Raw genomic sequence first — 56,807 nt, 5'->3', positions numbered from 1 at the left:
CATTGGCTGAAGTCTGCTGTAGTTTGACTTCCCGTCTAGGAGAAGCTGTAGGATTTCATCCACAATTGCTGGCAGAAGAACACCTCTGGACACATTTATCCATGCAAAGCTAGGCTGAGCTGGAACTGGCAAAAATACACCTTCAGGCTGTGTCAGGCAAACAAGAGATGGCCTACAGCAAAGGACAACCTACACCCAAGCTGAGACTAAGCCTCAGAGCATCAAAGAGGTGAAAGGAGGAGGCTAAAGGTTGGGGCTGAAACCTTGAGGCGCTCAGGGAGGAGAGGAAGGGCAGTGAGTCAGCCCTGATGACCCACAGAGGTGGGGTGGATAGACAAAAGAAGGCAGTTTCTTTCAACTCCAGGGTTCAAAAGCACATCCTAAAGCAATGAGTGGTCACCAGCCATGGAAGGAGCCAGGATGAGGACTCCCTTTCCCTTCGTCCAAAGTCTCATATTGAGACTTGCTCTGTTATTAACCAACAGGTGAGTGTTTCCTATGCTCTCCTCAGCAGATTGCCCCCTGTGAGTAAGGTCGATGTTCTCTGTGCCTACCCATGTCCCGTGCTCCTGCTTGGTTGTATTAAAACACACCTTTTTTTTTTTTTTTCCCCTTCTCTGAGCTAAGAAATCTGGCATCTCTCATGTGCCTTACTCAGTATGTGTCTTTGTAACTTCTGTATAGTAAATCAGATTTTAGATTTTTCTAATCGCTACTAGAGAGAGCCGTGGTGGTAAAATTATTAATATTTAAGACTGAGAGGTCTGGCTAAGTAGTTACCTCTACTAAAAGCACATTTCTTTTGACTAAAGCACGACAGGCTGTGATTGTTCCCAACTCCTTGCTGCTGGGCTGGGATAACACTCACTGTGATAACACCCACTGTGATAACACCCACTGTGATAACACCCAGTGTGCCACTCTGACGTCCTCCAGCAAGAGCCATCTCCCCTTGTCCTGTTATTTACTGTTTGATTCTTGGGCAGTTAGCAAGCTACTTAAGGAGTCCATTCTTCCATTCTTCCCCTTCTGAAAATATGGGTTTTCTTCTGGAATTCCCTATGGATTCCAGGTCATGCTGAACACTGGCACCAGTGGTACAGACCATTCTTCAATGCAGTTCATGCTTGGATTTGCTGGATTAAAACCATGTAATTTTACTCACTGCTAAGGTTAGAAAAGTCCAAACAAGTAACCTGCAGGTAGAAGAACTCAAGAATAATTTCTTTTATGTATTTGAGAAAAAGAAAGCACAGGTGGTGGCTATAATGGCAAAATCAAAATGCTAGGCACTCCAAATAAATGGAAACTATTCAAAACCAGCTATGAAGATTAGATACAAATCTGACTGCTTCACACTACCAAGTGGATTATGTCACTTCGGTTTATTCTGTTTATTCGTGATAAAAATAACAGTGCTGCCTCACATAATAATCTCAGGGATTGCTACTGCTCACACCAGGTGTTGTGAGCTGGACACTGCTAGACGGGGTCAGCTTCTCGTTCAGTGCTGCTGCCTCCCTTCTGTTTGTGTTACGAGAAGTCCCTTCCCAAGAGACGTTTATAAACTATGATCAAGTTTCTTAACGTTGTTTTGATAAATGAAAGCAGATGTTTGGCAGGATTCATCTCCAGTGTTTATAGAAAGTGGGATCTCTTTGGCACGGTCCAAGGCATATAGGACACTGTGTTTCCTATCCTAAACACAAGTTTACATTGTAATAATAGGAAAGGCAGACCTATACCTTCTAAGCACCTAAAACTACAACAACCTTATCCTCCTATTTCACACTACTATGTGTATTTTTCACATCTTTAATCCACTAGAATAACTTCAGGACTGCAAATTTATTTCACAATGGGCAACTTGAACCTATAACATTAGCTATTCTGTGATAATACAGTTGTTTAGCTGATGCCTTATAAACAGTCATGTCAGGAGTAGCTTATTCTGTTCCCTGGTCAGGGGCAGCATGGAACAAGTCCACATGGTACTTCAGTGTCAGAGGAACCCATGTCCTGGGCTGAACCAGTAAAATTGTTTTATGGACAGGGTAACATCCCATTTATATGAACATATGCAGAGGTTGGATAGCAATTTTGTGTCATCCTGGCTCTAACGATGTGAGTAAAGAGAGTTGTAAAGGAGATGGTTTGCGTGTTAGACTTTTTAATCTCAGTTAATTGATTGACAATTTATCTGAGGTGGTTAATAGGTTTGAGGAAGCTGATGAGATGTCTGTCTTAGGACATAATTATTTCTCTCTTTCCTTCCTCAACCTGAAACTAAATGTTGGTTGATTGGCACAAACTGATTAAAGTAGAACGAAGGAAAATGTCCTCAGGAAGTCTGAGGCTTGTCTTTACTATGAAATATGGGAGTGCTTCTAACCTGAGATAAAACCCTCCTGAAGACAACCGTTTCTGCTCAGTACAATGGGCTTTGACTATAATCTCAGCATTTGTTGTCCTCTCCAGTCCAATAGCTGTTCTGCAATCAAACCTAAAGGAGACAAGAAAAAGGCAGTTTTTGCCATGATATAGCTAGTGGTACTGAATGCTGTGCATCTGAACTGCCGCTGACCTTGCCTAACTACATCATGGGAAAAGTAAAGCAATGGTCCCCAGGAGGGTTTGGCAGCGAGGCTGGTTATTTCACTATGAAAACAAACTGGTTGGTTTGGGAGTGAGCATGTAGCAGTTCTGCACTTTGGTGACTTGGATTGTCTTATCTGAGGATATTCATTACAGTTTGTGCCCCCAGACTGCCATCTCATTCTGCTCCGGGAAGTCTTCATGAATACCACGGGGTACCTCAGTGGTCAGGCGGTTTGTGTATTAAAGAGATTTGAAATTGGAGCTGATTTGTCTTTAAAAATTTAGAAACAACCGTGTCTTAAACCCTTGCAAGTACAACTGCCCTGATTGTGTGGGAATGAGCTAAAAGTGTCCAGTTTCTACTGATCTCACTAATGTTACTGTAAAGACAAGTCAACGCACCCACTGCTGCTGTGGAGAGATAAAGGGTGATGTATGCATGTAACTCCACTAATTTTTGCCAAAGAATTCTTCAGTTTTTCCCTGTATGTATAATTGGAAAACGAAGTTGCACACTTCAGTTTTGCATGTCCTACCTTGAAAGACGTGGCCTCTCTCTGATCAAACCATATGGCTGTTAAGGAGACCCACACGATATGGAGTGGGACTCATGACTCTGGGATTTATTCACAGATCTGCCACTGTCTCAGCAATGGGAAGTCAGTGTGTGCTTTGGTTTCCTCACCTGTAAGGTCAGACTCGTTACCTAACAGTGATAGGATAGTTGCATGTGTAGAGTGCATCCACGTTGTGTGCTATCATATGAACTTAATACAAATGTATTAACTGGCCCCACAGGACTTGCAGAGGTGAGAGGTGACACTTTCTACAAGGAGGAAATCTGAGTTATTGGGGGGGAAGAAAGGGATATGAGGAAAATAAATGCACTTGTTAGTAGAAATGAGTCTCTACTCACTCCACCTCACCCTATGTTACTTTGCAGGTGAGTTGGGAGGCTTAATATTAGTCTAAGGAATTGCGCAAACACAATAAAAAAGAGTCTTAAATTAGGTTTATAAAAATTAAGGGAATAACATGTTATTAGTATAATTGTACAAATTACTCTCATTGCAAAATTGCTTTTATGTATGGATATTCCAGTTGGGAAAAATTATAGTAAGAATATATGTAGCTAATACAAGAAAACCACACTCCCTTTTCCAGTTTCTCTTCTTCTTTGTTATGAGTTTGTTGTGTGAATCATCTAATTATAGCATTTCTATAACAAAAACCTCATCTGATGGAAGAGCGCTTTGAAGCAAAGGCCAAATATTATAATAATAATGTTCGTTGTTTTCTCATATTTTGAGTTTTTACAAATCATAGTATTTGTAAAGGTCTTGTGAACTGTGAATTGTGATTCTGCTAAGGTACAAAGAGTTCTCTGAGGGACTATTGAAAGGCATTTTGAGCGCATGAAGGGTCTGAAAATGTTTTCCTTTAAAGGAATTTAAACTGTCTCTAAAGTGACTAAGGGGAGATGAAAAGCTCTGTAATGTACTTCTTCATGCTTCGTGCTGTCCTACAACAGATAAATGCCCTAGAGTGGAGATCTTTCTACATGCTCAACTGTGTCTAATTATTACTCTGGAATCATTTCACATTTGGGGAGTTTACATTGGGGAGTTTACTGTTGCTTTGCCAGGTTCAAATTATAGTGCCTTTCCTCCAGAGTTAAAAATAACCACTTTTCAGATGGTTTTGCATACAAGCCTCAATGGGGCAGGAGAGCACATGTAGTAGAGCAGCATGTGGACCTTTTACCATGAGTGTCTTCAGAAGGTGAGAAGCTGTGGACATCCCACTTGTTCTTGGGCATTACCTGTGTGGTGAGATCTGGACATTGCCTTGAGCAGGAACAGGACTGTGGGGCACAGTAAAACCTGTGTCAGGACCATAGTATCCCTTGCAGCTGGATTTCAGAGACTTTTTGAAAGGCTGGTGAGAAGGGACCTCTGGTTGTCTCTAATCTAAACTCCACCACAAAACATGGCTGGAGCCTACACTGGATTGAGTCAGCCATGGCTCTGTCTGCGTGATTCTTGACTACCTCCAAGGATGGAGATGCCACAGCCTGTCCAGTAACCTGTTCCAGTCTTCTGGCAAAGACATTTTTCCTAGTGTTCAATCTAACCCCCAGGTCACAGCTTGTGGCCATTGCCTCAGCCACTGCTGCTACTGAGAAGGGTTTGTTTCCATCATCTTTTTAACTGGCCTTGCGTAGCCTGTGGGCTGCTGTTACATCCAGTCTTAACTTCATAATCATCAGACTCAGCAAACCTGATGCCCTCAAGCTCTCCTCACAGAAGGGCTCTAGGCCCTGAGCATTTCAGCAGTTCACCTGATGGATCCTGTCCAGCTTCTCCACCTCGATCTTGAACAGGAGGCTCAAACAAGTGCAGTCTCACCAGCACCAAGCAGAAGGGACGATAACTTCCCTTGTTCTCCTGCATTATGAGGAGCGGTTTGCCTCATTTGTGGTGAGAGGGAACTGTTGTGTCCTATTTAAGCTGGCTTCTCAGATAACCCATGGGTCCTTCTCAGTAGGGCTGCTCTTCAACCAGTTGGTTTCCATCCTGAACTGGTGCCTGGGCTTATTCCAGATCCCTGCAGTACTTCACACATTTCTGCTAAACTTCATGAGGTTGCTGGCCTCAAGTTTTCCAAGGTCCTACTGGATCGAAGCACTGGTGCTTGGCATGCCAACCGCACCACTTAATGTGGTGGTGTCTGCAAATCTGCAGAGGGTGCCTTCTGCCTCTTGTCAGGCTTTTCAGACTCACTTTGCATGAGGAGAGAGGAACACAGTCCTGGCCTGTAGCATCTATGGACTAGACATCTCCTGGCACCTCTTCCTGCACTGCCACACACCCACCTCTCTGGCAAAGCTGGTTTAAGCAGTCCCTGCTGCAGCCCGGCCCCCGGCTGCTCCATCCCTCCCTTTCCAGCCCCTGGTTGCGCTGACACCAGTGTTTGGGACAGGGTGGCAAAACAGACTGGTGGGCGGATGTGGGATACACGCAGCCATCACAGGTATTTTTATCCCAGGTATAATCTTTTTTTGCTGCGAAGCAAAGCTTCCTCAGCGGAGCTGTGAGCAGAGCTGGGCCGGTTTTGGCCCTAGGTGATGATGCTTCACCTCTGGCTACTGGTCCCCGCAAAGCCCCGGATGGTGACGGTTCCCCTTGCTCTGCCAGCCCCACCTGTGCGAGGACACGATATATTCACACCGCTCCATCCAGGACCACCGAGGCTGCTCGGAGCAGGCAGCACACAGCGACCTCAAGCAGAGGGACAGTAACTAACCCTCGGGGCAAGTACCAGGCACAGCTGTTTGCAGAGTCAGTGTCTGCTGCTGGCCAAAAAGTACTTTTTTTAAAAAATCATGTGCTGCTTTCCTGCTAGTGCTGTTGGCTGCAGAGGCCTCTCTTGCAGCAATGTAAAAACAGCTACTGTGTGAGCTCCATCAATGCTGGTCCCCGTAACTGCAGCCCACAATGAGACAGCCAATGCCAATACATGTATAATGAGCATTTAAAAGGCGCTTATTTTGTCACCCAATCATCGATCATCCTCATTGTGTAAATATTTTTTTGTTTCCATAACAAAATGACTTTAGAAGAAATGTTCACCAGGAAGAAAAAGAAATTTGATTCTGCTGATAAAATCAAGACAGTCAAAATGATTAATATGACATTGGGGAAACCTCACAAATGAGGCTTAATTTCTGTGGCAAAAAGACCTCGTGGATTCATCAGTGTTTGGTTGTGCCTGGAAATTCAGTAGCAACTGGAAATTTGATGGTGACCTCTGATAAGTAAGAAAATGGTGAGGGTTTTAATGAATGACTTGAATAAGAAAATAAATAAGCCCGTCTGTGTGGTATTCTTCCTGGTATTTGTTTTGCTATTAAGTTCTGTTAATGTGGTTCTCATTGTGTCATGATGATTGTGTTGACAGCACATCACGACATATGCGCATTGCTGGGAGTTTGGCTGTCAGGGAAGGGGATCCATCGCCTTAGACACACAAGGTAGAACAAGGAGGTGACTGTAATAGGAAAGAATTTGGAAACCTTTGGTAAGGAAACGTCAGAGATCATAAAGATAGAAAGGATCCTGGTGAGCATCTTTGTTTTCCTCTGTCAAAGTGGCCACAGGACCTAAATGAATTCCTTTCTGTTCTAGGTGTTTGTGGGTTTGCTTGTTTGTTTGTTTGTTTAATTTTTTTTTTTTTAGTCTTAATTTACATCTAGAAAACGGGGATAGGAAAAGCGGGCTTTAACCACAAACAGTAGGAAAGTTGTACTTATGGTTGATTACTTTCCTTGCTAAATTGTGCAGCCTGTTCTTAGCCTCAATTTATTACTTTGTGGTGTTTATTCCCTGGCTCTTGTATCTTTGCTGGGAGGTTTAGGAGCATTTGTTATGAAATGTTGATTTCCCATGTGAGTATTTATAGACTATGTCTGAGTCACCTGTTAATCTTCCTCTGGATAAAACCAAACTAAGCTCCTTGTTTCTTTCACTATAAGGTACATTTTCAAGACCTTTTCATTCTCCGTTTTTCCATTTCGGCTCCTCCTTCTCGGTTGTAAAACCAAGAGCACATTCATACTCCTGGTGGTGGCCGTTATCCCGAACTGCTGGCCACCAGCTATGCCCCATGGTGCTGTTCAGTAGAAGGCAATGGGAACCCACCTAGGCCGGTTTCCATCTGAAACGTGGACCTGCACAGGGTGGGTGAGGAGACCTCAGGGGTCAGTGGGCTACCCAGGAGAGCCTGCACTTGCCACTGGAAGCTGTCCCAGACCCTGTCAAAGGCAAAGCAATAATTTTCTAGCTTTTAGAATAATAAAGGCTGTAAAAGAGCTGTTCCTTTCTTTATTCAGAAAACCACAGTTGATTAAAACCTTGCTTTTTCAGTCCTTTCTAGTTTCTGGTGCCTTCAGTGCCTTCCAGGGAAGGTAGAGCAAGCTAACCAGTCACAGTACAGCCACTTTTCTTAGTTATCTTGCAGAGCCTACTTAAATAGAGTTCCCCCAAGGATCCCCAAGTCAGAGGCTGGAAACCTGTGAGCTAAAATACACACAGAGGCAACACAAAAGGTACCATGCTAATTTTTTTTTTTTTCTTAACGCATATTCAGTGCTTGGGTGACCATCTCAGTAAGTCTTCCCAAGTCTCTGCAGCTCATTTCAGACCCCTGCAGTTCATCCAGACAAGCTGTAACTCCATGGCCCATGCATCAGAAGAGAGATGGAGTAATTTCTGAATAACCTTGACTAATGCCATAATGAGCTAATAGCAGCTTTTGGAAGCTCTTCAACACAGTATAATGTTCAACCTTGATCCTTGAACTAAGTTTATTTTGGGCTTCATGAACACAAAATTGCTTATCTGATGTAGAAGCTCCTTTTAGATTTTCAGAAGTAATTCAGATGTTTGTGATGGAATTCATAAAGGTATAGAGATGCTTTGTTTTCTTTGAATTTGGTGAGAGTTAAGTGCTTAATTACTTTTACCGATCTAAGCTTTTAAGTAGCCATCTCTGCAGTGTTATAATGCTCCCATGCTCAGAGCCCTTTAGCCCCTTGGGTAATGGAAACACTTTTTTTCCGGTGGAGAAAGGGAACAGAATACATGACTGTATCTCAGTTGCTTCCGTGCAGAGTCTACTAGGTTGACTCTAAGTGCGGAGAAGCTGATCTAAACCTCTTGACTCTCCAGCAAAGCAGATGAAGGGCATATATGTTTTCCATTCAGTGCTTAGCTAAAGGGATTGTAATGACCCATGAATTAGCAGAATGAACTTTTGGGGCAATAACATTTTAAATTGGAAGTGCAGATATTAATGCTTGAAAGTTTTTGTTTTGTTTTGTTGGGAGTTTTTTTGTTTGTTTTTAATTAAAAAGACTTTTTTATTTTTAATATTGAACATAAAAATATTGTTCCTCTTCATGCTAGCTTGAATTCACTGGCATGGTACTTTTATGCCCAGGCACAAAAATCCACAGAAAAAGATACTTATTTTTAAAATACTTTTTGTGTAAAACAGTATCTCAAGGTCCCTTCATAGCATTATCTCAAGTAGAAAAATCCATCAAACAAAATATTCACTCAGTCCCTTTTAATCATATGAGCAAAGTATTTTACCATGGCCAATTGAACAAGCATCTAAAAAGAGAGATGAAGAGCAATCAGCACAGCAGGGAGAAGGAGATGACTTTCATCTGGGAAGGAGTAGGAGAACAAAGGGAGGTTGGGGTGAGAAAGCTGTGGTGGAGAAGATTTCTTCACTGAGGGGCCATGTTAGGGAGAGCAGAAGAGCAGACGCTGGCTGATGAAGGCAGCCCCAGAGGGGAGCAGAGGACTTGGTCTGTATGATGTGGTGGGTTTTGAAGATCAGGAGAGGGTATTTGATGCTGCAATGCAAACTTCCTTGCTGGGGGAAGAGGAGCAGGGGTTAGACTGGAAGAGGGCTGAGATTTCTTTCAGGAGAGGTAGACAAAGAACAAAGATGTCTTTTTTATTTTAAAAAAACAAAACAAAACGAAACACCCCAAAAAAACAAAACAAAAAACAAACAAAAAACCCACCCCAAAACAAAAACCCAAACAAAGCAACAAAAAAAGCCAAACTACATTGGGCTAAGAAAGGGATGGGAGGGACAGGAAGATATAGAAGACAGCACTGCTGGCAGAGTCTCTGTAAAATTAATTAGCAGATCTCACCTTACTTTCAGCAACAGGCCAGAGAGGAAACAAATGGGATTATTTTAAGGTCATCTTCCTCAAAATGTTTACTTTCTAGAAAGATAGTAAAGAAAATATTGACATGTCCAACTTGATGGGATCCTTTGTTTTGTACAATGTGGTCATTTACTCTTACATTGAACTTCATGTTTCTCCAGTGGGTGCAACAAACTACTCGAACAGTGGAAGAATATTTACTGCTTAGGGAAGTCCTTGGACACCTCAGCAAACTTTGTCTTGTTTTTGTGTTCAAGAGCTAAATATAGACTTTGCCCAATGAAGGTCTGAGCAGCAGCTGCTGCTGCTCAGATGTCGTGTGAGCATAGCTTAATATTTTTAAAAGTATAAAAAAAGTGACACAACAACTCCAGTCACTTTCATTTGAAAGAAGCAGGAGTTTGTCCAACTGCATAGTCACAAAGGAAAAAGAAAATACCCTAAAGGCACATTTATTTATGCTATTTCTTAGTCTGAAATTAACAGAAACAAGCAGATATAAATAATGCATCTCGAAAACTTCAAGACTCCTAGCATTTCTGTGAAGCTACTTAGTTACCCTTCAGGTTACCTTGTTCTTCAGCTCATGACACATCAGGATACGATCTGCCAATGCCTGTACTGCATCTGACTCTCTTGGGCTTGACCAAATGATGATCTATAGGTGCTATGACAATACCGATATTCCATAATCATAGCAGGATAATAAAAATTTCATCTGACAGTGAATTTATGCTATCTCAGCTGCAAAATATGGCAATACATAATAATATATGTTGACAACTACCCTGAGTAAAACGCCTTTTTCTCAACTGAAATTTGACCAGGAAGCTTGTGGGTAGGAAGCCCTCTCCTGCAAAACTGATTGGAAGGTTTTTAGTAACTAAGAGAAATTAAGGTTCTGTTTCCATTTCTGTGGGGGGATAGACAATAGGACGTGACCAAATGGGAGTCCCCTCTACCCTTTTGATCCCTCTCCCCAAACTATCAAACATGAGAAGGATTGATGGGACAGAAAGGTGCCCTGAGAGCGGTGGGTTTATGATGGTGGGTATGGACAGCCTTGAAGGTGAGGATCAGGATCTGCAATTTGAAATGGTAAAGAAACAGATTTCTCCTTATCAAGTAGGGGAGTTGGGTTAGGAAAGACAGAAGGGTTTTGGACAGGTTAGGGGTGAGTTTAGTCCCTGACACCATCCTTTCATTCCTGCATGTCCTTGGCTAAATTACTTTGTGTCTCCCCCTTCCATCTGGAAAATACCCCACTGACTTAAAGGTCGCTTTAACATGGAGCACAGGCTGGTGCAAGAGACAGTGCAGAGTTAAAACAGTCAGCTGTCCACTTAAAAAAATAGAGACTTTAGAGGACCCTGAGCAGTGATTCCACACCCCGCCTCACCGATGTCAGTGGGAGCTGTCAGGGCACCCCCACGGCTCGACGTGAGTGGGGTCGCTTTTAAAAAACGCGGGCAGTTTGGAGGGCAGAGGGCAAGTCCCAGCAGAACCGGTCCGGAACCGGGGGTCCCCCCGCGTCCTCCCCCGGCTCCCGGGATGCGAGCTGCCCGCGCTGCCCACGGCGGGTTTGCCGTGTGCATCCCTCATCTCTCAAACCCGCTCCCGGGGCGACACCACCTCCCTCCGCCGCCCTTCCCTCGGGGGGGCCGCCCCTCCGCCCCGGGGCTGCCCCGGCCCCTGCCCGCCCGGCGGCCGGGGATGGCGGCGGGGCGGGGCGGGGGAGGGCTCGCCCGGTTCCGGCGTCCCGGCCCGGCCAACCCGCGGCCGCCGGGGCTGAGCCATAAAAGTGCCGGGAGCCGCCGGGGCCGCGGTTCCAGTTGTCTGCAGCCGTGCCCGGCGCGCCTCGGGGCGGGCAGCCCGGCTGGCCCCCTCTTGCCGCCCGGACACCGCAGGGACCGCGCCGGGTCCCCTCCAAGATGCTGTTTTGGCACACGCAGCCGGAGCACTACAACCAGCACTCGACCGGCAGCTACCTGCGGTGAGTCCCCGCCCGCCCCGGGCAGCGGGAGAGCCCCGGGGGTGCCCGGCGCCCTCGGCACGGTGTTGGGTGGGAGAGCTGTGTCCTCCGGCCACAAAGCCCAAAGCTCGCTGGGCTCCCCGGCCGGGACCCGGGCTTAGCGCGGCCAACTCTTTCTGGGAGATACGGGCTTTTTTTTTTTCTTTTTTTTGTGTGTGTGTGTGTGGTTTTTTTTTTTTTTTTTGCGGGTTTTTGTTTGGTTTTGTTTTGGGTTTTGTTTGTTTGTTTTAAATAAAGCCGAGTTAGGCAAGGATCTGCAATTTCGCTTTACTGTTTTTTGTGTGGTTTTTTTTGTTTGTTTTGGTTTTTTTTTTTTTTTTTTTTTTTGCCGGCTTTCCCATTCTCAAGGGCTCGGGTAGCGCAGTTTGAAAGGAGAAGGTGCGACAGTGGCAAAGCACTGTCAAAAGTCCGTGGAAAGCGTCTGTTGGCAAACCAAGAGGGCATCCGGTTTCCTCAAGATGAGATTTCTTTCTCTTTTTTTTGGGATGTTGGGTAAAAAGCTCAGAATTTCACTTTCTGAACTTGTCTAAACCAGCTTTTTCCTGCCTCTGCGCAGTTGTGTTTAATTAAATGTGCCTAATTTAAGCACAAGGGCTGCTAAACAATAGTCTGTAACATGTGTAGCACAAACCCGTATTTCCTTCCTCCAAAAGACAACAAAGCAGGCAACTTCGGAAGTTTCCTTTCTTCTGGGTGCTTATGAATTATTTTTTTTCTGGATATGTAAAGCTGAGGTCTCAGCTGGTGTCAGTTGCTGCTGCCCAGCTGAAATGTGATTTTGCTGAATAGCAGCAGTGGAGAACCTGGCAGTGGCTCAAGAGCATTGCTTTCAAAATGTACCCCCAAATAACTAATGTTGAGAGAACATTGAGTTTGTCTGGCATAGCACTTCAAACACAGATAATACTTCCCATTCGAGGAGACATGCAATCTTAACTATTCCTGCTCCTTATCAGTGTATTTGCAAAGGAATTTTTTTTACCAAATAATAATTTCCCGTTATCAAATGATACAATACTGTGAAATTCTTGCTTTCTGGCAGCTGCTCCACTTCTTCGTACAAGGTTCTTCACCTCCTCCCTCTATCCCAGCAAGTCTGTTTCAAAAACATGTGTATGGCAAAAGTCTTGTTCTCTCTTGCTTCGTGCTTGCAAATGTGATTAATTTAGGATGATGAGAATGGTTGTAGCAGAAAAGCATCAGCATTGTGTGTACTGTCTCTGCATTAGAGAGCACTTATGGTGCTCAGGCTGCTTCCTGAACTCTATGGATTCGTAGCGCGAGTGCTACAATATCATCAGTTCTGCATCAGGCTTGAGCTCACAATTAATATTCCTTTTAATTGGCCAGAAAATGCATTAATTTATTTTTGCTGGCTTGATGCTAGCTGGAGGGTTAAAGGTACCTGATCTGGCAGGAAGGCTGCTACTATGAAGGTAACCTGTTGGTGTTTGAGGAACAAACTTTGGCTTTAGTGAGTATCAGCCACTGTGACTCTGGTGTTCTTGATCTGGGACGAAAAGCCCTTAAATCAGTTTTATGGCAGCAATGGCCTCAGGTGTTTCAGGGAAGGTCAGTTGAATAAAATGCTTGGGTGTTTGGGGTTTTTTTGTATGGAACTCTAATTCTGGCCAATTCACTCTCCATGGGAATGTGTCAAAACATGCATTTCTAGAGGGGCATTTTTCTGCTGAGCTGTGCCTTTCTGGAGGGTCTCCATACCCACTTGCAGTGACTTTGCAGAGGAAGCTGAAATTGTACAATCCTTGGAATAGCTGTAGGAAAAGTTTGTGTCTATTATATTTTGCAGAGATCAAAGGCGTTGTGCGTATCTGAGGCATCTGTGTAAATTCTGCCATACCTTACTGGTATTTGGAGTTACAGCAAGACAATACTACACAAAATTCTTATAAATTTTCATTCATTTTTGTGGAAACCTGATATATTTTACTCTCTGTTCTGCCAACTGACCGAACTCTCAAATAACTTTTCTCCCTTCCCAGGTAAGCAGACTAACTGTTGTTTAAGAACAGAACTGTAAAGCTTTAGCACAAAGGTGGAACTTGGGAGAGTTTTAAGGGTTTCTTTTTTTTTTTTTTTTAATCAGTGCTTTAATAGGGTGAAGCTTTACAGAAACCAAATAATGGATTTCTCCATGCTTACAGTCTTCAGGGATCAGACAGCTGCTCTCGGAAGTGTAGAGCTGTTAAGAGCCTGATGTGAAATACAATATTTGAATTTCCACTTCCCCTTGCCTAAATTTCTCAACTGTTTCAGCTGAGTAGGTGTACAGATTCCTCCCCCTTAATTGTTAAACCTGGGCCAGATTTTTTGCAGTCTTCTCTGCAGAACTTCAGGAGCTTTCAGGCTTTAGAGTTTTTGACCTGTTCTCAAAGGTAAAGCAACATGCATTCCAATAGCATTGTGCTGAAAAGTGTATTAAGAGCAAGTGTTGGCATCTGGGGTGAGTGAGATGGCTCTGTGGAGCAGTATCAGATCCTCTGTGTGTGTGGAGCAATGCTATCTATTTCAGAAATCTACTGCAGGCATTTCTGTCACTTCATTACTGTAGTAAATCATCATCACTAAGGAAAAAAAAATACATCCTCTCTATGGCTGCAGTTAGGCAAGAGCTGTGATTTTGTCACTAATGCCACTAAGCAAACAGGGCTAGAAGTCTTCAAGTTGGTGATAATATGAAGGGGGTGGGGTTGGAGGAGAGAATGGAAACAGAGATGGGTGTTTCTTTTGTCCTGTCTGTATCTGAAATGGCAGAGTTTGCTCTATCTGGCTTTATTTTGCCATAAATAGGGAGTATCTGTGTTTCAAGCAGGCATTTCAGCAGTTTGCTATAAACTGCTGCACTGTTTCATTCATGACCTGGGTAGCCTTCAAGGTTGTTGGTGCCACGAGTGAACACAGGGTGGATCATTAACTGAACAAGCAAGGAAAAAATTCTTAATGCTCTTTCCATAGGGAGCATGCCTGTACATGCTGGCAGGTTCCTGAAGAGGTTTTCTTAAAGCTTTTTGTGCACTGGGTTACTGAAAGCAGCAGAACTGCAGCCTTGATAATGGTAATCTTGAGTCTTCACACATCTGGAGGAAATGGAGGAGAAAAAAAAGAATCAGTTCTCGTTATGAATTGTCTCTGTGTTCAATATAATCCTCCTAATTTGGAAGGATCTTAACCTCTTAAGTAGGCGGACACAATGATCAGAAATGTTAGTGGCTAATGTGGTTCTATCAGACCTGCTGTGATAAGGATGCTTGTTCCTCACATCTCATTTTGTACTAATAATTCTGTTGTGCTTTCAGCCTTGCTAATGCCTGTTCTGCTTGGGAATTAGTGTGGGTTGGAATCAGTCTGACACTAAATCAGCAGGCAGGTCAGCACGAGCATCTTGTAAAGGTGCGAGAACTGGGACTTTGTGTAGGTCCTGGTGAAGCTGCTCCTGAGAACCTGTGTGCATTTATGAAGGTAGCCCAATGCTGGCTTAAGAGCTATGTGATTCCTTGGGATCAGGTTTATTAGAGTGCAAGGATGTTATGAGTGAATTAATCCAGCAGTTCTTTTCATCGTTTGCCTGAATGTCTCCTTTTTACACCATACCTGTCTGTTCTTCACCCTTGGCTACTACTTGTAGGCATTTTATAATCTGACATTCAGCTGTCAAGATAAAGTGCCCTGTCTTGCCTTTTTTTTTCTTTTTCCTGAAAGGCTTTTGTCTGAGAACCCAAGAACTCTTAGAAAAAAATGTGCTTCCACAAGGATGAAGAATCTATTCTTGATAATTTGTTTACTCATCAGGAAGACTGCTTAATGGAAAAGTAAATCTGATTTATGTTTTAAAAACATGAATTCTCAGAAATATTCTGTTTTGCTAATGCTATGTTGTTTTGTATCCAGTGCTGACATCCTGGGGCAGAAGTTGCCTTGTTACATTATACAGGCCAAATTCTTTTTTTAGCCATCATAACTCAGTGTTTCTCCAAAGACCATCTCCATTCTCTCAGAGCATGAGGATCAAGTGCAGATTGAGGCTAGGATATTCTGTAAAGTCTTTGTAACTAAATGCATGTGAATTATATGTTGCAGAGATGTCCTTGCATTGCCGATCTTCAAGCAGGAAGAGCCACAGCTGTCTCCTGAGAATGATGCCAAACTGCCACCCTTTCAGTATGTCCTCTGCACAGCCACATCACCTGCTGTGAAACTACACGAGGAAACCCTGACCTACCTCAACCAAGGTAGGGTTTGTACTACACCGAAGGGAGGGCATGTTTCCTGGGAACAATTAATGAGAGAGACATCTGATCACATACTTGTGCCTTACTGGGAAGGCAGTGGGATGGGAAAAAGAGGGCTAGAGATGGGGAGGGGGATGGAGGAAAAGAGGAATATTTTATTTTTCACATTTATATACCAGATTGTCAACTGATATAAAATAATGAAGTACCACTGATTTAACTGTTGACTGAAGGCAGCATTACAGCATGCACCTGTGGCCAGTAACAGCTTGATTTCAGGCAACTTAAAGTGCAGCCTCCTACCTTCATCTTAAAGGCCAGATTCATTAAGCAGATTGGCAAACTTTGGGTTGGAGAGGGCTCTTAATATTGCAAGTCCTCGAGTACTGCTGAAGGGCATTGCCAGAGGAGGAGTGAGCAGGGATCCAAGGGCTCCTGGGTGGTCTGGGCAGAGTGTGACATTGCTACCACTGGCTGGGTGATGTGGCTTTGCTCAGTCCATAACTTGACACGTTGCTGGGGTTCAGTGCAGCAAGGTCCTCTGTAACTGACCTTGCAGGCTAACTTTTACTTCTGGATAAGAAAATGTTGTGTGTTTTTTCCAGGCTTTTTCCCCTCTTTGGCAGAATTTGTGCAGACACATCTGTGGCTGGAGTTTGGCTGTCACTTTGCAGCACCTCCTGTGTATGTGTCCTGGGGGAATCAGACCTCTCCAGCCACAGACTGTGCTAAAACTTACTATGTTTATTTTCTGCCAGGTTGTAAACAAGGGCGTTAGCTAAGCAAGGTGCTGAAGGCTGTTTGCCCTGTTACTGAGATCCTTTCCTGCTTCAGGACACTGCCCCAGCTCTTTAAGCTTTGTGCACTGAGCATGAAGCTCATTCCGGTGCCTCTTTGGTCGAGTTTTTCTCAATGCTTTTACAAAGCTGAGCTCTGGCCTCCCTTGGACCTCAGGTGCAGCTGGCTGCTGGAGCTGTGTTGCTAGCTGGTAGACCCATGGAGCCCCCATAGAAAGATCAGCCAAGTGCTGCATGTTCTACCCAAGGAGCCAGATGTCTCCTGTCACATAGGCTGGCACTGTGCTATCTCCCAGAATCAAGAGATGCTTGAGGTTTGTGACTGTCTTCCCAGCTTATTCATCCAAATACAGCAGACCCCAGGAGGTGATACAGGGCATATCAGGGGTGAGATGGAGACCAATCTTCCTGCGAAACACAATTCTTTCATGTTTCAAAGTAAAAGATTTTCTGTAGTGAAAAGCAGTTGACAGCCATATATTTTAGCATACATGACGCAGTGCCTACTTTTTTTTTACCTTGGCAGGGCAAAATTAAGGCAAGTCTTCACATAGTATTGTGAGTTCAAAAAAACCCTGTGTGACTAGAGCAGTCTATGTTTTCCTGTGCAAAGTAAGATTGTTACTGCCTTTGCAGATAGACCATGTTGTTTTAGGCTTTCTCCAGCTTACTGTTGCAAGTCGTCTCCTTTGCCATCTTGACACAGTACTGACCTATTTCCTTGGCAGGCCACCAGTTCTTCGATATCTTCTGCATCTGCCTGTCATCCCTCAAGGGGGAAGGTGGGATATGTCCTTGCAGAATTCACCCTGGAGAGTATGAGGCTGGACAGACCTGGAGGAACAAAGCAGGGATGAAGCTAGCACGAGCTGTGCAGTGGGGCAGAGCTGGGAAGGGGCCACCTTCTCAGGAGCATCCTCACCTTATTTAAGCTTCCAAGCAATTCATCTTCCACTTTACACTGAAATGCTCTGAGTTTCTTGAAAAACTTCTTGGCTCTATATGTAGATGATATTTTTCTTGATCTTGCAATATATCTACTTAAAGCCATTCTGTTCCACTCCAGCAGGTTGCTTTGGAGAGTCCGTTGGCTGCACTCTTGCTCCCAGCATTGAGCCTTTCAGGTAGCGAGGGCAGGCCTTGAGTGTAAATTTATTTGATGTGTAGTCTACCTTGATACTAAGTCTCTTAGGCCAAAATCCCTTGGCTGTTCTTGTTAGGGAAAAGGGACTGGGGTTTGCTCCCATGTGGAGAAGAGCTGCTGTGGGAAGCTTGTGGGTTCATTGAAGGTAACTACAGATATGGGGAGAAGAGGATGCTGGACACCTTTCAAGCAGCTGCGGTCAGAATTGGGGAGTCTAGTTTCTGTTGGTGGGATGTCAGTGAGACATTGCTTGGAATTAAGAAGAGATGAAGATTTGTCTTGCAATTCCAGAACAAAGAATCAATTTGAATTGGCAGCTAACCTTCCATTTCACTTAGAGGTTTCTGTTTAGGAACTTCTACATAAAAGGGTATTTGGTCTTTTTCATTACATATGTGGCAAAAGAATGTTCCTCATGCATTGACCTTCTGGAATAAAAAAATATGAGTGTCTGTTTAAAAGCAGAAATTAAAGTGCTTGAGACAAATTTTCTTCTCTTGTCAGCAGCACTTGTCTGTGGGAACCACTTTTGATTCTTGAGCTATATAGCTTCCCAGCAGGTACCTGTTGTGTAGGTATTTTCCATCCCTTCTCTAAATCCAGAGGAGAGTGCTGCAACTCTTTACTTTGGTCTACTCAACACAAGCCAGGGAATCCTGCACTGGTCTCAATTGTCCTGCCTCAGCTGGAGCTAAGTGCAAGTTAAAGGCTCTGATGGAAAATTAATCCCATTAATAGAATTATGTTGTGTGAGCCTGAGGAGGTATGTGAAGGGGACCTTGAGGCAGCCCAAATCTCTGGACCCAATACTCACAGCATGGCAGAGGAGCTGACTGACTCCAGAGCACTGTGACCCAGCTGCAGTGCTGTAGCCATCTCCTGAAGCAATTTAGACCATTTCCTGCACCTTATCATCTTACGCAGAATGTAAGTAAAGACACCTCTTGCACCTTACCCTCTTTCTGTGCTTATCATGGTCTGGCCAAACACCGTTACATAAAACTTCCCTTCTTCCTTGTATGCTTGGCTTTTGTGATGGATTACTTTAGCAAATGGGTAACTTCATTAATGGATATCTCCCTACTCTGTCTGTGCTGGTGAGGACATCAGTCATAGCTGACTCCTAGTAAGGCAGATACAAAGACACGGTTGCTGTCCCAGTGCCAACAAAGCAATTCACATCCAGTGTGGTTACTCACACAAATTGTGAGGACTCAGTTTGGGGTTTTCTACTTGCTGAATGACTCCTGTCAGTTGCTGTCCAGATGTTCCTTCCTGACTCGAGCTCTTCACCACTCAGTAACTGACCTTTTGTCACCATGAAGCAGCTTTGCTCCCTGCCCTGAAGCACTTACTCCACATGTGACTGGTTCAATGGCGGTTGGTAAGTGGACTAGCTCAGGAGACAGTTCATGTGCAGAACTGGATGGAAGAAAGGTCAGGTCTGATAGAGCTATAGAGCGGGGAAAGCTGAAAGAACTGAGTGGCAAACTGAATGCTGAGTTGCATAGCAGAGATAGAGGAGGCACTAGTAGGGAGATTTGGGTGAGATCTGAAAGGATTTCATGTGGGATAGGAAGAAGGTTTGTCCAGTGGTGGTGTTTGTGTACTAATGGGAGAGGGCTCCAGGCTTGTGGAGCTTAGTGACTTTTCATGAGCCTTTCTTCTTTGCTGGATAGACCCAGAGAGGTGGTCAGTGGCATTGAGGAAGAAAAGGTCTTTGACCTGGGCTCTCCACAGGAGTGAAGAAGGAAGATGAGAGGACTCCTGAGCTGGAGACCAGTGTTTTCAGCAATGGCAGGAGAAGCATTTGTGATGGAGGATAAGGGAGTGAGCTTGGTCGTTGTGTTAAGTTGACTTGGGGACATTCAGCAGTGGCAGGCTCCCAAGCTTGTCTGCTCCAGTTCAAAACTGTGAGTGCTTGCTGGCTGCAGATCTGGAACTAGCCTGTAAATGAAGTAACTAGAGTCAAATCCTTAGCTTAGTTTCCAAAGACTGACTCATTACACTTGTCTTTCCTGATTTCTTTCCCCCCTGCCTTCCCACATTCCTTGGGAAACTGGAGCCAGAGCCCCACTAGCCCAAATTCAATGTGATCTTAGTTTGCTAATCCATACAGCAGTTCCTACATTGAGATCTTTACTGGACCTCGGGAGGATTTACTCATCCAACAGGACAAGGTATAGACTTATTAGTGTGGTGTCTTAATACCAGTATACCTTCAGTCCACAAAACTAGTAAAAGTGCTGTCCTCACATTAGGAGCTGCTGCTGGCATCCCTCCTTTGGTCAGGGATCGCATCTGTCAACAGAGCTGCACTGTCCAGAAGTCTGCAGCACAAACGTCGCCTAACGTTTTTGGAACTAGCCTGCCTTTTAGCACTATTTCAGTGTCTCTTGCGGATTGGGATTTTCAGACAAACAATCAGCCAGCAACCATATTACAAACCACTGCTTTAGCAAGAGAGCTTGATGCAGTTGCATATTCCATGGTCTGCAGGCATTCGGGGTGTGGTTTGACCATGGTTGGTTGAAACTGGTTTCAAATACGGACAGAAATGGGAATAATGAAGATGGTTCCAGAAATTGCACCAGGAGGAATGCGGAGGAAACAAGCACTGTACTGTAGATCTGAATGCTAATAAATGTGAGGAAATAAAATCATTCCTTTAAAAAACAAAACAAAAAGCCAAAAACCACAAAAACCTGAAAGTCATTGCCCAAGGGAATCGACTTGTAGTGCCAGAACCACATGTGGACTGTGAGCTATTAAAGTAATGATTTTGTTTCATGACCAGCATTGAGTTGGCTCACAGCCTCAGATCTAAATTACTCCAAATAGAAGGTGGTTAAGGTTGATGGCAGAGGGTCACTGAGAGCAGGCTGTGGCACAAATCCAGCCCTGTCTCTCAGTGGTACTTCAGAGTAACTGGCCATCACCTGCATGTAAAGCTTTCTTGGTCTCTGTTCAGCTCTCCAGATCTGTGGTATGTGACTTGTGGTTCTTGGCCATGTGGGGATTTTGGTATACAGCTGGTTAGGGTTGGGAAGGCTGGCCATCTCTGCTTTACAGTGTTGTCCAGGAGTCATCTTTATTGCCAGTCCTAGACAGTTCAGAAAACAAACAAGCCAAAATCTCAAACTATGAGAGAAAACCACTAACATCTGAGAAGACCTGTAATGATATTGGGAGTGTTTCTGTAGAGATGCATAAGCAATGGATACCTCATGAAGTTAGAGATGGGCTTAGTTTGAGCCTGGATCACACCTAAGTGAAAACACCGAATTTCAGTCCTCAGGTGTAAAGGCACATATCCAGTTTCAAGACATGTATGCATAAACTGGTGCATTTTAAACTGTGCTATGTTTAAAATCTGATGGGTGGTGTCCTGCCTCAGCTCGCTGCATATGTTCTGGTTTCTCCTCCAAAGAAAGGTGCAGACAGTACTGGGCAATGACAATTGAAGAGGACACCTTGAAGCTAATTGCTTGGGTAGGAGATGAAATCGTTTACAACAGAAGGCAAAAGAGAACCTTTGTCTCCTTTAAAAAGTCTAAAGTTCAAATTTGGCTGTCTAATCTTCTACAGCCAGAGAACTCAGTTTTAAACACTGAGATTTACAGTAAATGAAAAAAGCTGTTTTGTATTGACGTTAACTCCTACGTAATTGAGTTTTTATGGGGTCACAACTGTCTGAATGTTTGTAGTTTTCCTGGAACAATTCTTTATTTGCCTAAATGAAGTGTAGAGAAGGCTGAGTGACCAGCTCTGCCTGGGTGTGCTTCTGGTTTAATTATAGCTCTGTTTGTGGGGATATTTTTGCTTTGTCCCATGCTAAGGACTGACTCTGTTCCTAACAATCACTGCCATTACCGACCAGGCCCTCGGTATTTCAAGGAGCTCTGCTGCTGGTGTCCTTTTCTATGTGAACACGGATTCTACCCTTGCCCGAGATCACAGGCACAACCATGACTTTGTGTCTTTGAGACTGTAACTATGAGGTGCTCCCTGGTGTCTGCCCTCCTATGTGTCCTTGATCCCTGGCCGTTGTGGTGTGCTGTACTGCTCCTTGACCCCTTTCAACTGTTCCTGGTTTTGGGCGGTTTAAAAAACAGCTAACAAAGCTGGTTTGTCTTTCCTGTTTCTGACAACTTGGTGGTTTTGTTTCTTGTGGTGTACCTCTTCATCTCTGGAGGAGGAATTTGTCTCCTGCGTGACTTTGAAGACAGCTCTATGTAGGTTTTGGTGTCTCAGCTGAAGCCGTTAATTGTGCTAGCAGCAATTTCCCCATATGTTTGGCAACCCTGTCTTCACTTGGCAGCCCAGTATAAACAACCCTGTCTCCAAACCACACCATCCCTCAGCTCACTATGAATCTTACTTCAGATGACAGGGCACCTCTGCATAAGTAGAGCATCTGACTTCTGTTGTCCCTAGGAAGCTTGAATCTCAGTTGTCTTTTAACCAAGAGGTTGTATTCTATTCTTTCCATAATCCTTTTTTCTGTTGCTAACATCTGGATGAAATTCAAATGGGACTGTGAACTTGCTGGACTGTATCCTGTGCACAACTCCTACTGGAAGCCCTTAGACTGCATTTAGTTCTTCCACTTCTATAAATCTTCAATATCTGCGAAGGAAGGAAATGCTCAGTAGTTCCTCTGAGAGTAATGAGAAGTAAGAGAATCTGTCATTTTTTTTCCTATATTTCATGTTACTTTTTTACTTTCCCTCATTATCCATATCTACTCTGAGTTTCCTGTAATTATGATAGTGAAACTTTTGTCTGTGGTTTTACAGCATTTGATGCTTGTATCAATGTACATATCAATCTGAGAGGATTTGGAAATTTTCCAGTTAGCTTGCTTTAGTTTGCAGTGCCCTAAATGACCACTTTTTAGGTAAGATTAAGAAGCTTGAGAAATACTGTAGTTTTTACATGACTAACTGTTTTTTTAATAGGAATAATACATGGTGCTTTTTTTCTAAAAAGCCTGGAAAAAACACCTTTTTTCCTCCTTTGCTTCCTACCAAGCATTTATTATGTATTCCTGAAATTAGACAGAAAGTACCTGAACAGTGAAATTCCTCGTGTCTTAGATTAGTGCCATGCTTGCAACCGGTGTCGAAGGTACGTTCTGCTTTGATGGGATAATGGCCAATCACATCTTATCCCCTGTTCTGTGGTAGGCACTGGGTAGTCACATGTGGGAGTGGGACTTGATTGCCCCCAGTTTCTTACTGCAGAAACGTGGTGAAGGAAGCGACTTACCTGAGGGCATCTGAGGGAGCTGCTGGGTGGGGTCGGGAGCCGTACTCGGCTCTTCTGCATCCCTCTTCAGCACCCTTACCTGGGACCATTCTTCTTAGTTATCTGAAGCTCAAGTAAATATTACACACAAAGCTACTCTTACAGAGCTATAAAACCTGTTGTCTGAATTGACTTAGAACAGGTTGAAACCAGAAAAAGCCTGTATATTTTACTTACACAAGGGAGGCTGAGGTTTTGTGAGCTGGACAGATGTGACTAAGATAGTCCTGGGTGTTTCAAGTACGTGCTAGAGAAGTGGAAATACAGGAAGAAATTGTTTTCTCAGGGCATATATTTTTTCAGCTTTCTACTAGAAGTCTAACTTTTTCACTGATTAATTTGTATTAAAAATCAAAGTTTGTACCATGGCATCGATTAGGCAGAGTCCAACAAACTGGATGAGGTCTATGCAAGAGAAGTCCATGTGCGTACAGTGAAATTAGCAACTAGGAATGTTTTTGTGTTTGCTGGCTGGTTTTGTGTCCTTGCTTCAAAGTTAGATCGTAGTGTTGGAGGAATTAAATGTACATCCCTCTCTTGAGTGGAAACCACTGTAAGTGTGGAGTGTTTCTGTTAGTGCCTGTTAGCTATGAAGTGTCACCACTGTAAAATTAGATGATCTTCAAAAGTCTGGGAAGCGTAGGACTTTGCCAAATGTTCTTATAGTAAATGAGCACTGAAATTTTCTTCCAGCAAGCTTGGCTCCAAGGCATGTGTTTGACTTTCCCACAAGAAAGAGGTAGGGAAAGAGAAAAAAGGGGACAAAGAAACCCCCTGGAGTTGAGGGCAGATTGTAAAAGGAGGAAAAACATAAGAGACACGGTGACAGTGAAGCTCTATGGTGTGGTAGTAGAATTAGTACTTGAATTTTTCTCCTGTGTTCCTGCAGTCTTGCTATCCTGGTGGTAGTGGCAAGTAGGACAAGTGTCACTGGTGTTGGACTCAGATGGGCACTGAAACAGAGCCAAGGTAGCTTTGCTGCAAAGGGAGACAGGCAGGTGAAGGGCAAGACACTGAATACTGAAGCAAGACGTGTAAATTGTGGTTCTTATTGCCACAGTATAAGCAAGTTTGAAAGGAGACCACACAAAATAGGAGTGCTGCAGCATTGGTCATGGCTGGGGAGCTTCATGTCTGCACACTGAATACCAGAAACTGGGAAGATATGGCCAGGAAAGGGCTGGCTGTATTCACCCTGCCTCATCTCTGAGTGCTTATAACTGGGTGTTGTGTTGGAGATGCAGGGCGAGATGAGCCTGAAGTGTCAAGATGACTCTTGTGTTCCTTCTGTATTTCCCAGCCCAGAGTTGGTCCTCTTTTGTAGGATTTCTATGTTCCTAGCAGAGTGGGAGCTTTGAGGGTGGCCTATTGTGTAGCTGCTGAATTCATAATATCCACTGGATAAACATCTCCTACAGCATCTTGTCAAATGAGGCTGAAGTCAGCAGCTGCAGAATATCCACTGTCATTTGTGGCCTGGGGAGAGAGGGTTCTGCCCTTGCTCCTTGTCCTGCAGAATGGGACACTTCAGCAAGTCTTCTGCTAAGCTTTATTTTTGCTTTTGTCTGGCTAAAAAGGTGTGGGCAATCAAGCAGGCAAGTTCAGATGCCACCTCTGCCACTCTTGCCTGTTTATCCTTGGGGTTCATTAATCTTTCTTGTTAGAAAAATTTTTGTGTGTCTGATGCCGTGAATAGTTGCGCTTGGCTGTTTAAAAGGTGATTCTCCTGCCTACTGGATGTGCTTCGGTTTGGAAGGATAAATGCTTTCTATTTTTTTTTTTTTTTCCTCCCCTGCCCTTCTGTGTGCTGCATTTGACTGTCAGCATTCCTTTGCCGTTATCTGTGCACTATTTAGGATGTCCATATAAAGTTGCTAAATGGAATTTTTATTGGCCGGCTTGGCTTAATAATCAAACAGTTTCCAAGCTGGTTCTCTCTGGTGCTGTGTGGATCCATTCTGAGAAAGAGGACTTGCAGTTGGTTGTGTTTTTTTTTTTTTTCTTCTTCTTTCTGCAGACTTTTGTTGAGGATACTGTTAAGTCTAAGGTTAGGGTTTAATTAATTGCTGGAAAGGGTAAGTAGACTACTTGGCTAGATTAAGTAAGACCTGAGTCATATTGGTCTGGAACACCAGCATCCTAATTGGAAATTAGTGTATCGTATTGGTGCATCATGCAGAAAACCACAAAATGCGTAGTGCAAGTGGCCCTTGAAATGCAACACCAAAACAAGAAAACGCGAGCAGGATATTGTGGTTGTATAGCAAATAATCCTTGAACAAAGTGCAACTTTAAGCTTGAAATAATAGTAATCTTTTATAATCAGAAATTGCCTAAAATTCCTGATGGCTGACTAAATTGCAGCAATGGAAATCAGCGAAGTTATGGCTCTTACCTTTTGAATGTGTGAAAGCGTTCCTGTGTTGAACTAAACTATTTTTCATCTGTAGCAAGTTGTTGACTTTCAGTTCTTTTGTCCCCAAACTAAGTGGTTGTGCCTGCATTTAATGTTTGTTAATTACCGAAGACAATAAAAGTTAAAAAAGCAAACAGTCTATAAATCCTCTTTAAGATAGATGCAATTGCTTTATGAATCACCAAGCAGGAACCCTCTGGACCTGGGTGGTTACTACTTTGCTGGATACTACTCTTGTTTATAAAGCAGAGTTGCTCAAACTGTAGCCTAGGAGGAGATTGCATAAATTTGCTGTTGCTCAGGGAATGTCTGTTCAAAACAAAAATTACAGTGTATCATCACCCACCCAGGTTTTTATTGGTACCCCTGACGCTTTCAGTGAAGCTGTGAGACAAACTGCATCTCAGGAATTTACTGTAATTTTCTAAATATTTCTTACTCTTCTGTTCTCTGCCTGAGGTAGGGAAGAAGGGCTGTGGCGAACTCTGTGCGAGGGGAGCACTGGGGCTGCTTTGGCCTCAGTTATGCTGGGGATTTGCTTGCAAAATGTCCTCTTCATTGCGGGTAATGACAGAGATGCTTATATGCATGAGCCCGGTGTTACAACATGACCAAAGAGCAGACTGGTCACCAACTTTGAAGCAATCTTGAACCTGTGTTATCTGTGGTGGTGCAGCTATGGCCAATGTTGAGAGCATGGAAGGAAAAGGGTTTTGGCAAGTTGCTGGCCTTTAGCACTGGGTTTAAGGCAAACATTCAGCAATGTTGAATATCATCCTGGTAAAGGGGGATTGCTCTAAAACTGCCACTGCTGCTCTCCATTGCCACAGGTGTTTTTAAACCCTTGTCAACTGGGAATCAAATACTGCCCTTGACAAAGTCAGACCATTCAGTCAAATCATTGCAGAGTCTCAGCATCCAATACCCTCTTCCCCTGTCTCCAGCTTTACTATCAAACATTGACTTGGAAAGATGTAGTCTAACCTGTATTAATCTGAGTTTTCATCTGAGACAGAAAAATTCAGCATAGGGGAGCTATCTATATTTCAGCTGTATGTTTTGGACATAGCTAGTTGCTGTCTGTCTTGGGAACTGGGAATACAGTTTGTTTTAGTCACACTTGCAGCTACATTCTTTACAAATTTAGATACCTGAGTAAGAATGATCTGTTACTGATTCAGTTTTAGCAGAAAATTGTCAGTCTGTGCCTGCTAGTGCTGGTGAGTCAGTGATGCAGGCTTCATAGATGATCTGTGTACCAGTCCTGAGTGACTTCTTTGCACTCTTTGACACCAGGGGGAGTTCAGCATTTTTCTGGTTCGTTGCTATTATTTGCTTTATTTTACAAAAGGATCTTGTTTGCTGACATCCAAGTGCTGTTTCTTTAGGGCTTTTTTTTTCCTCTTCAATTGTTGTAATTGCAGGGCTGAGATTGTCATTCACTATTTCAGGAGTATTGCTGGTAGTGATGGTGGAAAACCTTGGATAAACAAGGTTTGGAAGGTATTTTTCAAGGAAAAAATATAATCTGAGTAGTTTCGTGCTATAAAAGTACAAGTATCTGAATGCTGTCTGTGCTATACCGATGAATAATGGGTATCACTAGCCACAAAGCAATGAATTTGCTGGAATAAATTGTAGGGAGAATGACTATTTCAGAATCAATACCAAAACACTTATATATGAAGGAATTGTGAGGAATTAGGATGAAATTCTCACTGACAGAGTTCTACAGAGAGGGAAATAAACTGCATGTTTTCTGAAGCTTGGCTGGGAGCAGTTGTGTTTTGATAACATTTTTGTGCAGTAACTGGAGTTAAACATTCAGAGGTGAAGGGGAAAGCAGTTAGCATAAAAATACCATTTTGATCGAGGTTTTTCATGGCGTAAATTGTGTTCCAGGGCTTACATCAGATGACTGTATATCTTTAATCAAAGCATTTTATTTCCCCTTTGGCCTTCCGTTTAATATTAACTCTATCTTCACCACAGTTTCTATTTTATCAGTGGGCAGAATCTGTTATACCTCCATCCAAGCTGAATCTCTCACGTCAGGAGAAGTGTGGTGCTCGCTGTCTGCCAGTTTGCACTGTTGTTCCTGTCCCATGCGAGTGGTTGCAAGATGCATACTGCGGAGTTTTGGACTACTTGATGCTAGTTCAAAAGTAACATGGCCTATTTTTTAATGCCCATTGTTTTCTTTTGTCTCATTGGAACTACAAATAAGCAAATCAGGCTGACCAAAGAGTAGGAGTGTATCAGTGCACAAAGGTGCCCCAAAAACCTGGTCATTCCTGAGATGCTCACTGAACGGTGGCACTGCTTCTGGTTCTATTGCTTTCTTCTGTAGCACAGTTCATGCCACTTAATTGCTTTCCCTGTTATCCCATCTGAATAAAGTCATAAATATATTTTACTGTCACTTGGACGTTCATGGTCTCGAAGCCTAAATTAATCTTCTGTAATGATTAATTAGCCTCATATTTGAATGCGAATGAACTGTGTAAGTGCAAGGGATTGTTGACTGTGTAAATTTGTCTGAGGCAATGAACTATATCACTCTATAGCTGGTGAAATCTGTCATTGAGCGGTCAAGTACTTCATACAACATACATACACATATACAACATATACATGGGTACATAGTACAACAGATGGGGCACTTGGGGGCCTGGTTGAGCAGTGGACTTGGTAGTGCTAAATTAACGGTTGGACTTGATGATCTTAAGGGTCTTTCCCAACCTAAATTATTCTATGAGAGAAAACCAGTTTTGTGACCCTAAGCCTCATCTTTTAATATGAATGCAACAGTGTCGGTTACGTGGGGAGATATGTGTGTCTCTCTAAAACCTGCCAAATGAACACTATTAATGTGTATCAGTGGGAACATTAGAAAGTCTCTTGAGTTGATGTGTGCAAGACCTCAATTTCATGACTGTTTACAAAATCCATTCTTGTTGTCCATCAATCTTCAGACGAAGGTCACTGTTGTCATTTTGGTTTACTTATATGCAAAGAGATGCATTAAGACCTGTGCATGTTTCCAGTGCTTAATCTGGTACTTCATACAGTTTATTCTCCCCTCTCCCTGTGCCCTGAGCCGCTTGCTGCATTCAAGGATCATTCCCTGTTTGCAGAACTTCTATTGACATCAGTAGGAGTGTTGTGCAGACATTTGGGGCTTCAATATGGCTTCTCTTGTTGTTGTCTTTTTTTTTTTTTTCCTCCTGGCAGCCAACTGAATAGACACAATTATCTATGTGCTCTAGTGATATGGTCTGTACTGATGTACCGGAAGAGCTGGGGTTCACAAAAGTGAATCTGCCTGAAACATAGTGCACTTCTGACACATCTGCTGTGATAAGTCTTCTATTTCCAGACCCAGAAATGTACCATTTTTTTGTCTCTGCTGGTAACAACTGCTTAGAAGGAGATACATCTGCTTTGCAGTTTTCTGCAGGGCCAGTTCTGTGGAGATACTGGTTGAGCCAGCAAACCCAAACTGATCTTCTCTCTGCCTGCCTTGTCATATCCTGTACATTTTTTCAGTAAAAGGGAGGACAGCAAGATGAACAAGAAAGACTAGCTATAAATGATCCGTGTGCTCAATTAATCCTGATGATCCTGTCCTGCCTCTGTACTGGCTGTAGTTTTATTGAAAATTTTTGGTGCTATACGATGAGCTTTTGTGCTGTCTTAGGCATTTGTGCATAAGGTATTGAGACATCAGTCTTCTTTGTCTGCAGTCAGCCTTGGAGAGAGGTGCTATTTCATAAACTAGTTAGCAAAATTCTACTGAACTGGCTAAATTTGTTATGTTGGGGCAGGGGGAGGGTGGTGAGGTGCTGGAGTATGAATTCCCTTCCTGGAATTTGTCCTTGCACATGCCGTAATACCCATTGCTGCTTCCACACATGTCTGAAGAAGTATTTATGGCCTGGGCAGCCACCTTCAAGTCCTCATGGAACAAATCTTGTATTTCTGGTTCACCGAAACACCTTACAGGCCTGACTGCTCTCTGAAGAAGGCAAGATTTTGCCCAGGTTGCTATTCTCAGCAGAATAGTGCCTAGACCTGCTGTGCCAGCAGCTCTTGACACAACCATTGCTTCAGAGGAGACAGACAAAGGTGTAGCTCTTTACAGCCAAGTGACATGGGGGGACAGCTGCCTTGATCACCTTGGTGCCTTTCTGAAGGGTGCCCCAGGGGACAGACTATGATTGGTGCCCTGAGGGCTTTTAGCTGCCAAAACACAAACCTTCCCCTCAGATTTCTGCTGTGCTTTAGTGCCTACTCGATTACTGGGGCAAATTCTATTACCAAAAATGAACTTTCCCATATCAAACGTATGCTTTATTAGCCACATAAATGCCAGCATGACTCTCTCATTGCTACAACATATTAAACACCTTGGAAATGTTTCCTTAAACTCTAGGTCAGTCTTATGAAATCCGTCTACTTGAGAATAGGAAATTGGGAGAGTTTCAAGATTTAAACACAAAATATGTAAAGGTAAGGAGAAATATAGATCTCTTTTCTTCCTGCTACTACATACAGCCTCTAATGAAGGGCCTGACCTTGCTCACACTGAGACAATGGAAAATACCTTGCCATTGTTTTTAATGGGAGCAGGGCTGCGGGAGTTTCAGTGCTAGTTTCATGGGACTATGCAGCTTGGCTCTGCAGGGCTTCAGGGGAACCTTTACTCTGTTTCTGATCATGACCCCAGAGTTTCACCATGAATATTGGGTTCGGGGGAATCCCAAAGTTCAGAGGTGAACATGGTTAAAACTGCTGAGAGGCAGACTGGTCTCCCTTCTTAATCCCAGTAACACACCTGGGTGGTTACAAGTGTTTACATTATTCTGCCATGCAGATTCTGCATAGCTCCAGTTTACTTTGGTAGTGGGCATAATGATGAACATATAGAACTTGATTGTCTGATTTTGGGGATTTTTGTTGTTTCGCACCCCCCCCTCCCCCCAAACAATTCAAATTCAAAAACTTTGGTCTTGACCTTAGTTCTGGATCCAACCTTTGAACCTTTCTCTCCCCAATTCTTGACTGTTCTGCCTCAGGATTTCTCTTGAAGTGCGGACTGGTTGCAAAATTTGGATTCCAATCTGGATTTCCACTGTTATCCAAGTTTAGGCAGTTTCCTATTTGCTTTTTGGCCCATATCTGGAAGCACGTGGATTGGGATTCCAATTTTGCAGGTGTTCCCACTGTGGCTTGCTTGCTTTTTGGAGCTAGGGTTTGATTTGGATGTTTCTCAGGTTCATTTACAAAAATTGCTCGCTCATTTGATACAGAAGTTCCCAGCAGGAGCATCAACTTGAGAAACTGGGGTGTAGGGGGACATTAACTCATGCAAGTGTAGCACTCTGAATATACAAAAGGATATATTAGTTAGGAGTAATTTGGACTTGTCTGCCCTGGGGATTGCCCTTATTCCAGCCTTTTTTTTCCGGTTGTTGACATGGCTGCACCACTGCAGACCAGAGATGAAAATTCTCCTGTTACAGAAGCTTTCCTATTCTCCTTTTGTTTAACTACACTGGGGTGAATCCAATGGCTGGCTGTTAATGGCTGGAATCAAGTTTAATTCCCACTGACAAGGTGTCTGGGCATGTCAGCTCTGCTGGTGCAGGGACAGGTGAGCTGGCTTTCACATTTGCTGGTTGGAGTGGGATATACTGGGGTTGGGACATGGTACAGACACATTAAATATTAACCCTGTGTGAGCCATATTGGGTGTGGAGGCAGTATAGTGATGCTTACATGGCATGACACCTAAGATTAGGTGGACATTGCTATAGTGCCTCCAGGCTGCATCCCAGAAAGCTGTACAGGGCTGCGTTGTACAGTGTAGAAGTGCCCTGTGAAAGGAACATGTGATGTTCTCTCACTCAGGAGTCCCTTAGGAATTTGATAAACATGGTGTTGGGTCTCTTAGGTGGTCCCTCTGCTCTCTTCATTAATGGGGATGAGAAACATAACAGATCGGCTTTTGCTTCTATGCTGGAAAACCAAAGTCATCCTAAGGGCCCCTGGATCACGTTGTTCATCTTACTATCTTTTCTTAACAGAGCATAATTCGTGTAGTTTTCCATGATCGACGCCTGCAGTACACAGAGCATCAGCAGCTTGAGGGCTGGAGGTGGAGTCGGCCTGGGGACCGCATCCTTGATATAGGTAAGATTATTTCGTTATGATTCCTGTGCAGTGTTTGGAAGTGAGATGCTGAATGATGTATGGAGTGTTTGCATACGTGTTTAGCTTTTTATGTCCTACTCTCTTACAAATCCTGTATGTCTTTGGGTGGGAAGGAGATCTAGCACTATAGGTCCCAAATAGATGTATTATTGGTGGCTTGGCTTTTCACATGCATGTTGTAATTATATGGAAATGCTTTCTCTTCTTCAATTTAATATTTTTAAAATTTTAGGGGTTTTCTTCTACAGATATTCCACTGTCAGTTGGTATCTTGGATCCCAGGGCCAGCCCAACCCAGTTGAATACTGTTGAATTTCTGTGGGATCCATCAAAGAGAGCCTCAGCATTCATTCAGGTAAGAGAGAAGTTATATTCCTGTGGTAAATACAATGGTGAGATATTCTATAAAGACCTAGAGAGTTAAGGCAGACAGGACATGAAGAAAGATGCCAATGATAATATACAAACTCAAGTGACAACCATGTATAATTAATTTGTAGGATACTTGCTGAACCAGCTTGCTAGCTACTTGCTAGTTTTGGAGTACTACCTGCTACAGCTAGAATTTTAGCTTTTTTTTTTTTTCCTTTAATTGATGTTGCTTTCTAAACATGGGGTTTGTCTGGAGGAAACTGTTCACATCCTGTTAATTTTGCCTGCTTTTCTCTTTCATGAGAGTTTCTCATCCCAAACACCAACTATCTGTTTTTAATCTGTACGTGAATTTTACTTAAGTCAAAGAATGGTTTTCCTGACACCCTGTTCCTTTCCATGCTGCTTATTCTTTGAATTGTTTCGTCCTGAGGAACAGAGATGAAAACATATGAACTCTTCTGCCTCTCTTAGTTTCTCAGGTGGAGCCAAAACCTCACGTTCAGGCAAAATCTGAAATTCAGATTTGCACAGCTTCCAACTGTCCCCAGAGATGAGCACAGCTTTTGTTTTGCCAGGTACATTGCATCAGCACAGAATTTACTCCACGGAAACATGGAGGAGAGAAAGGGGTGCCCTTCCGAGTGCAAATCGACACCTTTAAGCAGAATGAAAATGGTGAATACACAGAACACTTGCATTCTGCAAGCTGCCAGATCAAAGTGTTCAAGGTATGACGTAATTTTGGCCTTGTTGTCAACTAGATTAAGGCACAAGAACGTGCAGTTTAAATTGTGTAGGAGTGATGCAAATAGTGGAGTAAAGAACAGACTTTTAACTGAGTATGCTTAGGATCTTAAACAGGACTCTTGCACACAAAGTGTCATGAACACTGAGCTACGCAGCAATTCTAGTTAAATTCAAATGACCCGAGTGCTGCACCAAGTCTTATGCCAGTCCATTGTGCCTTGAACACTATGTAAACACTGAGATATTTAGGGTATCCACTGTGTTTTAGTGCTCCTAAGCAATCAAGACATTATGGCATCTCTGATTTCTTTGATTCAATCATCCACGAACAATGAGAGTATATCTTGGAGATTTTAAATACCCTTTGCTTGTCGCAGTGAAGTTCTTCTCCATGCTACCTGGAGGAAAGAAAGATTCAAAGAGAGTGTTTCTGAGGCTCCTAACGTGGGCATGTCAGACCTGCTTTTTGTAGACCTGTTTTCTCAAAGGATCTGGGGCTGCAGTGATCAGTGTCTTTCTGGTTCCTGGAGAGATGGTACAAATAGCAACTGAGGGGCTCATGATCTGAAATAGTTGGTATCAAATCTCAGGACTGTGGTCAGCCTATTTTGGAATTGCAATACACATTAATGAGGTATGTTACAGTAAAGATGCTTGACTAATTCATTTTTTTTGCCTAGAAAATGCAGATCTGATCTTGTTCCATAGGCAGAGTCCCCATAAATCTTAAGGAGAGTTTTGTGAACAGATTAGGGGAAAAAAAAAAATCTATTGGCCTCTGTCTCTAAACTTGTAATACTTGGCATAAGGGAAAGCTTGTGCTTGTGCTTATAGCCTAAAGGAGCAGACAGAAAACAGAAGACTGACAGGGAAAAAATGGAGAAGAAGACCACCCAAGAGAAGGAAAAGTATCAGCCTTCCTATGAGACAACTATTCTCACAGAGGTAAAGTGTTTTAGACATGTCATACTACTTCAGCATGTTGGGAGATAGATTTGAGAGAAAATGCAGTCTGATTGAGTCCTGGAGACTGTCTTGTGGAGACATGTATGCCCAGGTCTGATTGACGTTGTCTTGTGGAGACACGTATGCCCAGGTCTGATTGAAATTGAGAGTGAAGTTATAAAATGTCTCTCACTGTTGAAGTTTATAAAAGATGCCAATTTCTTATGTTTCAGGGTATAAACCAACCTGTAACAGCCTAGCTTTAAAAGAAACATTTTCTCTATCTTCTGCTATGATCCTGGGTACTTGTTGTGGCACTTAGATGCTAGCTGTATGAGGTATTTTTCTTCAGAACTGTCTGGCAAAAGCTTATGTTGGAGATGGGGCACTAGAGTAGATGAATAGGCTGTCTGATTGAATTATTAATCTGTTTTTCTGTGGATGTGCCTATGAAGCTATTATTACATCCAAGATCTTGGAAGAATCTGGCTTGTACTCTAGGAATATCTTGAATGTCTTATATTCTGATGCATCTGGTGTAGAGATGTATGTGTTTCTACCAGTCCCTGCCATTACTGAGATGTATACATAAGCTCACCCCAAGCTGCAGAATTACTAAACAACAGGACTTAAGACAGTGGTTTTAAAGTGCTGCTCTGTCTCCCTATGGGAACGTCTTGTCATTTGACTTAGCTTGGTTTTTTTTTTGAAGTGGCTTGCTGGACTTCTAAAAATGAGGGTTTCTTCTTAATTTAAATTAAAGTTCCTGTTTGTGAGATCCAGTCCCTCCCACTCAATTTTCCTCACATTGCCAGGAGAGACCAGCATGTGTTCTAATTCAATGTGGTGGTTGTTCATGAGGCTCTGTGTACACAGACCTAATTCTACTGAGTTGGCAGATCCCAAACTCTCCCTGTGAGCTCTGATGCACTTTGACATATTGCATGGGGAAATGTGGGTTGCCAAAGAGTTAAATATTTGCTAGTATTTGCGAAGGTGATAAAACACCAAAGCTACATTTGTCATCTTTTTATCATTGCAAGCAAGGATACTACAGAGCATTTTCTTGAGCTTGTGATGGTGGTAGTTTCCACAGGGCTAGATTTCTCCAGCTGATTACAGCGGCTTAAATTCAGAACAGAGTCACCAATTCTAGCTGGATTTCTGTGGTTTTACACTACTGTAATGGAATATGGAGTTTGACCTATATTTGTGAAGGCTTTTAGTAGCTTTGTGTCTATCTATCTTAAATTTTCTCCATGTAATACCCATTTATAATTCGAGGTCTTCAACTAATAGCCAGAGGTTTTAGCAGACTGGTTCAAATTCTGCTCTTTCACTGGTATAAACCTGAAGAAATGCCACTGGAGCATATTTGTCACTCTTGCCTGGATTTAATTAGGGATTTATAATTGAGACCAGGGGTATTTCTCTATCATTGCTGCCTTCAGTCTGAGTTGACTTACTGGCGTTGCTCTGACTTACAGCTGTGCACACTTAGGCCCAGTGTTATTTGGGGACAGGCTTTGTGAAATGGGAGAAATGTGGAATGCACAACTGGAATCAATCTGGCCCCCTGACAGCCCACTTGGAGAACAGTGTAGAAAATCCATGGCCTGTCTCCTCCTCCCAGCAGGATTGATGAGCTGAAGTTAGTGGTGTGGCAACAGCATGAATGTGGTATGAGAAGAGAATTGAATCCTTTATATTTCCATCCTTATGAAAGTATCCCTGCTGCCTTTCTTCCAACAGTGTTCTCCCTGGCCAGATGTGCCTTATCAAATGAACAATGCTCCATCTCCAAGCTACAACAGTTCTCCCAACAGCTTCAACCTTGGAGATGGGTATGTAACAAATAAATGCTTTATCTTTCATGTTGATATCGTAGCCTTCGCATGCATGTGTTTTGTGTGCCATGCATTTCATACCCTGGAAGAAGAGGTCAAGGACCATCCTTCCTAGAAAGGGACAAACATTTCCCACAAAGCCTTGTAAGACCTTCCATGCAGGAATTCCTTGTAATGCAGAATACTGATTATATGTCTGCTGCTTATGTGGTGGCTGAGAGATGAGCATCAGAGGACCACCAGGGCAATTCTTGCCATGAATTTCCTCTTTTACTGTTCTGTGGGGATCAGACAACACACCATGCCCTGTGCCAGCAATTCCCAGTGTCTTCTGACAAGGGTGTTAGAGACTTTCATCCATCAGCACCTCTTCAGAGTTGGTATTCCTTCCTTCCTTTCTGTCTTGAGGTAGTTTGGGGTGCTGAATTCCCAGTTGAATGGGATATAAAGAGATTCTGTCTGGGATAAACCAGCCTGGGTTTTGAGAAACCATTCCAGAACAAAGGGCTAGCAGGAGACATGTTTAATTCGTTAATATAACCATCATAAAGAAACAGTTTTAGTGGTCCTGAAACAACCAGGATGATAGCTGATTACAGAAACACACAGCAGGGTCCCTCAGTACTTTTGAGTCCTTCCTGCAACACACTTTTCCCTAGGAATTTGGTGTAGGTCTTTCTTTTCATCCTCTAGGACTCTGCAGCCTTGTTGCCTTCCTGCACAGCTTATTAATTAATCCATATTGTATTATGAATTTTCAATGAGTGACCTCGACCTATGAATAAGGACAAACATTGAAATGGCAAAAATTGGTGTTACTAGAGAGATCTGTTGAGCATTTTCTTCCAGTGATAGATTATTGACTCTTTGGGAAAATACTTGATGTGTTGAAGTACTCTCTATATTTTAAGATGGTTTACCAGAAATGTGGTGTTGTCTAATACAGTTAAATTGCAATTTACTGTGTTTAAAATAACACCAGGGTTGAATTATAGGCTACTTTAATCAATTTTTGTGAAGAATCAGTATTAGACAGTGGATTTAGTTAGGGGATTTCTGGGTCACAGAAATTTTGAGTTCAGCTACCCTGTAGGTCACAACTTCCTTACTTAGATGGTGTCACATATTGAGTCACCTGTATAGAAAAGCTTGAATGAGGTCAATAAACTGAGTTTTTCTCTCTGAGTAGGACCTCAACTGACCAACAAAAGGCTCAAGTAGAATTTTTTTTTTTTTTACTTAGTCCAGATTTTGGATGCCTTTTCAAAAATCTGATAGAGGAAAAAAGCCAAGTTGGTATGTAACTTGTGACAGTTGAGTTAGATGGAGGAGGGGGAGAGGATGTACGCTGCAATGTAAAATTTAAAATGATGTTTTTTTCTCTTCCAACTTTATATAATTTTTTTTTAGCAACAGTTCTCCAACCCACCAAGTGGAGCTCCTGCCTCCCAGCAATGATGTAAGTACTTGAGATCATGTTAATGTGGTGCTTTTCTTTTTTAGGACACTGGTGAACAGTTCATTTCAAGACCTTCTTATTCTTTTTGCAATGTAGCACCTCCTTCCTTCTGCTTCTATTCAAGATGCCCAGCAGTGGCTTCATCGTAATAGGTTCTCTCCATTCTGTAGACTCTTCTCAAGTTTTTCGGGTGAGTTTAAACAGTCCAATTATTTTGTCTTTGTTCTCTTTTGTAAGTGCAGCTCGTGCTTCATATAGCGTCTGCTGCTGGCCACTGTTGATGGGATCACTGGTCTGATCCAGTGTGGTGGTTCTTTTGTTCTTAGATTAGTTAGTATTTGCCAAAACTTTTTGGAGAAATATAGAATAAGATGGAAGAGAGTAAGTTAAGATGGAAGGAACTTCTTGAATTCATCAGGTGCAACCCCTAGCTTGAAGCAAGTCCAGGGCCTTGTGCAGTTGAGTATCTCCAAGGTTGGAAATTCCACAATCTCTCTAAGCAATGTCTTCAAATACTTGACTATTCTCACAGTGAAAGTTTTTCCTTGTACCTAATCACTGTTTCCCATCTTTTATCTGCTGCCTCCCATCCTGTCCCTGTGCACCTTTTAGAGGAGTCTGGTTCTATCTGCAGCTCCATCTTTGCTATACTCTCCCGTTGTATACAGCAATAAGATGGTGGAAGAGGAAATTAAAGATGTTGAAGCCTTGAGAAGCCTCCCTCTGGCTTGCAACATGATTAAATAACCTGGTGAACATGGCAGTTAGAGAAAATTGGGACATTTAATGGCCAATGTTAAATATCTAGCTGGTGGCTGAGTTGGGTAGAATATCTTCCAGTTCAGCACTGCTCGTTTGGCAGCTTCTAGTGCTCTGTTTTACAATGATTGATTTGTGGTGTACATGTCTTTGAATTTGCAACTTCTCTAGGCAAATCTGTCCGATTTAGCTCTGTGGATTCTCTCCTCCTGCCCTTTCCTGCTGCCCATACACACAATTTGGAACCTAAGATTTGCTTAACTTCTGAAAAAAAATCAATTTGAAATATGTAGGTGCTGACTTACTGAAGATGTCCAAAGAAGATTTTGTTCAAATCTGTGGGCCTGCTGACGGAATTCGGCTCTTTAATGCGATCAAAGGAAGGTTTGTATTTCTTCCTTCCTTTTTTTTCTTCTTTTTTTTTTTTGCTTGCTTGTTTGTTACGGCAGCATCCTTTGGTAATTTCAGTGTTAACTAGAAGTTAATCCTGAAGCTGTAACATTTAGAATTCCTTTCAGCACTTCAGAAAGGTCATCTGTCATCTCAGAGGCTGGAGATCAGTGTTATTCAAATCCAAGCACAGCTCAGAAATGTTGCCAAAATGAAGCAGCATAATATAGATCTCCAGTGGTTTATTTGCTACCAGCTGATAGTTTACATCTACTTCATATGAGACACAGACTACAATAATCTGTGGTGTATCTCCATCACAAGTAATAAAAAAAAACCCCAACCAACCAAACCCTGGAGCCTCAAATGACCCTTAAACTTGTATTGCAATAACATCATAAGTTGTGCAGCTGGGCAGGATTCAAATCAGTAAAGGCAGGTATGATGAGCTGCTTGGCAAGTGCTGTAAACTGTTTATTCTTATCTGATCCTGAAGAGATTAAGGTGTTCCGCACTGTGCCACCACCTCCTGGGAGCTCTTACTAGACCTCCGAAGACCAGGATCAAGACTATCCCTTAGTTATTTATGTACAGCCCGAATGAGTCCATCTCTTATTGTCTGGTAGCTGACTGGAACAATTTTAGATCTAAATAACTCACTACTGTTTTTTAATAATCCATAGAAATGTAAGGCCCAAGATGACAATTTATGTCTGTCAAGAACCAGAGCAAAACAGGTCCCATCTCCACCAAAAACGAGAAAATGGAGATGGCAGTCTTTGTGGTAAGTGTTTATGAATAAATTTTGTTAAACACTTATCTGGTGAGAATGCTGCTTTCTGCCTGAGCTCCTGCGTGGGACAGCTTGGTGTCCTGAGGGTTTGAAGGGGTCCTGTTTATCTGCCACTGGGCTTAGTTTCAGGGCTACAGATTCCAACTGGTACCGCCTGCCCGAGGAACAGACCCAGCTTACACGCTGTCTGCAGAATGCCACAGCAAATTCTCTATTCAGTTCTTAATAGGGACCATAGTATTAAAAACTACTGTCCCATCCACAATTTTCTTTAGACTATGGCTTATTTGAAAATATTCTGGGAAATGGAAGGTTGGTATGTTTTAAAGTGAGGTTCTAATTCTTGGAAGTTCAAAGCTTTTGGGAACTTGCTGCTCTTAACTATCCCTAATGACATGATGTACGATTGAATGAGAATAGAGATTGTCCTTAGTTCTTGCACGTAGTATTAACCAGACACAGCTTTTCTGCCTGGTTGTTTCTATCATTTGGATTGGATCTGAAGAATAGTACTGTCATCTACAGTTATTTGATACATTGTAGTCTTTAGTTTGTGCCTATGGGATCAATGAGAGAACACCTAATAAAATACTAATTTTGTGTAACATCATGTGTTTTACTATTTTATTTGATCTATCTTAAAATGTCAAAATCAGAAAAAGTATATTATCCAAAAACATTAATGTCTTCATGAGAGGACTTTTTTGTGCCTCATGATACATGTTGTCATTAGTGTGTCTCGCTTCACTGACCAAAAGTGACATGTGCTTTATTTGCCCAGTGCATCCAAATACTGGATATTTTTCTAAAAGTCATCAAGCTGGATATTGGGGGGCTACTTTAAAAGGTACTGAACTTGTTTATCTACTGTCAAGATTTGAACCTTGATCTTAAACCCATTTGGTTGCTGATATTGAACATCTTGGTATTATCCATTGTTGCTATTCTAGAAATTACTCAGTAATTCTTTAATTATTAATGCTTTCAACTTGTTGCAGTATATCATGCAATCTTCTTGGAAGAGTTGACCACGCTGGAATTAATTGAGAAGATTGCCAACTTGTACAGCATTTCCCCACAGCAGATAAATCGAATCTATCGGCAGGGACCCACAGGGATCCATGTATTGGTGAGCAATGAGGTAAGGGGTTAATGAAAACTCTGTCAGAGTTGTAACCGTTGCCTGACTTCTTGAAGTTAAATGGCTTTTTAAATTATGGAATGAATCTTGAAGGAAGCTTTGCAAGGTTACTAATCCCAACAACTTAAAGTAAATACTTACAGCAAATCATACATGCATACCATTGATTTTGATGTGGATTTGAGATTGTTGATTTGTAAAATAAGATGTTTGTTTTGGTTTTTTTAACAAACAACAAAACAAAACACACCAAAAAATGGTCATCTTCTTTTTGTGATGGCTACTTAAACAAATTCTGAAGTGAGGATCTAAAATGAGAGCCTTTAAAATTGAATAGGAAAGTTTCCGGAAGAAGGCAAGTTTGAAAATTTTTAGGACAATTAGTCTTACACCTTGGCCAGTGATTACAGCCACTGGGTCAGTCAGTGCTGTGTAAGTACACTATAATTTCATGGACCTCTGCTAGCTGTTTGTGTCCCATTATATGATGGCTTAATTTAGTCCATGCCATTAACTTGCAGGTTAATAGTGAGTTGCCCTTCTTCCTCTTTTCCCCCACTAAATTACTTATTGATTTGCACACCAGAATCACTTAAGGAGCTTCATTTATAAGAAACATTGTTAAAATAAATGAAGCAGAGCATAGGTCTCAACTGGAGCCTGAACAGAAGGCTGTTATGTTTATTCCTAAAGTCTCCTTGCGATTTTAGCCTGATTAAATCTGAAACCTTGAAGCTTTATGGATGTAAAGTGCTTGGAGGCAAATCTTGGTAGGGGAATTGCCTGAACCAGCTTGGGTATAAGCCTTAAGTATTTATTTAAGTCAATTATTAACAGTGTTTATTGCTTTTTCTATAATTTTTTCTTGTTCTAGTACTATAGTGGCAGGAGTGAGGCACTCTGTGAATGTGCTTCATGCATCATTAGGCACAGACATACTGGCTGGCCAGCGAAGTTTGATTTGCAGGAGCAGGGGATGGATGTTAAACCCAAAAGAGAATAGGGAGATTAGTCTAAGTTGAAAAGGGTTACAGCTGGAAAGTGCTCTACTGGAATGATATTTAATAGCTAGTAGAAGGCTTTTGCTTGAAGCAGGGTTTTCTGAGCTGATCAGAGAGGTTCTGATCACCTCCCCTCTGAAGTTGGGTGTTCAGCAGCTGCTTCAACTGCACGAGACATCTCTTGAAGGTAATTAACCTCCTCTGTCCCACAGAGCTACTCTAAGATGAGAGGAATGACTAAGGATGAAGCTTAAATGAGCATTTCAGATTGTATCTGAAGTCATCTGAATATTTTAACTCATCTCTTTGGTTAGGGGCTTCGCTAGAATGTGCATGTGTTCTGAAAACTTGTGGTTTCTCATGAACAACTCTGATAGCTTTAGATACTGATCTTGCCTCCCATGATTTGCCTTGCCTCTCACAGTAGTTTCATTAAGATTCCTGTGCCTTGACAAAATACAAACAAGTGAATGATTCCTGCAAGCATGCTGCTGAGGTGGCTTTATAGTAACAATATTCCTTTATTCAGCAAGGAGTCCATTTCTCAGGGCTGACTGCCTCTAGATAGGATCCCAGGTGCTCATGTAAGCTCAACGAAGCTTCATGGTTCAGCCGGATGTGTGTTACCATTCCTAGATTTTAGGAGAGGGACTGTCTTCATCTAGTCTCAAGTAGTATAGCTTTATTGAAGGCAATTAAGAGCATGGTCTTTAATAGACTAACTGGAGTGGTGTAAGAACTTGCAGGATAAAGAGCTGCAAAGGGGATGCTGAAATGCTGAACCAGCCAGATCAGTTCCAGGCAAGCACTTTAGTATGAGCTTCTCTTAAGCACATTAGCAGCTGCAAGGACCTTAAGTAATCAGTCATGTATTTTAATAATTTTATGGGCAGGGTTACTCAGGACTGTATAACACTAGGCACCAGATGCTATTTGATAACTCTCCTCTAAATTCTATACTGGCACTGAAATAAACTTGAATTCAGTTGCTTAAAGCATTTTATGTTGGCTTTTTTCCTTCCGCCCTTCAGATGGTGCAAAACTTCCAAGATGAATCTTGTTTCGTTATCAGCACATTGAAAGGTATGTATTGCTGCCACTATTACATGTAGTTCTAAAGATAATTTCTCCTTTCAATTGCACTAAATGTTATCACAAACTCATGCTGTTATCCTGAAAAGATAAGGAAACTAATTTAGTGTAAATCAAGGTGTTGCATCAACTTACACTATGATAGTCTGATTGATCTATGCTTTCCTCTCAGTTACAGTGTTATAAAACTTACATAAATCCATTGATACCACTGACATAAACATAAAACCTTATAGTAGAATGATAAAAGATGACAGCATGTTGTATTTTTTTATATAAATGCTTTGACCTAGATGTTCAACATTCATTTTCATTGAATGGATTGTGGAACAAGAATACAAACTCTTGCAAACTACCTAAGAAGAAAATCTAGAGTTCTGTATCTGTGCTGTTTCCTAAAAATCAATGAAAAAATGCTTTGCATTTCTTTGTTACAGCTGAAAGCAATGATGGCTACCACATCATTTTAAAATGACCATGCTGCACAGAAAGACTTTAACAGCCTAAAGTGTAATGCCTCACTGAGATTGCTACAACCTAGACTGGAAACACCAAGAACCTTCTGGATAAAATGCTCCTATGAACTACAAATTACCAAACAGCTTAAGAAAAAACTTGCCTTTACAAATATATATTTTTTTGGTGGGGTGTGTGTGGTGGTGTGTTGTGGGGGTTTTTTTTGTTGTTTTGGTTTTTTTGTTTTGTGGTTTTTTAAGTTGGAACGGAGAGCATCCTCAAACCTTGTACATGTTTCTTCCTCCTTCCCTCCTCCTTCAGTCTTAAAAATTGTCGAGGTTTCTGATTACTACTTAGAAACATCTACCTTGTACTAAAGGGAAGTGAAAGAGAAATGAAAAACAATTCTCTAGACTTCTCATGGTTGGGCAAATTGGTTTATTTACTGTTCTGAGTGCTCTCTTACTTTCAGCACATGCCCTGTTACTGATGGACAGAGGCTCCCTAGGGCTGCTCTTTTACTCTTTGAGGTGGAAAGCTTCGGGCTAAATTTAGAAACAGTTTGGGCAATGCAGAGGAAGGATTTGGTGCCCAGTCCTCACCCAGAGTGTCCACCCTGGAAACCTGCACTTTAGCTGCTTCTCACCCATAGATGTGCTCAAAGTCCAGGGACCTTGATACGTCCTGACAGAGCTTCTGTAATACCCATCCAACAGAACAATTTTGTGGGGTTCAAAGGAGGACAGACAACCTGAAGCAAGCAGTTCAGTACCAAGTTATATCTTCAGCTTTAGAGTAGTCTCCTTGAATATGGAGTATATGAAGGTTTTCTGAGGAAGCGTTTTGACCATTGGAAGTTACAGAGCTCACGACAAATTCATTCTATGGATTTATTCTACTCTGCAAAGCATTGATTAACTGCTATCTTAACCTAATTCCCAGTTACAGTAATGATCTTAATGTTTCCTCCTGTTACTCATTGAATTAAGTAAAGCTGAGTTTTAATTGAGTCCAGGTAATGGATCATCTTAGTTACTGCTGCTTAGATTCTTGCTGTTTCACTTTTGGTGCCTGTTTCAAATTTCTGCAACTATGGTCAACTCCCCCCACCCTTGGTCTTTTGGGATGCCATCTGGGCTCCACTAAGCTGGAAAAGTGGCTTCCACTGATGTCAAAGGCAAACTGGATCACGCCCTTCTTGCATGGATGGAGTCATTTCACTGTTGGAAGCTAATTAATTATGCTGCTTCCCAAACCAAATGTTCATATAGCATCAACTTCTGATACTCAAACACTTTCATCCTAAATTGAGACGGAAAGCTGAAATACCAAAAATTTTCTTGGAATGGAAACTTTTTCTAGATGACAGTTTCTCATTTTTTGAAATGTTGAATAAATGTTCTAGCCTTTTGAAATGGAAACATTTAGTTAAATCCATTTGGCCCTTAAAGCAGCATCAGTTTGAGCTACTGTTGCAGACCTCAGAAATTACCATTTGAGTGCCTTGGGCCCCTTGTCTGCCTGGGGCCCATCTCTTTGGCTGGATTACAGATCCTATGATGATCTTACTGCGGGTTAGTTAAAGGGGGAATGCGTCACGGAGGCTGGAGTGGTGCCCAGGAGCCCAGCCTTCTGGGAAAGAGGGGGGACATGCAGCCCATGAATTACAGCTCCCAGCTGACACTGGAGGAATTCGGACAGACACAGAGTGATATTTCTCTGACAAAAATTATGTGTTTCAAGTTTTCCCAACAGAAATAAACAGCAAAATATTGAGAAAAGCAACCTTTTTTTCATTAAAAGCATCAAGTTTTGCGCAAAAAAAACCCCCACCCATTCCCACAGCTTTTTTTTTTTAAACACCAAAAATAATACTAGAATAGAAAAATCACGTTACAATAGGAAAACCTTCAGCCAACTCAGCTAATTGAGTAACACTGCCTACTTAGGCATGATCTTGCTCAACTGGCTGTCCTAGATGCTTCATGGATTGTAGTTTCTCCAAAAGGATGCCCAGGCTTCTGGACATGGTGATTCCTCTCAAGAAGTGAGGGAGCTTGAGGCTTCTTGGTTGAGGACCAGGTTGTGTAGGTGAGGAGGTTGTAAGTCGTCTCCTGACAGAGAGAGGAGATCAGACAGAAAGGCCAGGGGGAGCTTCGGGGAGGAAATGTCTTTGTGGAGGATTCAAACCACCATCTCTTTGAGAGGATGGTGAAGCCATGCCAAGCTTGACCCTCCCTTGATGCCTGTGTCACCTCCCTGGTTCTGCAGCCTGCTCTGCATATGGAGGGGGGCAGCTGGGGAGCCCCTGGCCCTGGTCACCGAGGTGTCCAGATTGTGGCCACACAGTTACAGCTGCCTTCCAAAACAGGGAATAAATTCTAGCTGTGTTTGTGAGTAGGTGGGTCCAACGTGCCCCTGCATATCAGGAGCTTTTGGTTGATTTTTGTGGATGGTACTTTAGAAGGTGTACATTGGCTGTGCTTTTTCATCCCGTTATGTAATACTGGCCTGATGTATGGCATGGCTGTTGTTGTCATGCAACTCATAGAGCGGCTGACCTGATGCGAAGGGTTTTTAAAAGGCCTTGGAGTTGCCAGGAGAGTATCCTGGACCATATCTCCTTATGTGTGATAGCCCTGTAATTCAGGGGACACAGCAATTCTGAAACACAGCAGTGTGAAGAAAGGATAGACAAAGCTTTGCTCCCAGAGTTAGGGACTGAGAACTGTTTGCCTTATTTTTTTATTTTAAATATAACTTGATTATTTAAAACACAAATCTTGCCCATAAGGAATTATATGCAAAACTCCTTATAATGTTTCAGTAGCTCTTGCTTGATTAATTTGAACAAAAAGAACTTTCTATTAGAGCCTTGTTATATTTAGAATTTTTTTTTTAATAAAATCATTTTATACTGATGTGAGGGTGAATTTGACAATATATCTTTTTTGGTTTTCCATGCTGTAAGAAGGTATACCAGAGTAAACAATCCCTTAGGTTATAAGTATTGTCCTACTAGGTGGGCTCTACCATTTTACCTATGTTAGTCTGTTTGTAAAGCTGTATAACTTTAATGTATGTGTGAGGTCTATGCTTACCTGACAGAGTAGCTCTAGTCTAAATAGGCTAAAGACAAGGGAGATGAGTGGCTTCCCCTCATCTAAACATCCAAAAAGATTTTGCATTTACTTTGCTCTTAAGTGCCTTTTACATTTATTCTTGCCTTTTTGTTGTTGTTGCTCCTATTTCTTTTTTAAAAAGTAAAAATGAAACCTTCTGCTCAAAGTGATTTAGATGACACTCTTTTTCTCCAGCTCTGTATGTGAAATTTGTACAGCAAGCCTTTGTAAGATCTGGATTCTAGGATTACAATGGATAGTGTAGTATCCCAAACTGTCCACTTCTTAGGTTGTATGAGTTATGACAGCCACGGTGACTAGAAGCGGGCTTGCTGGGATGAAAAGGCAGAACCATTACATGATTAAAAGCAATATGGCACCAGACAGTACTGCTAAGTTCTTGTCAGAACTGTACTGGCTATTTGAAATTATTTCATGAATTGCAGCTTTTTCTCTGGCAACTGAATAAATTGATACAGATTGGTTTGCACAAATCTGATGATAGTCCGAGAACTCATAGAAATGCCCTTGATACACACTGCAGGGCAGGGAAGGGGCAAATAATCTGGTGATTGAAATTTGTGCCATCTGCCAGAGGTGGCAGAACCGATGTTATTGAAAGCTCCTGTTCTTTCAGCTGGCCCTGCTTGGTTAATTAGCTACAATATAAATAATAATTAAATCTGGAAAACATTGGAGTTCTTGTTGTCTTGCTGTGAAATTAAACGGGCTGAAGTTTCAAGACTTGGAGGTGGTAAAAGGATTCTTCCAGTTGAGAATTCCTAGATGGCACTCTACTTATAATGTAACATATACATATTTATGCATATATATACACACATACATACTGTACTGTATCAACACATATGTGCTGAGTACTTGTGTTCTTTGGCTGTAACTGGTACTCTGCTTCATTTAATTGCAGTTCAGTGTAAAAGACTCTGGTTGATCAAGCTTTGAAACCCAGCCATTCCTTGAGTAGAAATGTAAAAGTCCATAATAGTGATTCTAGGTGATTTGGACATGGTATGCTTGGAGTGATGTAAATTTTATGAAATTCTGCAATATAAATCCCAGACCTTGGTGAAGAAAAGCATATTCTTGCACTAACACTGCAGTTCTATATTGCAGCTTCTGAAAATTAGTTAAGAATAAAAGATAAATTGGCTAATGCTTTGTAAACTAGTAAGAGCTATTCCCTAAGCAGAACAACCATACTATGACTTTTCTAGCTCGATGTTGTATTGCTTAAGCATTGGCTATAATTCTAACAATCATCTGGTGGATGACTGGGACAGGGTTTTTTTTTTGTTTGTTTGTTTTTGACTGTTCTCAAAGAAATACTTGTATTCAGACTGTAGTTTCTCTTTCTCCTCCTCCTAAGAGAAATATTTTCTTAAGACTATAATCTGTTTGACAGCACAGGGTACTCAAAGTGGGAAGTGTTTGTTTGGCCTTCATCATCACTACTGTGGGTGAACGTGAGAAGGCAGACTGGAGATTATCTTAGCATTATTGCCTCTGTTTAACAAAAAAAAAGTGGGTTACGCTGGTACCTAATTTTTTGTGCATTTCTGATTTGTACCTTTTGGGATTTTTTTTGCCATTCCTTCAAAATTCTTCTGCTCGCTGTTGGGGGACGCATTGGTGAGCAGCTGGTGTGTCCAACTATTTTAAGTAGCCTGCTGTTGTCCCAGTTTGCTTGGGGTGAGCGTTTTTCTTTCCAAGGGCTCAGGGAGTTACCTCTCTTTGCTGACAATGCAGCCGTTCGAGACAGGGATGCTGACTGCAAAGTCAGCATGATGGGAGAGTGCGAGTGGAGGTGGATCGATGGGAGGCTGAGGCATACCAGTTATGAGTAAATACTGCCACACTCTCTGTCTTTTCGTTTTTTTTCCTGGTTTTTTTGTTTGTTCGGGGGTTTTTTTGTACATGAATTTAAAGAAAGCGTATTTTGCACTGGCTCTTGTACTGTTGTGCAGAAGAAATCTGTATCTAGAATCTGCTCCAGTTGAAATGCAAATAAACCTGTTTGTAAGAAGCACAAGTTTCATCTCTGCTTTGCTCAGTGTGGATAGGTGCAGGAGAGCCTCAGAATTGGCCTCTCCTCATTAAGCACCTGTAAGGTGCTGGATGCCCTCTCAAAATTGGTGGGACTGGAGTTTGCCAAGTGCTGGTGAGGGAACATCAGCTGTAGCCAAACATCCTGCAGCATTTTTGTGTTGGGACCGACTTCATTTCTCCACAGCACAACGCAGTGACCGGTTTGTATTTAATCCAGGCCAAGGTAGGAGGAGAAACGCCTAATTCCTGCAGAAGCTGTGACAGCGGGTACATGCTTTAGTGAGAGCACAAGCTGTGCTAGATGATGGCTGGCTTTGGTCATGCAGTGCTCAGAGGACACAGGTGTTTCAGAGCCTGGTCCTCAGTGACATCAGAGACAAGTAAAAAGTCCTTCCTGGGAGTAATGCTCTGTCCCATTTAGCAGCTGTTAGACTAGACAAGACTAGACTAGACAAGAGACCGTGAGGTTTGGACATGAAGCATTGACAATGGTTTGGCTGGGAACACTTTGGTATCCTCTAAGGATTAAGCCATAGATCTAATAATATACGTGTTCAGGAGATTGATATATGTCCGTTGTCATTTTACAGTTGGAGAAGATGGAGCCCAGCTTGCAAATACAACCTTCCAGCAGCCAGACTTGGCATTAAAACCAAGGTAAATGCAAAAAGGAATACTTGGAAGGGTTTTTACCTAAAATTGCCTAATAATAGGGGTTAAAGGCAGAGGATAATGCTGCACAATTTAATTTCCATGGGAAACACATGAAGAGAAGCTTATAATGAAAAGACCTCCTAGGGCACGTACAGCAGCAGCTGTAATTAAGACTGGACAGGAGCTGAAAAGAGCTTTTCAGGAGTGAGGAGAGCCAAGACCCAAGGCTGGAGCTACTTAGCCAAAGCGTTGGCCTAATCTCATCTAAATCCTCAACAACAAGCAAACATTTTAAAATTAATTTTCCAGCTTACAAAACAATGCAGTCTTTCAGTTGAAAGGATTGGTCACAACTATGGAGCAGGCAGGGAAATAATATCCCCTCATACTCTTCCTGTAAAGAAGCTAACTGCTTCCATGCTTAGGCTGGGTAGGAAAGATTTGACACCGCAAGTGGTTTTTTTTTTAGGTTTGTGGGGTTTTTTTTGGTGGTGGTTGTTGTGTGTGGTTTGGTTTCTTTTTAGTGTATTACAGCAGGTTTGTTGTCATCTGGGGTTTCAAACTTCTCTGCTCTTCAGAGATACATGGCCCAGGGAGGCAGGGCAGCTGCTGGCCTTTGGGATGTACCAGCCCATCTCATTTCAGGAGGGAACTAAGGGGCCAAATGCTGTAATTCTGCCTGGGAGAGCACAACAGGCTGCAGTGCTTGTCTTGGCTCATAACAAAAAAGCAAAAACAGAAACATCCTCTCATTTCTTGGAGAGTGGTGATGCAAATCAGGTTCTACACTGAGTATTATACTATGCTGGTAAGTTACAGCAACAAATAAAAACCACTTTGGAGCTTGTTGAGTAAGAACAACAAACAGAAAGCTGGAAGAAAATAATGTTTTAAATAAAACAAAATGAAGCAGTAAAATATGACATGCCACCACCCTGGATAAAGTCCCCTTGAGGTGATAAGGGATCTTAGAGTGCCAGATCATCTATGTACTTATGCTGGGACTTGCAAAGCAGCATCTGGCTGCTCTTTGCTGTGGATGTGGAGGTACATGACCCTGATTTATCTTTTTCCCTCTGAGGGTGCCTAATAGTTATGTTAGAAGTGCTGCTCTTTACAAAAATATATACACCTTTTTTTACCTTTGCTCTATATATATATTTTTTTTTTAATCCTAAAGTCCTCTATTTTCAACTGTTGCAAACAATGCTGCTATCCATTTTGCAGCCTAGAAAAACCTCAGTTTCAATTTCACTGATACTAAGTCATAAGCAAGTATGGTATAGCTGGAAAAAAAGATTGATCAGCAGGAATCCAAAATTAGCTGAGCACAGTAGTGCACTGAGAAATAATTTTCTGAGGGTGAAAAATTAAATGCTGAAGTTAAGACTATGCTTTAGAGAGGAGACATGCTAGAAATAGTATGTTGCATAGACTTGAGCAGACACAAAACTAGGAGGAATTTCTTCATGAAAACCTTTTCACAGTTTAGCATCTCCCCGAAGAAAGAGTTTCTGGATGGTTGGCACCACTTTGGGAATTTAACCTGTGGCAGTAAGATCAGGGAAAAGTTGAGTTCAAAACGAGCACATGACTTTCTGCAGGAATAAAAATGTGTCTGATGCTGCGTGGCTGGAGCAGCCCAGGGAAGGAAAGCTCAGTGCAGAAGCATGGAGGCCACATACGTTAAGCCAAGTGCGTGCTTCGGCACAGCTGTCCTGAGGACAAATAAGTGTCCTGGGCAAAATTATTCCAGAACCGCCCACAGTTTCCCTTTTGCAACAGATTTACCTCATTTCATGGTGGTGCCTATGTGGCCATAACTTTTGTTTCGTGAGCAGCCGTAGTTGTTTACTGTCACATGCCTGGCCTGTAAGAAATAAAGTCCAAGTGAGAACATGGGGATAAATTTGTTGGTTGTTGAAGTAATTAGTTGAGGAAAAAAAAAAAAAAAAGGGGGAGGCACTCTGCTTTGCTTTTTCAAAAGCTTTGGCTCACTTCTGGCTCTGCCAGTCTCTGCTGGTAGCTCTACAGCATCCCCACCATGTTTGCAGAAGAGGTGTGCCTGTTTCCAAACAAATATACACGCAGCCATGTTGCTGGTTTAAATGTGGGTCCACCTCCTGAGCACCTGGCTCAGAAATGCAACCTACTGACAGCCTGCTCAGCAGGACACCTCTCTCCACTGTCGTTTAAACAAAGAGAGTCCACAAATTTTGTAACGAAGGTGGGGAGGATGGTTTTGCATTACCAGCTTTCACCGCTTGGCTTGAGTGCCTGTATCAAGGGAGCTCGAGCCTCCCAGTTAGACTGTTTTTCATACTGGTTTCTGGAGGACACCATGTTTCTCCATGGATGATATAGGGTATTTAATGAAACTATTGTTAAGTGATGACCGAAAGTGGGCGGTGGGATTTTCCCCTGGAGTCTCATCATTGGGCACCTTTTTAAGGACTAGCGACTCTTCATATTTAAAGGAGGTTGTTTTGCATTTCTGATTTGCCATCAGAAAATTTGTTTCACTGCTATGTGGTTAAAATGAACATTAGAAATGACGTTAATTGTGTGGATGTTGCTGCTTTACTCGTCTTCCCCCAAAAAACTGATGACCACATGAGCTATTCCAGGATTGTTTGGGGAGGGGGTTAAACCAACTGCTGGTGTAAGGATGTCCTCACTCTTGTGAAGTGACGATGGAATAGCTGTTCTGCTTCACGATGGTATCCAAAGTGGCCCAAAATAATCATGGGGCTGTCTAGCAACAGCACCCATGTCACTCTTGTTGGATAATTGTCTGACTTAAAGACCGTCTGTGATGGAGAGCAGAGACAAGTAGGGTGAAGCTCAGCCATGTTACTGCAACAGTAGGAACAGGACTGGGGTGCTGTAGTCATTTTGTATATCCTTGCCTGGGATGGAGCTGAATCTCAGCTAAAGAAATGGTCTCCAGCCCATCCACCAAGGGTGGTGACCAAAGCAAAGAAGCAACTTGGCTTTCACTTAAAATCCAGCATGAATCGCTTTTAATACTATGAGGACAAAGGGGCAACACACTGTTGACTCACTTTGAAACTCAGCTGGCTGGTGACAAATGGCTCACTAAGCAACCTGGGTATTCACCCTCTCGTGTTATTTGCGAGGCAGCACCATGCCATTTGTGCAGCTCAGAAACCACAGAGAGCAGCTCTGCATAAGCGCCAAGAGCTGGGCACCATGTGTGGTGGCCTCGGTCAAGTGTCGGTGTCTCACTATGGAGTGAGGGGGGACCTCTGTGATCCTGCCTGATACACGCAGCTGAGCAGGACCTGGCCTGTGTGTCTGCACAGCGAAGAGGGTCCTGCTGATTTGTGTGAGTGATGCAGTTTTATACTCCATTTTGGGTTGATTCAATTTTTGCACTTTTCAATTCTCTGTCGAACGGCTGAATTTTCCACCTAATTGTGGTGATGCTTGCGGTCACATACTGGCCAGCTACACAAGCAAAGCAATTGAGTAAATGAGCCTTTCGATTCTTGGAGACGCCCACTGTGAAACAATGAAACAATTTTTCCTTTCTCCTTAACATCAGCAAGTGGCATTAATCTGTCACCTTTCAGTCTCTCACACCCACAGGTAATGACCCTCTTGGACTCTCTCAGCGAGGAAGTCCTTCAAAATTATAGTTAAGCCCAAAGCTTCTGAGCCCCGGTGGTGCAAAGAGAAGGACCGGGAGCCTGAACTGAGAACCTGGGCCTGGAGGCTGTGGAGAAGAACTAGCCCGACTGCCCAGGCCCTGTGGGTGGGGAAAAGTCCATCAGATGGAGGAAAAGGTCATCAGGGGCCCTTTTAAACTTGTTTTTAAAATGAAATTCTCATGACATTACAGCATTGCGGATCTCAAAAAAACTCAAACAATTGGGCTCCTGTTGAAGTCCTAACAGGTTTCCACCAATGCCAGTTGAATGAATATGGGAATATGTGTGGAGATGAGTTCAGGTAATAAATGTAAAACACATACATTAGAAAAACAAATTAAATTTTACACAGCACCCACTAGGTACCGGAAGAACAGTAAGAACATCATGTACATCACTCAGTTAATAATTGACCTAAATATAGAGATCGGTTGTGACAGTATGTGTGGTGTCTGTTTAGGGTGTATCACTAAGCATAAGACAATTTTTAACTTGATTCTTTCTGTAGAGATTTATAGCTGAAGCCAGGATAAGGCATTAAGTAAAAAATTAACAGGCCATTTTGGTAGTCGGGAGTACAAGACACTGAACCCCACCCTGGCAGAGCACTGAACCCCCAGAGACTCCAGGTTGCACCCCCAGGGTCCTTTCTCAGGCATTCTGCCTGTCACCTTCAGCAGGGTGCCAAGTGGGTTGAGGGCAAGGAAGCCTCTTATTAGTAAGTGTTGGAGAAAAAAATGATGGCCCTTAGTTAGGAATAACACTCTTTTACCTACACATTTGACCTTTGGGGAAGGTCTTGAAGCCAGGGCTGGAAATCCCCTTTCCACCAAAGCTGGGAGAATGTTCCTGGAACAAGCAAACAAGCCAGCAGGTGTTTCTGAGAGTCTTAATTTCCCAGATTGCTCCATGATGGGGTCAGCCTTACTACTGCAGAGACAAAGAGCCCTCCCTGCACCTGGTCAGGAGATCTGGCTTTATAAGCCCCCCCTCCCCTCCCAGGTGGCCGTAGAAGCAGCACTGCTGATGTAGGAGGAGAGGACCTATCCCCAGTGAGTGGCCAAAGAGGCTGAACTTGTGTGTTGTTAACCATTAGTGTGTCCTGTACTTCTTGCTGGGCTTTATTATGCTCCTTAAAGGTCTGTCCCAGGTCTCACAGTGTGAAAAACCCTGTTACTTTCCTCTTTTCCCACCCTTACTCGTGCTTTTACTGCTTCTCTGTCATTCTCTCACTTCCTTGGGGACTGACAGTGCCCGGTCCATGCCAGCTGTGCTACAAGGCTTTGTCTTTATAGTAATGGGTGCTACTCCCTTAGAAATGAAGCTAGTGGCATAGTTTGGAGAAGTTTTGTGATGGAAACCTCCAGTGATCTTGATGGTCTTTTTTTAGTGGATGATGCTCCATCTGCTCTTTCTGCTTTGTTCCTTAATTGTCTGTGTGACTTGAGATTTTGCTTACCCAGTCATGTAGATGAGACAACTCTTGAGCAACTGAGAGCAAATTTAATCTCATTTAAACTATCTAGGGGATAAAAATGGGCACACAGGCAAGTAGGTTTCAGACCCCAAACTGTAAAGCCCGAAGCCTTGGTGTAGCCAACAGTACTGTGTGCTGCTGTGAACTGTGCTGATCTCTCCTGATGTGGCTGACCTGTGGGTACTTAATCCATTACCAGCTCAGTGCTGGTTGTGTAGTGTTTGGCATTGATGGAAACTGCAGAAGGATGCAATTAAACTAATTACAGGCTGGTGATTTTGCATTCAATGAGATAATTACTCTTGAAAACTGGCAGTATGGATGAAGCCTGCTGCCAGCCTCAATATCAGGTTTCACCATCTTGCCAGAATGTGTGATTGATGTCAACCTGTGAGTGATAAAGGCTATAAACTCATAGGGTCATAAAATAATTTAGAGGAGACAGGGTCTTCAAAAGTCATCTGGCCCAGACCTTGCTCAAAGCAGGGCCATTCCAAAGGGTGTTTGGTGTTGTGTGGGGCCAGCAAGGGGAAGCCCGTGGCCAGCACTAGCCAGGAAATCCAACCAGAGATAGCAAAGCCTCTTCCTTGCCTCAGATAGTCTACGAAGGCACTCACTAAGAAAAGCTTTTGTCTTTTCACTGTTGGTTGGGAGAAAAGTAAAATAACACAGGCACGCCAAGTCATAATTATCTTCCAGTTCATCCCATTAAGAATGACTAGTTAAAAATTAAATTGCGATATATTTGTTTACTTAATAATTTTTCCCAGCAAATAGAAAGAATATAACTTGGCAACCACTTTCTACTAAGTCTGGCAGTTCTTGTGAAGATATGGTTGCCAGCTAACCTTATAACTTGTCACAATGGAGCTGAACACATATTAATTGCAACTGGCCTCTTGCTCCACATGTGCTGTGGTGCAAGGCAGTCAGTGCTGCCTTTTGAGCAGCTTACAGTACCTGTGCTGTGAATGCATTAAATATCCAAACTAGGATCTTGTGCAACTGGCTGTGTGCGCTGCAGATTCCCAGCTGTGCTTTCTTGCTCTGGTGTGCTACGTAACCTAAATGTGAGAGAGTGTATTAACTCAGCATTTTTTTCTTTTTATACGGTAAAAGAATACCTAATCAAGAGGAGAAATGGCTGCAGAGTTGGTGGATAGGAGATGCTTATCCTTAAGTTACAGGCTTCAAGTAAATGAAGATGCAAGTTGTCTTCTTTTAGTACTTTTTAATTTGAATGAAGGGGCAACAATCAGCAGGAGTCTCTACCAGGAAAACAAGATAAATCTTACAAGCTAAGTCTCATAGGCTATAAACACAAGCAGCATTACATGGTACCTTCATGCCTTTCTTTTTGAAGGAAAGCATGGCTGCCTTGCTTTCCTTCAAAAAAGGGGAAATTCTAGTAGGTCCTTTGGCAATTTTCTTAAGTGTTGTATAGCTAACTTCTTCTTGTGTCCACTACTTCACTAGTAAATGTTTTTGTGGAATTTCATTTTAAACTTCCCTCAAACAGTCCACCCATATCTGATATGAGTTCTGAGAAAGAGAAGATTTCTTTCTATTCATAGCTGTTGGTTGGTTGGTTTTCTTGATAATCTATATTTAAGGTGAAAATGCCACTTCAAAACCGTGACTCAACCTCAACAAGTGGTAAATTTAGGTTTTGCCATTCAAAAATACTCCTACCTCATTTCCAAAATGGGATGTTCTGACAGCTCAAAGCTCAAAATACTTTTTTTTTTTCTCTTGGCAAAGCATAATTTAATTCATTGTTCACCTCAGTAAATGAAGGGCAGCAGAGCACAGTAGAACACCAGTTGCCTAAGGTACGTTTTTGCTTATTAAGTTGCATAACATGTATGTTTTGTTCTCACTGCTTTGAGTATGCAAGCTGTCCTCTGAAAAGGTACCTGACCTACTGGCTTGGCCGAAGCACCTCCTGGCATATTGCAGTTGACGTGCTGCAAATTCTGGCCTAGGGAGGATGTGTTTTTGGGCAGGATGAGTGTGATATCCCTTGTGCCTTTGTCTAAGAAAGAGTACAAAAACCTCAAAGAGCATTGCTCATTTTACTACTTGAACTTTGGGAAGCTGTCTTGTGTAGATCTTCTTGTCCCTTGGATGCCCATCTGTCTCTCATAGCTAAGTAGCTTATCAGCTGCTGTGTGATCTCTCCTCATCTCCCAGGCTCTTCTGAAGTGTCCATGGTGGCTGGTACGTGCTCTTCCCCTTGTTCAGTGAAGGGAAACTAGACCAAACACGTTTAGACTTAGAGCCTCTAAGTTACTTGGGCACCTGATTTGCCTCCACACCATTTGGTGCATGGATACTATCGAGGACTTGGGGAGAAATGATTTACCTGCGGGCTGAAGACTGTGACAGAGTAGAGATTTGGTCCATAGTTCTTTGAATCCCAGTGACCGCCCATGCTTCAGGGTAGGTCTCTTTACCAGGATCAGCAATTCCTGATTTACATGGCAACAGTCACAAGCCTTGACTCCTCCGGCTTTAAATGCACAACAGAAATCAGTGGCATTAGATATGGGTATTATAGACATGGCATGAGTAGAGAAGACTGTTAAAGACCCAGTCTTGGATAAAGTTTTGAAGCATTTGCCTTCCAGGAAGAGTAAGAAGAGTGTGTAGGGCTGCCCTTGTATAACCTGGACTTTGCTGTAGCTGTGCCTGGCACCGGGCAGGGGCATCAACAAGACCTACGGCAGAAGGCATTGCGCTGCATAAACCCCAATGCTTCCTGGCTGTGGTTGCAGCATCCTGGGGGACAGCTCAGTTGAGGTCTGTAGGGTTAACAGGAATTTAGCATTAGGTTTAAGCACAGCCTTTACTAATGAGTCTGTGACGTTATATTTCTTTATATATTTTTAACGGAGAGCCTTTGAGAGAGCTTAGGAGGACGTGATTATCTCATGGAAGGGAATTCAACATTGTCAGGGGTGGGTTTTCTCAGTGCATGAGAGGCAGCCATGCTTGGGGAAGATGCACTGGTTCTTGCAAAAGTTGCTGGAGGAAGGGCAAATTATTTATTTATTTATTTATTAAATTTTTACAATTCTGTAATATTTGGATGTACTTTTGGGAGAGTAAAGGTTGTTTCCTTTTCCAGAAAGCTTCTGTGGAAAAAAAAAAAAAATCTCTAGTGCCAAAATAGCTTTGCTATGGCAGAATACTCTAACAATATCACATCAGTTAAGCATGGCTAATCTCTCTTTACCACAAGGAGAAGATGTGCAGTCTATGATTGCTTGGTGTTTGAGGTTCCCACATACTGTA

At 42.5% G+C, this 56,807-nt stretch overlaps 1 protein-coding gene across 1 annotated transcript; it reads left to right on the top strand.

Moving 5' to 3' along the window:
• Window positions 1-11,280: 11,280 nt before the first annotated feature.
• TFCP2L1 (transcription factor CP2 like 1) lies at window positions 11,281-42,538 on the top strand. The gene is made up of 15 exons (XM_065637831.1): window positions 11,281-11,342; window positions 15,480-15,631; window positions 29,734-29,810; window positions 31,388-31,493; window positions 31,763-31,869; window positions 32,465-32,617; window positions 33,471-33,581; window positions 35,334-35,425; window positions 36,839-36,887; window positions 36,984-37,077; window positions 37,940-38,030; window positions 38,720-38,820; window positions 39,828-39,970; window positions 42,003-42,054; window positions 42,501-42,538. The coding sequence occupies exons 1-15, from the start codon at window positions 11,281-11,283 to the stop codon at window positions 42,536-42,538; spliced, it is 1,428 nt and encodes a 475-aa protein (XP_065493903.1).
• The last annotated feature ends 14,269 nt before the right edge of the window (window positions 42,539-56,807 follow it).

The sequence above is a fragment of the Caloenas nicobarica genome, chromosome 6 (assembly GCF_036013445.1).
Source record: "Caloenas nicobarica isolate bCalNic1 chromosome 6, bCalNic1.hap1, whole genome shotgun sequence".
Lineage (NCBI taxonomy): Eukaryota > Metazoa > Chordata > Aves > Columbiformes > Columbidae > Caloenas > Caloenas nicobarica.
This window is presented reverse-complemented; position numbering and strand designations above follow the sequence as displayed.

Coding starts and splice junctions, on each gene's coding strand:
- TFCP2L1 (XM_065637831.1), top strand. CDS start 11,281: ATGCTGTTTTGGCACACGCAGCCGGAGCACTACAACCAGCACTCGACC. Junction 36,888..36,983: donor TCCTGCCTCCCAGCAATGAT/GTAAGTACTTGA, acceptor TTTGCAATGTAG/CACCTCCTTCCTTCTGCTTC. Junction 38,821..39,827: donor TGGAGATGGCAGTCTTTGTG/GTAAGTGTTTAT, acceptor AACTTGTTGCAG/TATATCATGCAATCTTCTTG.